Genomic DNA, 72,089 nt, shown 5'->3' with positions numbered 1-72,089 from the left:
TAGCATGGTGGATGTTAATGTGAGTGATTTTCGTTTCTCAGTCTTCACTATTTTGATTGTTTCGTCCTGTTATTATTTTCCGGTAAACTTTATTCTGTTTATCAGCGTTGATAGTGTTTCGGTGAATCTGAAACTGTTATTTAGCATTGAGATCGATTTCCAGTCAATTAGCATTGGTTCTGTATCTTTTTCCCCTTTTATATATAAAGATGGACTGTTATTTGTTAATGTAGGTGCTACGGTTGGCATCAAGTGCCACACTGGATTTAGGAAGAGATCAAAATGGATCAAAGCTGTCCTTCATTGAACTTCAGTTAATTTATTTGTTTATAATTTCTGTTCTTAATGTTTTTACGTTACTGTTGATTTCTTATAACTGGATCTGGAATGTTTATGATTTTGCAGAATCTTCCAACTCTTATGCTAGAAGATACAGTTTTGGATGTTCTCAAAATACTTAGTTGGTAAGGAATCCAACAATCAGTATGGTCTTTTGATTTCTATGGGTTCTTCGCATATGTAGTTTCTGAAACGTAATATACTCCTTATTGCTTTTCATCTCTTGAGAACCAGCAGAAGAATTTGGAGAAGAAGACTGTGACTGAGATCTTACCGGCAAAGAAATTCCACAAAGCTGAAGAATACCATCAGCATTACCTCTCCAAAAATGGGAAGAGTGGCCATGCACAGTCCCCTTCAAAGAGCTGCAAGGACCCTATCAGCTGCTTTGGCTGAGGAAAATATTTTGTTCCTCTTCCACCAAAACAGAGGATTCTCAGAGAATATGTATCTGTTTGTGTGTGTTTGTGTGTGTTGATTTGTAAGTCTCAGTTAGTAATAAAGATGCATGTGCGATCACCTCAAGTGTGTGTGTTCCAAAAAAAAAAAAAGTGTTCCGAAAAAAAAATAATCATCTCACGTGTGTAACTGATGTATGTTGGAATAATTAATAAATACCATCATTAGAACCTAAACCTCTTATTTACTTATGTTTTTGTGTCAGTATTCTCTAAGTTCCTTGAACGGATGCATGGCCTCTAACCACTTTTGTCACTCATACACCAACATGTCCAAATTTTTTTTAAAAATTACGATGCTGTTTTTTTTTTTTTTTGCTAAAATTTGGTGCAATAAATAAAACGTGGCAAAAGCATACAATATTGTCATATTACATCACTTTAGAAGCATTTTAATGAGAACTAAAAGGGTTGAAAGTCCAAGTAGTAGTAGAGTAAGATATGTGGTTTTTGGGCCCAATAACAAAGAGGAATAATGGCCCAAGAGGAAGCCATAGAAAGCTCGTGAAGAGGAATGGAATACGGATGGTTTCAAGGAAGTGAAAACCATAGTTTCATGCAGGCGCTAGATTCCAATGGTTGGGTTTGTCGCATAGCAGATATGCAATTCTTGATAATCAAAGAGATGGTGGAAATTATAACATCGATTGATTTGAAGCTTGATCGATGGAGTCTGTTGTTGCGTTCTCTCCAAATTTCATGGATCGCTGATTGCCAAGCTAGAATGGTTAAATAGCGCAGGTGCTTGTTTCCAGTGAGGCCGATAAGAGCTTGCAGGATATCATCCCACTCATCAGATGAAACGATTAAACCTAGCTTTGAAGACAGGTTCCTCCACACTCCCATAGAGAACGAACATTGAAAGTAGATGTGATTCTGACATTCAGGATGGAGATTACATAAGAGACAAAGAGGGTCTGTTTGCAACCCCCATGAGAGAAGTCTGTTGCGAGTTGGGCATCGGTCTTGGACAAACATCCAGGTTAGAGTTTTGAACTTTGGGATCCCTTTCTTAAGCCACACGATTCTGTGCCAAGGCACCTGCGGCCTTGATTCTCTAATGCTGTCATATATTTGAGCAGATATAAACTTGTTTGTGTTTGCAGATGAAGCGTTGTTTTGAATCCATTCCGGGTAATCAGGATCTTCCAAGAGAGTGATTATTGACAAATAAATTTGCACTTGCTCCATTTCTGGGGATCTAGCAGGAGCTAGAGTCCACGATTCTCCATTCCACAAAGAACCCAGTGAGGATAATAGAGGGAAACCTGACTGTCTAGGGCCGTTCGGCCCCACATGTCTGATCAATTGGCCGTAGGGAGTCCATGGTGAAGTCCAGAAGTTTATCGAATTCCCATCAACAGGTATTACTCTCAACCAGTTTATCACAATTTCTCTCTGTCTTAGTATTTGTTTGAAGAGCCATGTGTGACTTTGGCTTTCTTTCATTGACCAGAAATCCTCGTCTTTGATGACATTTTGATGAATCCAGGCGACCCAAACAGATTCAGCTCTGAAGAACAGCATCCACAACAGTTTGATGATGCAGGTTCTGTTCCAATAGGTAATGTTTCGGAGACCTAAACCACCTTCTTCCTTAGGTGTAGTCACTTTATCCCAAGAAACCCGAGCAGTATATTTTCCTCCCAAGCTACCTTTCCATAAAAATGCTGAACACATTGAATTGATTTCATTGATGCACTCCACAGGCAGAATGAAGGCAGCACACCAGAAGTTAATAATGCCTGAGATGACAGAGCTTAAGAGTTGAAGTCTGCCTGCAAACGAGAGGTACTTTGTTGTACAAGAGCTCAACTTTGATTTTATCTTTTGGAGCAGTGGATCACACACTACAAGAAAACGTAACTTTAACGAGGAAGTTTAACGAGGAAAAATAATCCTCGTAAAAAAACGTTGATTTTGCGAGGAAAGTACGTTGAGAAAGAAAAGCATCGTTATTTCGTCGTAAGTTAACGACAAAAAATATTCGTCGTAAAGACGATGTAAATTGACGTGGCTTTTACGAGGAAATAGTTTTTCCTCGTAAAAGCCACGTAAATTTCGCGAGTGCTTTACGACGAAATATTTTACGTGTACTTAACGAGGAAATTTTGAATCCACCAACTTGGTAGGTGGCTCACGTTTTTTTTTTGGCCATACAATTAATTTTCGTCGTAATTTCATAGTAAAATTACAACTACCAGATTCGAAATTTTCTATAAATATGGATGTTGGAACATCATTTTAAACACACCAACAACAAAAAACGTGAAAGAAAAAAAATGGCTGGCTCTGGGACTATTTACGAGTTGCGGAATTGGATGTATATGCATAGAGATGCTAACGGGAGAGTGACGAAAGAATACCTTGCGGGGCTGGAGACATTTATGCACCAAGCAGATTCAACACCGCTCGCCCAAGAAAGTGGTAAGATGTTCTGTCCTTGTCGGAAATGCAACAATTCGAAATTGGCAAACCGTGAAAATGTTTGGAAGCATTTAATAAATAGAGGTTTCACGCCAAATTACTATATCTGGTTTCAACATGGAGAAGGTTATAATTATGATCAGAATGAAGCTAGTAGTAGTAATAGCAATTTTCAGGAAGAACCGGTTAATCATCATTTGCATAATGAACATAGTTACCATCAGGAGGAGATGGTAGATTATGATAGGGTTCATGATATGGTAGCTGATGCATTCGTAGCTCATGATGAAGATGAAGAACCTAATATAGATGCAAAAAAGTTTTACGGAATGTTAAACGCGGCGAATCAACCACTTTACAGTGGTTGTAGAGAAGGTCTCTCTAAATTGTCGTTGGCTGCTAGAATGATGAATATTAAAACTGATCACAATCTACCTGAAAGTTGCATGAACGAATGGGCGGACTTGTTTAAAGAGTATTTGCCGGAAGACAATGTGTCTGCTGATTCTTATTATGAGATTCAGAAATTAGTTTATAGTCTTGGGTTGCCTTCGGAGATGATAGATGTCTGCATCGACAACTGCATGATCTATTGGGGAGATGATGAGAAGCTAGAAGTATGTCGATTCTGCAAGAAGCCACGATTCAAGCCGCAAGGACGGGGACGTAATAGGGTACCGTACCAAAGGATGTGGTACCTACCAATTACAGACAGATTGAAAAGATTGTATCAATCAGAGCAGACTGCTGCAAAGATGAGATGGCATGCCGAGCATACTCAGACGGATGGTGAGATGACTCATCCATCAGATGCAAGAGCCTGGAAACATTTCAACAAAGTACATCCGGATTTTGCTAGCAATAGCCGGAATGTGTATCTCGGATTATGCACAGATGGGTTTAGTCCGTTCGGAATGTCAGAGAGACAATATTCATTGTGGCCAGTCTTTCTTACGCCATACAACCTGCCACCGGAGATGTGCATGCAACGGGAGTTGCTATTCTTGACGATATTGATACCTGGTCCGAACCATCCAAAAAGGTCCCTGGATGTTTTCCTACAACCACTGATAAAAGAGTTGAAGGATTTGTGGTCAACAGGGGTGAGGACGTATGACTGTTCAACGAAGACGAATTTTACGATGCGAGCTATGCTTTTGTGGACCATAAGTGACTTTCCTGCATATGGGATGTTGTCTGGATGGACTACACATGGGAGATTAGCTTGTCCATATTGTAATGGAACGACAGATGCGTTTCAACTGAAGAATGGTAGGAAGACAAGTTGGTTTGATTGTCATCGTCGATTTCTTCCCATTGGCCATCCTTACCGAAGAAACAAGAATTTGTTTAGGCACAAAAGGGTTGTGAGAGACACTTCTCCACCATATCTAACTGGAGAACAAATTGAAGCACAAATCGACTACTACGGAGCTAACGAAACAGTTCGTTGGGGTGGTAATTGGCATGTCCCTCGTAATATGCCTGATTCTTACGGTGTTCATCACAACTGGCACAAGAAGAGTATATTTTGGGAGTTGCCATATTGGAAGGATCTTCTTCTGCGCCACAACCTCGATGTGATGCATATAGAGAAGAATTTCTTTGAGAACATCATGAATACAATATTGAATGTCCCAGGGAAGACAAAAGACAACATAAAATCGAGGTTGGACTTGCCGGATATTTGCTCAAGAAGCGAGTTACATATTAAAAGCAATGGACAAGTTCCCGTTCCGATATTCAGACTGTCTTCAGAAAAAAAGTCGGTGTTGTTCAACTGGGTGGCATCAGAAGTGAAGTTCCCCGATGGGTATGTTTCAAATCTCTCTAGATGTGTTGAAAAGGGTCAAAAGTTCTCTGGGATGAAGAGTCATGATTGTCATGTCTTTATGCAACGACTACTGCCCTTTGCATTTGCGGAGCTACTTCCAACAAACGTACATGAAGCACTTGCAGGTTCGTAGTGTTTTATATCACAATAATTTTATAACGTCTAGTTTGCAAAATAATATACGACTAACAATGTGTTTAATTGTTTTTGGAATATAAAAGGCATTGGAGCATTTTTCAGGGATCTGAGCACACGCACTCTTAAAGAAGAAGTTGTAGAACAGCTTCAGGAGAACATTCCCATCTTATTGTGCAACTTGGAGAAGATATTTCCTCCTGGATTTTTTGACGTCATGGAGCATCTAGCTGTCCACCTCCCATATGAAGCATTGCTTCGTGGACCTGTACATTACGGATGGATGTATCAGTATGAGCGAGCCATGAAATATTTGAAGGGAAAAGCAAAGAACCTCGCCAAAGTTGAAGGTTCTATAATTGCTGGAAGTTTGACGGAAGAAGTTTCTCACTTCACATCGTACTACTTTGCGTCAAAAGTACGTACCCGTAGAAGAGCTCCAAGAAGATATGATGATGGTGGAGTTGCGCCAACATATGCAGTTGCTGGTGTTCCAGACATCTTTAGCCAGATTGGACGACTCGGTGGGAAGTCTAAAGAGGTTGATTATGACGACGATGCAGATTATCCTAAGTGGTTACACGAAGTAATTCAATCTCCACTTGTAAAGGTCACCACATCACAGATGTATTTCACACGAGGCTACACTTTTCACACGAGGCTACACTTTTCACACATATGAGTATGGTAGACAGCGGGCGACCAGTAACTATGGAATATGTGTGAAAGGGGAAACAGATTTCTACGGGATCTTGACGGAGATTATTGAAGTCGAATTTCCAGGGATACTGAAGCTGAAATGCGTCATCTTCAAATGTGAATGGTTCGACCCCGTCGTCAACAGAGGTGTTCGGTCTAACAAATTTGGTGTAGTTGATGTCAACGGTGGACGTCGGTACAACAAATTCGAGCCTTTCATCTTAGCTTCACAAGCAGACCAAGTTAGCTTCCTTCCATACCCTCGGATGAGAGATTCGGGTATAAATTGGTTAGCAGTGATCAAAGTTACACCTCGAGGACGAATCATCAGTGGAGAAGAACCACCATTGCAAGAAGAACAGATAAATGAAGTCGAGGAACCTGAATAAGAAGTTGATGACATCCTTCTCATTGATCCGCATAATCACGAATACGAAGATCTTACCGATGATGCCACAGACGAAGCTGTAGAAGACGAGTTTAATGAAAATGATGATATTTCTAGTGATGACGAGAATGTCGATGTATCCGATTGATGTATTTGATTTTGTGTAGTTTGTTTTATGAATAAGGTAATGTGAGAGTTTGTTTTATGAATAAGGTAATGTGGGAGTTTGTTTTATGAATAAGAAATTGTGAGAGTTTGTTTTATAAATAAGTAAATGTGGGAATTGTGGTTTGGAATGGAAATAAACATGGGGTTTGGAATATATGAAGTAGAAGATAAGGAATATGGGGTTTTGGGGTTTGGGGTTTCGGATTTTAGGGATTTAAACGTACTGCTCGTTAATTCCTCGTAATTTGACATCGAATGTACGACGTAATCCTCGTTTATTCCACGTAGGACAGAATCGTCGTAAAGACCTCGTAAGGTAAATTGACGTAAATACCACGTAAAGTAAATGACGAAGGAGGCACTCTTTAATTCCACGTAGGACAGAATCGTCGTAAAGACCTCGTAAGGTAAATTGACGTAAATACCACGTAAAGTAAATGACGAAGGAGGCACTCTTTAATTCCACGTAGGATGATTTCGTCGTGAACACCTCGTAAGGCCACGAAGAGTTTACGACGAAATTAAAAAAGCGGGGCACGCTAATTCCACGTAAGCCAAAATCGTCGTAAAAGAGTCGTAAACTAACGACGATATTACGACGAAAATATTAAAAATACTAAAAAAAAGAAGAGAAGAAAGATGCTTGAATCACATTTGGCGAGACTTACGTAAGTCTCGACCACATGAGTTCCAAATATCTTCTTCTCTTCTTTTTTTTCCAAATTTTCTAAATTGGTGAAAAGCGGGACTTGCTACTTCCTCATAGTATAAAAACTAGAAAAAAAGAAAAAAAGAAAGATACTAGAATTATATGTGGCGAGACTTAAGTCTCACCCACATAAATTCTAATATCTTCTTTTCTTCTTTTTTTTTTCAAATATTTCTAATTTGAAAAGTATTTTGGTGAGGAGTGTGATTTGAGATAGGGTGTGTTTTGTGAGTTTGTGTGTGTGGTTTGAGAAGGAAAGTTGTGGGTATTTATAGAAAATAAAGGCTCGCTAATTCCTCGTAACTGGTTAACTCGTTAATTCCACGTAACCCTTTTCGTCGTAAAAACGTCGTTAACGAAAACGCGGGCCTTTGTATTTCGTCGCTATTTCGTCGTAACTGAAAACGCGGGCCTCTGTAATTCCTCGTAAGTTTACGAGGAAATTACGAGGACAAGTAATCTTATATATATCCCGAGCGAGCTCGCTCCGTCTTTCCTCTCCACTTCCTCTCCACTTCCTCCCTAATTCGTAGCAATGGTAAGTCTCTCTAATTCCTCTCTAGTTTGATTAGTTTAGGATAGATTAGGTGGTTAGTATAGGGAATTTAGATAGGTTTACGGATCTTATGTTATTTAGTGTTGATTAGGTGGATAATGTTGGGAAGTATATGTTCACGAAAATTTAAAAAATTAAATTTTTTTCTCAGGTTCGAAAAGGTAGACTTACTGCCCATTACAGAGAGATGTTCGGTGAGCCGGGTAGTCGTTTAGACCCGTCGTCTTCTTCAGCTCCCGGTTCTTCGGGTCAGGAGACTGTCCCCGAGACTCAGTACACTCAGAGAGTCATTGGATCTCCTTCTTCTAGTGCACCATCGGTTCTTCACGTGCCTCCCCAGATGCCTCCTCCTCCTGTGCCTCCTACGATGCCGGCACCTCCGATGCCCGCGGCCGAGATTCATCCCGATTTGATGGTGCCTCCGAGTGCTCCTTACTCGCAGTACACCGTAGAGGACATTCTCCGTCTGCCAGGCAGAGAAGGTTTACCAGTCATCGACCCCGACCGACCGGACGGAACTTTATGGTATGTTTCATTATTTTTTTATTCTTTTTAAATTCTTTTATAACTTTAAAAAATAATTTATATTTTAAATTTGTATTTTTCAGGTGGGGGATTGACGGATGTCTTGCATCGGACGTAACCGACACGATAAAAGGTTACTTCTCCATGGCACATCCGAACTGGAAAACGACGCCCCACTACGTCAGAAAGACGTGGTTCAAAATTTACGCTGTAAGTTCTATTAATTAAATATATATCTTTAAATTTTTTATTATTTATATATATATTTTTTTCTGAAAAACTAATTATAAATATTTTTTCCAACAGCAAAAATATAATTGGGCCTTCGGGATCACTGAGAGGGTGAGGAAGAAGTTTGAAGCGAAGGCGAAAGTTCGCTTGTTGGACACGGTCTCCAACTGGAAGGGTGACTGGATCGTGAAGGGGTATGAGCGTGGCAAACCCGCTGAGCTCACCACGGATGTCTGGGATGGCCTTATCCGATATTGGCGTCTTCCTGATTCCATTAGAATCGCCCAGTCTTGCTCTAACTCCCGTAACACAGTCGATGAGCACGGGAACGGGCCGATGCTTCACACTACGGGCCAAAAACCCCACGCCGGTGTCCGTTTGGAAATGGTAATTAAAAATTTAATTATATTAAATTTTTAGTATATTTTTATATATATTCTAATTAACAACTTTCTTAAATATTTTTTTAGGCCAAAGAGACGGGAGGACCCACAAGAACAAGGCGGGCCGATTTATAGATGGCAAGTCCGAGCAAATCTACAACGATTTGGCTGCTCGGGTTGAAGAACGCCAGACCTAGCTGACCCAACAGTCCACCGATGGATTACCCGTCACCTTATCCACACCTGAAGTGGATAAGCTTTACGAGGAGGTAAATTTTCTAAAATTTTAATTTTTTTAAATATTCATTTAATTTAACTTTAAATTTTTACTAACAAAATTTATTTTTTGTTTTTAAGGTTGTCCCTAAAAAAAAGGGACGGACGTTGGGGATTGGTTCCGTCAACGATGTTCCGAGAGCGACATCGTCTTATGTTCAGCGACGGGATGATGAAGTCTCTCAGCTGCGTAGGGAGTCCGAAGAGCTGCGTAGAGAGTCTACTCAGCTGCGTAGAGAGTCTACTCAGCTGCGATCTCGTATGGGTGGACTCGAGGGCTTCTTGGACGTTGTAGCGGCCACAAATCCGGAATGGGCGACTTTGTTGAGGACCATGCGACAACAAAATCCTATCCCAGGCCAGTCACCGACCGACGACTCACATGCCGAGGCGGATGTTCAGGCGAGGAGTGATGAATTCTACGAGGCGATTAATTAACGACCACCCTTAGTTCTTTTTAATTTCGGTTCTTGTATTATGAATTCAAAACTTATTTATATATAAAATATTTTGGTTTTGATTTTTTTAGAATTTTAATTTTATTAATAATTTAAATAATTTAAATTATATTTATAATTATAATTTTTTATATTTCTATAAAATAATGAAACGAAGTAAATTCGTAGCTAATTTTGCGGCTTCTTTACGTGGAAGCTTAACGTGGTTTTTACGAGGAAACATTTACAAGGAAATAACGTGGAAATCTATCAAGGTTTTTACGTTTTCTTTACGTGGAAAGCTGTCAAGGTATTTACGTTAATTTTACGAGTATTTATTTACGTGGGTTTTACGAGGAAAGTTTTTCGTGGTATTTACGAGGAAACTTAGCGACGTCCTTACGTGGAATCTTTACGTGGTCTTTACGACGAAATATCCTCATTCGCTTTTACGAAGAAATTATTTCCTCGCTAACTTACGACGAATTAGCGAGGATATATGCGTTACGACAAACGTATAACGACGAAACGGGTTTCCTCGCTAATTCGTCGTAACACTGCTTTTACGACGAAGTAACGAGGAAAACTGCCCTCGTAAAACTTGTGTTTTCTTGTAGTGACAGTTGACAAGTGAGAGTTTTTTTTGTGTTCAGAGGAAGCCCTAGATAAGTCATTGGAAGAAACCCTTGGGGTATACCTGAAAAGGCCACCAGATCAGAGGTCTCTGCGGTAGTTAGACCTGCTGAGAATAAGCACGATTTCTGTGGGCTTATAGCTAGACCCGAAATTTCCTGAAAGTCAGAGAGAACTGAGATGATTCCTTGCAAAGAGGCAGGTGATCCATCTGAGAAGATCAACAAGTCATCCGCAAAACAGAGGCAGGTGATCCATCTGAGAAGATCAACAAGTCATCCGCAAAACAGAGGTGCGTTAGCTTCGACTCCTTACAACGAGGGTGATAACCAATAACACCATCTTCTGCTGCTTTGTTAAGCTTGCGAGACAAGACATTCATGGCAATACCAAACAAATATGGACTTAATGGGTCTCCTTGTTGCAGGCCACGAGTTCCTTGAAAGAAGCCATGGAGCGAACCATTAATACCAACAAAGTAGGCAGCGGTTGATATGCATTCTCTTATCCAGTGAATATACAATGGAGGTAGATCGAGGGAATTGAGAGAAGCGATTATGAAGTCCCACTTGATAGAGTCAAAAGCCTTGGCGATGTCAACCTTCAGAGTAAGCCTTTTTGATCCCTTATTTTTGTGATCCCCACTGACTATTTCTGATGCCAAGAGGCATCTCGAGTAATAAACTCCCCTTGATGAAAGCCGATTGATTAGGTAGAATCACCATAGGAAGTATAAGCTTTAGTTTTGAGACCAGAATCTTTGAAATAACCTTGTAAGTAGTGTTGCAGCAGGATATAGGTCTGTAGTCCTTTACAGAGGAGGCCCCTGGAAATTTAGGAATCAACGTTAAGATGGTTGAATTAGTTGCAGTCGGCAAGTTCCCTGATACAAAAAATTTGCTGATTGCAGCAGTAACCTCTTTCCCCAATATATGCCAAGCACAACTGTAAAATCGAGAAGTTAATCCATCCGGGCCAGGACTTTTATTTGGATTTATCTTGAACAAGACTCTCATAATTTCATCATCTGTCGGTAGCTTAATCATATCTTCTGCTTGTTCAGGAGAACAATGAAAGGCAGTAGCTAAATCAACCCGAATCTGGAGGGATGGGGCAGATAAAGTCAGAGGAGGTCCCAAGACATTGATGAAGTAATAAACGGCAAGAAGTCCCACTGCTTCAGGAGATGAGACCGTTATTCCATTAAGGTCAGTTAGCTCGTGAATAGCATTAAAATAGTTCCTCGCCAGAGCTACTTTATGATAGAAACTTGTGTTCTGATCTCCCTCTTTGAGCCATTGAATTCTAGACTTTTGGTGGAAATAAGCCTCTTCCACACGTCTCAGATGTTGCAATTTTTCAGCACAAAGTTTTTCGGCTAAGAAGGCAGTAGGGGAAGGTCTTCAGAAAGATTCCTGCTGAAATTCTGTGAGTTTTTCAGTACATTCTCCAACTCTTTTCTGAATTTGAGAATAATTGTGCTTGTGAAGTTTCTTGAGAATTTTTTTAAGTATCTTTTGCTTCTTATGAAGGAGAGAGAGGGACCAGCTTTCAGGGTGAGATACTTCCCATCCTTCCAATATTGTAGCCAAGAAATCCGGGTGAGAAGTGAGGAAGTTGAAGAACTTAAATGGCTTTGTTCCAGCAACAGGAGGGTCAACTTCAAGATTAATGATAGAGGACGTATGGTCTGAGATAACCGGAGGAATGAAGTGAGCCAAACTATGTGGAAAGGTGAGCAACCACTCTTCATTGATGAGAACCCGGTCCAACTTTTTAGCTATAGGGTCATCCGGTTTACTATTAATCCAAGTAAAAGGGGGCCCATGGTATCTGAGTTCTCTAACCTCCAACTCATCCAAGCAGGCCTTGAATTCAATCATTTGCGGAGATGAGCTGTTGAAAGAAGGGGAAGAATGTTCTGCTGGGTGGATAATCTCATTGAAGTCTCCTCCCAAGATCCAAGGAGAGTTATGGAAAGATACGTTATCTTTCTCTTCCAGCAAGGTATTCCAGAGAATCTTTCGCTCCTCGACTGTGTTGTCAGTGTAGACGGCAGTCATTATAAAAGTTGGGATCCCCGGATAGGTAACACTGCAAGATTGTCTTGTTTTGTGCATCACTGTTACAGCTGCAGGAGAAGTCCAAAAGATGATTATGCGGCCATCCTCATCCTCCGAGTGGTTAGAAACAAAAGACCACCAAGGACAAAGGGAAGCCATTATCCGAGTAAGGTTAGACTCTTTTATATGAGTCTCCAAAATTGCGCCGATAGTTATTTTATTACTAATAAGCCAATGCGAAAAAGCAGGGTGCTTTTTATTATCATTTATTCCCCTGACATTCCAAAAAGAGATGTTTACTGACATTAAAATTTTGAAAATTTTCTTCCCCAGGAGGAGGAGAGCCCTTAGCAGGGGTAGAAGATTCATGGGAGTTTGCGAAGCTGTCTGAATCAGGGATTGAAATACCCATGTCTCCATCAGGTTCCTTGCTGTTGAAAGAGAAGGTAGAAGCGTTATGGCACCCGAGATTCCGGGTTTCCAGTATAGCGAAAGGATTAACCAAAGACAGCTCAGTGAATAAACTTGGAATAGAATCCCCTCCTATAGGATCTGGAGATGATCTTTTAGACAAGTGGGATCCCTTACGTTTCTTAGAAGCACTATTGATGAAAGGTTTTCCCTCAGAAGGTCCGACCCCTGACGCATATGGGATGATTGCAGCTTGGGAGTCTTGATTCAACATAACCATCTGGAGGGGTCCAGCAGGAGCGCTATTAGCAGGGGAATCAGTTGGAGCTGCCTGAAAAGATGTGGAGACAGAACCAGGAGCAGTCTTGGATAATGCAGAAGGATCCAAGACGGCAGCAGGGTTGAGTTTAGACTTAGCTTTCCTCCTAGATTTTGAGGGAGTCGCCATCGTGGGATTGCTATTAGAAGAGCTTTCTTGATTGAGATTAGGCAAGCCGGAACCAGTATCAGGGTCAGAATATGGAGGGGGAACCTTTGAGGCAGGTGCCCACTTGGCATTTGGGCAACGGTTCTCAAGATGGCCAAGCCTTTTGCAGCAAACACACGATGGAGGGGTCCAAGGTTAGGTGACTGAAACGGGAATGATAGAACCATCATCTCTTAAGAGTTCAACCACAGGAGGTAGCGGTTTAGTACAGTCCGCTCTCACTTTCAAGTGGGCCACTTCGAGACTGACCATGCGGATTGTGAATTCGTCAGCCTCCACCGGTTGCCCTATCAGTCCAGCCACTAAGCTCAGCCCTTCTTTCATGTAGAGGTCAAAGGGAACACCCCTGACATGAGCCCAGAGGGGGATCGAGTCCATTGTAGGAGGGTTGATGGCGAAGTTAGCACTCCACTGCGCTACAAAGAACATAGAGGAGCCAATGTGCCAAATTTCTTGTTTGACAACCTTCTGTCTAATAAAGTCATTGGGGATTTTCACCAACATTGAGTTAGAAGCAGGCCTAAGGTGAATCACCAGTTTTGAACCCTTTCCCCATATGTGCGTGAGGACGCTTTGAATCTGGCTGTAAGAAGGGGTCTTTCCAGTGAAGACACCCAGAACGATGTCTTTATGTGCCTCTGCACCTCTATTAAAAACCACATCAGGGATCTTAACTTGAGGAACCCCTTTATCATTGAATGGTAAGGGAGCGAGCCTCTCCAGAGACCTGTCCGTCCCCATTTTAGCTTTGCCAGCGTAAGAGGAAGACGAGGGAGGGGGCCTAGGAGGAGCATCAGCTGAGGAAGATTTCCTTGGTGGACTGTGTGAGTTTCCTGTCGGGACAGGATTTCTTTTGCCGGACCAGTAAATCCAGAGGTTTGAGATTTACTTTGGGGGGGAACACCCTGCTTTGGCACATCTAGTGATGGAGTGTGACCTTGATGAGTATCTTCTGCTATAACCTCAGATCTAGGCCGACGGTGAACAGTTATAGCATTAGGGTTTGCTACAGTATTAGTTGGATTGGTTGCTGCAGGAGAAATCCCTTTAGACTTTGCTGAGAGGGTAGTATACTGAGCTGAGATAGTATCCAATTCCTTACTCTTTAGAGAAGGTAGTATTTGCAACTGTTTGTGACTTTTTGGAGGAGTTTCCAGAGCCGCCGCAACAGGAGAGATCTCCATGGTCGTAGAAGTTGATTACAAGTTGACCATGTTAACATCCAGTGGACCCAAGTCCAACGATGGAGAGTTTGTTTTCTTAAATACCCATGGGGAAGTAGGGCATGGTGGAGAAGAAAACTGAGCTTTATAAGCATCAGGAGATTGGGGGAGAGGGGAAAACTGGGATGGATGAAGAGGAGATCCAGAGCTTTGCAGTTCAGATCCAGGATCAGGGGGGTCAGCGGCTTGCGGGATTGAGGTACCTCCTTCCATTGAAAACTAGAGCACTGTACCAAGGAAAACCAGGAAAGGGGAGGAGAGAGAAGAGAGAAAAAGAGATATTTTCCGTCACTCAATGTTGTGTATATCAGTGTTTAAGGAAAAATTACGATGTTGCTGAGGTGATTTTAGCAAGACACAGCCATCCATTGACTGGCCTATGTTCTATCAGCTGCATGTAATGCTTTTTGAAATATGGATTGGAAGAAGAAAAGGCTGCAAAAGGATTAAAGAACACGTGACATTCACACTACTTGAATTGTAAGTAAATAAAATTGAAGTTTAAACTCTCTGATAGTCTGTGCCAGAGTCTGCTGAAACCCTTTTTGCTAAACTGCTAATTTCTCAATCCAATTTCAAAATCCAACACACTAATACCACCCTAAATGACACGGCCTACCAGGCTACCACAATATCCCCAACCTCAGGCTTGTACCTAAAATCATATGACCAAATTAATCAATTCTAGTTAATCTCTCAGTAGAGAGTTAATTTCCGTTGACATATGTATCTTGGAGAGACATAATAAACAAACACAAATTCGAAAAGCAATTAGAGAGGAATCCAAACCACATGGCGCGCAAAGTATGTATATACACCAAATCACAAGGCTTCAAAATTGAGTTTATAGCTTCAAAATTGAGTTTATAGCGATGTGGTGAAAGGGTGAGAGACTTACATCAGTGCTTATAATGGCTGTCCTGACAGACTCTCATCCAACATTCAAGTGAAGTTTAGGAGGGTAGTGTAGTCCTAGATAGAAGAGATGGTGTTATGTTTGTAGGGGGAAATTTTAAGTCCACATTGACAAAAAAATTATCAAAAGTTTCTCTAACTCTCATAACATGAAAAGCAACAGAAATGTTAAGTTCACGCTCACGACGAAGAAGAAAAGAATTCCACATTTTTAAGTAATCGGCAGCCAGTGTAGATTGAAGCCATAATGACATAACAAAAAAAAACTACTAAACAAGATGAACTGGTACGATATTCGTCTCTGTTTATAGGTTTAAAAGGCCTATAAGCATAAGCAGCCTTTAAATCTAAGAAGCCACAAAAGGATAGGAACAATCTTAAGTTTGTAACAATTTTTGGTCCTACGTCTTACTAGACTCTTTGTGGTAGTGGCATCCTTTGAATCACCGTCATACTGCACCAGCGGGATCCTCAGCCATAACTTCATAGGAGAATGACATTAAACAAAAGAAAAGAAAGAAGGAATAAAATTTTAGAGCTTCATTGAATCAAAAGTGGAAAAAAGAATATCGGCAAAGAGAAAAAAGAGTGGCAAATAGACAGTAGTGCATAACTTAAATTTATAGAGTCCAAGGCATCTGTAAGGAGAGATGTATAGCACATGCTATTTGTGGTTTCTGAATCCATTCGCAACACCTCATCTTCGGAATCCAAATCAATCAACGAACTAATTTTGCATAGATAACGAAACATTAACATTAATCAAACCCATCATTCATAACCAAAAATAGAAATATACCAACGACATTACGGCTCCATGTAGCAAGAATATGTCAGAGCCAGAGACTGGTAGAACCTGAGTATTCGAGCCGTTTCCTTCCACCAAGCTCGGCCTATAGGAAGTGTCCATCTGAGGGTTATTGAGGATTTGAAAGGCGGCATCAGCTGGTAGTGGGAGAAAAGGGAAATCAGAGATCGATTGTTGATGTTGTGGTTTTTTTAGTTTGTGAGAGAGAGGAAGACGAAGAGGGAATGAGAGAGCTTGGAGAAGAGAAATCATATGGCAAACAGCCAAGAAGGCGAATCGAGGGATTACAAAAGTCGTGAAAAGAAGATGAAGCCAGAGCTGCTGATGTGGATTATCTAATTGACGTGGCATGGTTTTAATGGTTGATTTTTTTAAACTGACGTAGATACCTCCTCCTTTCAATATTAAGAATTTTTAGTATTGTAAGATTATAGAGTTATTCTATTTTGAAAGAAAAAATAAAATGATAGACAACAAAATAAATTGACTATTCTATATATTGCTTACTTTGCTATAGAATGAACACATATATTACAACCTTTCTACTCCAAACACTATTTTATATTAAAAATAAAATAAGATTGTAGATGCTCTAACAAGTTCCATATGGCTGACAAAAAAAAGGGTTTCATATCTATTATTTTGAATCATTTGTGCTAACCATATATAAAGAGAAAATCTTACTATCAAGCAAAAAAAAAAATGAAAAAAAAAACGAAAACAGATGTCTTTTGGAGGAGTTTTGAATTAAAAATAATGTTTTTGGAGGACATAATATAAAGTCCACAATTGTATATTAGGTAGTTGCGAGCGCGTTTGGTAAAATATTACAAAGCCACACATTGAGTCATCGTTACATTTACTCACCTTCCCTTTTCTCCTCCCTCCATTTTCAGTGCCCAGAGGAAGAACCTTTTGCTCTTCCAAGTCCAAGATGCACGCCAAAACAGATTCCGAGGTGACGAGCATCGCGGCGTCGTCACCAGCCAGATCTCCACGTCGGCCAGTTTACTATGTCCAATCACCGTCTCGTGACTCTCACGACGGAGAGAAAACAGCGACCTCCTTCCACTCAACTCCGGTACTTAGTCCGATGGGATCTCCGCCGCATTCTCAATCATCAATGGGCCGCCACTCACGAGAATCCTCCTCAACACGGTTCTCCGGGTCTTTGAAACCCGGGTCTCGGAAAGTCAACGACGGCTCGAAGCGGAAAGGACACGGCGGAGAGAAGCAGTGGAAAGAGTGTGCGATGATCGAAGAAGAAGGGCTGTTAGATGACGGCGAGAGAGATCGTGGTGTGCCTCGTCGGTGCTATGTCTTGGCCTTCATCGTTGGCTTCTTCATACTCTTTGGTCTCTTCTCTTTGATTCTTTACGGAGCTGCTAAACCTCAGAAACCGAAGATAACTGTCAAGGTTAGTGTTCCGATCTGAACTCTTAGATTTTAAATCTGATTCAAGAATTCGTATTTCTCAGATCTGAACTTTGCAGAGTATAACATTCGAGACGCTCAAGATCCAAGCTGGTCAAGATGCTGGTGGTGTAGGAACGGACATGATCACCATGAACGCGACTCTGAGGATGTTGTATCGAAACACAGGAACTTTCTTTGGTGTGCATGTAACTTCAACTCCAGTCGATCTCAGTTTCTCGCAGATGAAAATCGGCTCTGGTTCTGTAAGTCCTAATCAAAGTCAGTATTAGAATTTTTGGGTCCGGTTCGGATGTTCTTGTCCGATTCAAGACTTTTTAGTAGAGAATTTTTAGACCATCTAGGACTTGCAAGTGTTTTAGGTCAGTTTTAAGGGCATCTCCAATGTAACTCTATTTTTTCCTCTATAATTTACACAAAAATAGAGTAACTCTATTATAGTGTAACTTTTGCTCCAATGGGGTTACTCTATAATAGAGTTACTCTATTATAGAGTGAAATATAGAGGAATGTCATATTTTACTCTATATTTGGAGTGAAAAAGTGACATTCCTCTATATTTCACTCTATAATAGAGTAACTCTATTATAGAGTAACACCATTGGAGCAAAAGTTACACTATAATAGAGTTATTCTATTTTTGTGTAAATTATAGAGGAAAAAATAGAGTGCCCTTGGAGATGGTCTAAATCGGTTCGGGACAATCTGAAATAAAAATCCCTAAATTGTTTCTTTTTTTAACATCCAATTTTGTTTGGGAGGCCATATTAGGTTCTGATGTTTTTTTTCTTTTGGCTTTATGATATTTGCAGATTAAGAAGTTTTATCAGTCGAGGAAGAGCCAGAGAACGGTATTGGTACATGTGATCGGAGAGAAGATTCCTTTATACGGAAGTGGCGCGACACTGATACCGCCAGCGCCTCCAGCTCCACTTCCGAAACCTAAAAAGAAGAAGAAAGGAGCTCCAGTTGTTATTCCTGACCCGCCCGCACCTCCTGCACCCGTACCCATGAAGCTCAGTTTCGTTGTTCGATCACGAGCTTACGTGTTGGGGAGGTTAGTGAAGCACAAGTTCCTCAAGAAAATCGAGTGTGACATCAACTTCGAACACAAGAATCTCAATAAGCATATACCTATCACCAAGAATTGCACCGTCACTACCGTTTGAAGAAGAATAAAAAATCATTTTTAGTGAGGAAAAAACATGTCGTATAGGGTTAACGTGATTACAGCTCTACACGGGCAATATTTTGGGTTGTCTGGGCAGCGCGTCAAAGGTGCCTGAAGGAAAGAACCATTGTCGGTGGCTTTAATTTACTTGAGTGGTTGGTTTTGGACCTTTTGGTTACTTATTTTATTTTATCTGTGAAGAATTTTTAATTTCAATTGTGTGGACATCGCACTGTACACGAGGAATCACATTTTTTTATTTGTTTTTTTTTTCTTTTTCGATGATATGTTAATTCAATTGTTTTGAACTTTTGATGCAATGATGACAATACTTCTTATACGCTTCTTATATGCCAACCAAATCTTATGTTTCCTTCAACTTTTACAAGTTTATAGAACTGCTTTTTTTAATTATGAATTATTCTTCATTTTACTTCCTAGGGTGAACTTTTAGATTCGCTAACTAATAAAATTTCATTATTTCAAATTCAATATCTTTAAAAAAAAATTTTTTTTTGGGTTCACTCCCTAGGCGGAACCTATAAGTTCACCAGCCACTTACAAATTAACACCTCATATCTAGTTTTTTTAAATAAAGGAAGGTAAAAAAATAAGTAGAAATATAATTATTAACTAAAAAAAAAGGAAAACGAAAAAAAAGGAAACAAAAAAAACATAATACGACGAAAGCTTCTAACCTAACAGAGACGTAGAAGAAAAAAAATGAGGATCAAAGAAGAGTAGCAGAGAAGAAGCTACAAAGTCGTTAGCATAATTGACCATATAGTTGTTAGATCTTTTTTAATCACGTCAAATTCTCAAAAAAAAACCAAATAATTTGGCAAAGATGTTTTCAATTTCATCTCTAGGATACGTCTGATCCGTAGGTTACGTTTCTGTGGAAACATTGCTTTTGCAGTTTTGCTTGTTATTGTCGTTACATGTATCAGCATGTTTTTTCTTATCTTTATTGTTTAGATCTTGTAGTTAGGTTCAGTGTCAAATTAATCCATTTAAGACTACTCTTTCTTCAAGCTTTATCTTTTGATTCTTTCAGCTGTTAGTGACTATCGCCAATCTCTTCAGTTTCAATACCTCAAAAATGAAAAAAGAAATACACAACTAGATGCCTGCTATAACAACTTAGATTGATCGCAATTTATATGATTTTGAGCTGACAATTTAAGAAACAAAAACTCTTATAGGTCATGAGAGGAGGGGGAACAGTGAAGATTTCAATCTATAATGTTGTTGTCGGAGATGTTATACCTCTTAGAATAGGTGAACAGGTCCCTGGGGATGGAGTGCTAATTAGTGGCCAATCTCTTGCCATTGATGAATCTAGCAAGACCGGTGAAAGCCAGATTGTGAGTTCATCATGATTCTGCTTGTTCAATTTTGTGCTTTATCTTCTCCTTCCACTTGCTAACACTGTCTCTTGTTACAGGTCCACAAGGATGAGAAAAGATGCCACTTGACATTGGTTACAAACCAAAGAGAAGTTGAGGACAGCTATGTTGTAGTTGTTTAAGTTCATGTGTAGTAGTTAGTGAGAAACTACTATAAGTATGTGTGGTGTTGTAATAAAGATACATCCAATTCTAATAAGAATAAGAGTTGGAGTAAGTAAAAATGTAGAGATGCAAAGTTATCTCTCTTCTCTCTCTACAATAACAAACCAAACATGAGAGCGTAAAGAGAGTGTGTGGTAGGTTGTGTTATGGTTGAAACACAAGCAAAACTGAGAGAGTAAAAACAAGACAAAGTGACCACATGTATCATTCGTCAAAGCAGTAACATCCCATGGTGGACTTGTCCAAAAGATCTTTATTAAAAGATACAAAGAACCAATAAAAAATAGGCGACACTATGAACCATCGCCATAATTCTTGTTGAAGTCCTTTGATCGCCATAATTCTTGTCAAAGTCCTAGAAAACAAAAAAAATAACTACTTATTTTTAAAATGACATACAACTTAATTATAAATAAAATATGAAATGAAAAATTTACCTGGAGTAATTGCGAGAAAAATGACCCACTAGGTAATGTTGGATTGGTGGCATCAATATCTAACTGGGTACCATGAAAAAGAGTTGGCTCCTGAATCATTTATCAATTTTTTTTAAAATTGACATATAACTAAATTATAAATATTAAACATAATGAAACTTTTACCTGGGATACTTGAGAGAAAAATGGCTCATTATGCAGACCAGTGGTGGTAAGAGATAATTGCGTATCGGAAGTAGGAGTTGATTCCTGGAGCATTTATCAATTTATTCAATCATCAGTATATACATATATTGATTAAGGCACATTTTGATGAAAAATTTACATAAACCAAAAATTAATAATATATATCAAATACCTGAAATAATAACTTTTTCTTTGCTCTAGCTTTACTTAATGATATCGATATACCACGTTTTTTTCTTTTCAAGAACACCTTTAAATCGACTATAGAGTCCATCATTTTGGTTCTTTGATCGTCCAATAGGATTTTTCCTTTTTATTCCATGTATATTAGGAACGTCCTCATCTTCTTCTTCTTCCACGAGTTTATCCTCTAAACTATGGGGCATCCATTTATCAGCTCTCACAAGTTCTTTTTTTTCCTCCAGTTTTTTAAGCAACACAATCACATCTTCATCAGCACACAATGTCAGTTCTATATGTTCATCAGCTACAGATGCAATCTCACGGAAGTACGACAAATATGAATATATCACTTTCCAATCGACTGGTTCACTTCTTCATTAGGTATCTCTGAATGATAATAAGATATGGTTCATGCTTTTGCCTCTTTACTCCATCGATTCAAAATGTAAGTAGGTGGAATTCTTCTAACATTCTTTTTGTTCAACACTTTCAATGCATGCAGGCATAAGAACCCATCAAATGAAAACTTCATGCAACTACAATGTATCGTTTGGTTTGCAGCATCATCCTTAACCAAATGCTCTCGTGCCACACCACGGTAAGATACATTGTATTCATACACCATCTCATACTTACTGGTCTTTTTTGCAACATAATCACCAATGACCGTGTATTCTTTTTGGAACAAGGTAAACACTTCTGGGGTATACACTTCTTCTGCATGCTGCAACATCTTTACAGAAGCAACTAATACCGGCAAAGTATGCATCATACCGAAGTCAGCAACTAATTCTTTATACCTCCTATCATCCAACGCTCTTTCATAGTGTTTAAAGAAGGTCAACAAGTCAAAACTCCTCCTCAAGTATCTTTTCAAAATACTATTCATACTTTTGCTACGCTGTGTGCTCACCGAATCGGCTGTAAGAGTATGACGGCCATATACCATTGCCCATTTTTCTTTCACCTCAAACAAATTCTTCAGCCATTTATTATCTGTCAATTTATGCTTATTAAGCGTATCACTCCACGCCAATAACCAGTCTTCTTCTTCCTCATGGTCATATACACACTTTCCAAAATCCATGGCAAACTGGTCTGATCTGAAATACACGACTCAAATTATTTGCAGCATTTTGGTAAATATGCCAAACACATAACCTATGTTTTGTTTCTAGAAATACCTTCACTATTGCATTCGCCATTGCTGCAGACTGGTCTGTAAGAATTGTTTTTGGTTGTTTTCCAGACATTGCTCCAAGAAAAGTCTCAAAAAGCCACTTAAAAGACTCAGTGGTTTCATCATATAAGAGAGCAGCTCCGAACACAACAGTTTGCTTATGATGATTGACCCCGACAAATGGAGCAAACGGTCTATCATACTCATTGGTCTTATAAGTTGTGTCAAAACAAATGACATCTCCAAAGAGATTGAAATCGCTTATAGACCGATCATCCACCCAGAAGATATTAGTGATCATATCGTCTACATCGAGTTGCATTGAATAAAAAATTGATGAATTTTCTTCTTTCTTTTTCTGAAAGTATTCCAAAACTGGTCCAGCATCTCCCTTTGCCGTTGCTACCATCCGCTTACGGTATATGTAATTGCGATAGTCTTTTTCCAAAAACCGAGATTTTCTCTCCCCCCAACTTCCATGCTCATCATTTAAACAGTTGCTTTTGCTGAAATTCCTAACATCTCGGCGTCATCAGCATGTTGTTTTTGAGAGACAGTGACTGCTCGATTTCCTTCAGCAAATGCTTCATAGGTGTCCTCACTAAGTCATGGTTATGATTCGGCTCGAAAGACACAATCTTATATCTACCGCTACTCTGAAGGTAACAAGCCGTATGAGCTTTACAACCACACCTTGTGATTGGTCGGGTATAAGATCTTTTGACCTTAGGTTCCCCCTCTTTTGAGCATACATAAAGAATCCTTGCTACCTTTTCATCTTTCTTATTTTTTTCGTCCTCCTTTGTTTCCTTACATTGAAACCATGATTGCCTGTGTACTTACAATAAGTTATATGCACAGTCTCATCAGAACTAAACTCCATTCCATTCCAATACAAAATTCATCTCTCTTCTCATTCACATTGTTTGCTTCTAATGCATCACCACCATCAATTTCAAGTTGATCATCTTTGTTGACTACTTCGTATTCTTCCTCAGATTCACTGAGTGAATCATCATCTTCACTGTGTGAAGCGTCATCTTCCTCGACCAAAGACTCAATCAACTTTTGATTTATCAAACTTGAATCATCTGAAAAGAAAGAAGACAACAAATTAAAAAAAGGTCTCATCACCTTCTTTGTCGACATGTGAGAACACATCAAGAACCCATGTTTAATTTGTTACATACAATTACATGTGAGAATCAGCTACTTACGCATGTAACTTCCTATTGATCATCGCTTTATTTTCTAATAATTTGATAAATATTATGGAAATACATGCACATTTGACTTAATTATAATAAAAATAATTATACTTCATTTTGAATTTGAAAGAATATATGTAACTCAATATACTCACAACATGAGTGATTTGATTAATCTAACTTATATCTAAAATCATAGATTTAACTACAATAAGAATATATAATTTTATAAGAATAGTAATTTATTTTATAAATATAAATCATAAGATAACTAAAAGCATATTAAAAATGAAAATATAATATTTACCAACTGCTACAATTTAGTTATTTTGAAAAATTTATATATATGCATGAGATTTCAGAATATTATCGTTTCATTATATTAATTTATGTAATTTGGAATCAAACACTTTAGTTTATTTTTTTATTTCATTCTAAGCACAATATATCTTAAGTTATACATAATCTTCATAAAATACATTTACATATCTAAGACAACAACCACCTAAATGAAAATAAGAAATTAACCAAAATTTTAATATATGGAATAATAATATTACAGTTGAATTCCTAGATGCAATCTAATTTACCCAAATGATAATTAAATCGAATGAAAAAAAAACAAAATCGATTAGATATAACATATAGAAAATCATATGTATAATTTAAGTAACATAATATTATTAATATAAATGATGCATATAAATTATAAATTAATTTAAAATTAAAAGTAAGTAGCAATCAATTAGGACAAATCTCCAAAATAGCACCTTTCTAAGTTTATATCACAAAAATAGCACTCAAAAACTAAAATGACCAAAATAGCATTTTATCTTTTGAAAAATTTAAATTTTTTTATTTTTCAAAATTTGAAATCTTATCCCCAAAACCTCACTTCTCAACTCTAAACCTTAAATTCTAAACCCTAAACTCCATCCTTTGAGTGCTATTTTTGTGACTTTTGGCTTTGAGTGCTAGTTTGGAAACAAAAACTTGATTTAGTACTATTTTGGTCTTTTTTTCTAATCAATTATTATTATATATTTATTTTAAAAATATTTATATCCGTGCATGAACACGAAAAAATCACCTCTAGTGTACTAGTGTTTGTGACCGTGCAGGATGTTGTTCAAAACTGGGCTAAGATTATAGCACGAAAAAACTAATAAAAAAGAAGTATGTGGCAGAAAACAAAGATAAAGAGAAAAACGAGGGAGCTGATCATAAATAAAACTTACAAGTTTTCCAATTTCAGAATCCAAAAGATCCGTCTCCTTCTCCGTTTCGCTTCTTTGTCTCCCCTTTTCTTTCTATCGCCAGTTTAGCCATTCCATGGCTCTTCCTCACCATTTAGATCCTCACCTACAAGACTCCAAGAATTTCAGGTAACAATATCTTCTCTTGTTTCTTCTTCTTCTTTGAAAAAGCCCCAATTCTGCAAAGTTTCTAACAATAAAACCCTAATTTCAGAGACTTTTGCGGCCAGATTTCACCTGAATTAGGATTCAACAGCTCCACCAATCTCCATGATCAATCTCAGCATCCTCCGTATATTCCTCCCTGTAATTTCACCTCCCTTTCTTTTTAATTTAGGTTTCTTTAATTGCGACCCTTTAGGTTTTAAAAGTCTTCTGTTTGGCTTACCTTTGAATTGATCAGTCCACGTTGCTGGTTTTGCACCGGTTGTGCAAATCGACGGTGGCGAGTGGAACAGCTTTGGTCGGGAGAGAGTAAAGGAAATGGATTTCCTCGAGAACAGTTCTCAGTTATCTTCAATTGATTTTTGGCAAGGCCGGTCTGTCTCAACCGGGTTGGGTCTTTCACTCGATAGTGCTCCTATCGGTTCTTCTGACGGCTCTGCTTTGTTGTCCCTCGTCCGAGACGATGTTGAGCGAGAGTTACAGAGGCAAGATGCAGAAATCGATCGGTTTCTCAAGATTCAGGTTAGTTTGCTTTAACAAATTATATGTTATAAGATTGGTTTAATGCTCTTGTGTCTTTGTATGAACTTAGATCTGTTTCGTCTGTATCGTGTAGCTTCTAGGATGTATTGATTTGTTTTATCTTTAACAGGGAGACCAACTACGCCATGCGGTCCTCGACCAGATCCAGAGGAGTCAATACAAAACCCTGGCCCTCATGGAGGAAAGAGTTGTCCAGAAGCTGCGTGAGAAAGACGAGGAACTCGAGATGATAAACCGAACGAACAAGGAACTCGAGGTGCGGATTGAACAGCTGGCTATGGAAGCTGAGGCATGGCAACAACGTGCAAAGTACAACGAGAACATGATCGCTGCTCTCAACTACAATCTGGAGCGAGCTCAGGGTCGACCAAGAGGTAGCATTGAAGGATGTGGAGACAGCGAAGTGGATGACACGGCTTCTTGTTTCAACGGTAGAAACAGTAAGATGATGTGCAGGTTTTGTGGAGTGGGGGAGGTGTGTATGTTGTTGTTGCCATGTAAGCATATGTGTTTGTGTAAGGAGTGTGAGAGGAACCTGAGCTCTTGTCCTCTGTGTCAATCTTCCAAGTTTCTGGGGATGGAAGTATACATGTGATGTGATATTTGCCTTAAACTAAAAAACTCTAATTAGCTAACGAACGCTTTTGTAATTTGTCGTTGTTTTATTATGTATGTTAATATCATCTTCTGTTGTGTCTGTCCTTTTTCAGTCAACTAGATTGACATACTAATCATGATCGAACCGTACAAAATCTATTTCTTTAATAAACACACAAGACCGACTGGTCGCTAATTCTTTGTAAAGTTGTTTAAACAATTTCAACTCCATCCTCTTCCTCCTGTTCTCACCAGCCTGCTTACTTAACTCCGCTTTTAAGACGCACACCTAGTGATCAGTCCCACGTCCAGGCCCATAAGGATTTTATACCATGTATAGGAAGGTGAACGGGTCTTAGTGGCGACTGATTAGCATCGGCGGTAAGAAGGAAGCTTTGTGTATGATACACCTTCAAGACCACCTGCGGGAACAGAGTCGAGAGAAACAGAGCATGAGGAGATTGAGAGTGAGGCTGAATCAGAACTGGTTGTGCCAAGAAGATCAAACCGGCAAAGAGTGCCAAACTGGAAGTATGATTAAGTCAAATTAGTTATTATTTATTTTCCTTATTTATCTGATGAATTTCGATTGCACAATACAAAGAGAAACTGCAATCTTTGTGTTTAGGATCCATCTCTTTCACTATTTCCACTTTCCACGTTTCAAGGAGTCGATACTCCAAGCTTTGTATTATTTAACTTCATATTATGCAATGAGAAAAGGTAGAATTCTACCACCAAAACAAACTTGTTATTGAGATTACGCTGAATACAATATCTGGGACCAACATTTGGTATCAGAGCATTTATTCAAAGTTTTTCTAAGATCGGTTGTCGTGACTTACCGTGTAGTACAGTCATGGGCAGCAACAAAGAGAGGGTATCAGATCTTGAAACTGCCGTTGGCATGATGCAAGATGAGATTTCTCAAATCAACAAAGGGATCCGGAGCATGGAAGAATCGTATAAACATATGCTGTCCGAGGCTGTCTCGAGCATCCGTGAAGGAAGTTCCAGTGCACCACAAGCCAGTCGCAGATCCGAAGGGAGCCAACCGTCGGCATCTGTCCAGAGGGAGCACACGAACCCCTTTGTGCCAGTCACCACATCTCGACATTCAAGTTGGAGTTCCCTAAGTTCTTACAGCTTGGCTCAGCAAGGCAAACCAGTACTTCTGTTATCTGGACATGCCATATGACCAGAGAGTTAGCTTTGGTTCATATCACCTGAATGATGAATCTAATGAATTGTGGCAGGCAACCACCAAGGCTCTTAATGAAGATCAGACACCAATCACCTGGGAAGTGTTTGAGGTGGAATTGTGGGCTCGTTTCGGACCAATTGCTGCAGAAGATTTCAGCGAAGCACTTTCCAAAATACGGCAGACCGGAACGTTGAGAGAGTATCAATGGGAGTTTGAGAGGTTACAGAACACGGTGTCGGATGGACACAAAAGGCATTGATTGGACGTATGTTGGTGGCCTCAAGGATACTATATCTGACAGCATTTGTGTGTTTCAACCAAAAACGCTGAAAGCCAAGATCGAGCTCGCAAGGATAAAAGATGAGCAGTTGCAGCGGCAGTGACGATTCACTGGTTTCGCTAACAGAACTCAGCGAAACCCTTCACCAATACCACCGGCACCAAATCCACCGAATAAGAACGGTAACAACGGAAACCCTAAACGACTGAGTTGGGACGAAATGAAGCGAAAGAGGAGTCTCATATACTGTTTCAGCTGCGAGTAGAAGTACACACCGGACCATCGTTGCCAAAAGTCACAACTACTCTTGATCCAAGGGATCGGTGATTCAGAGAGTGAGGATGATGATGACGGGGGGAACAGCTGAAGAACCTGAAATCACGCTGCAGGCTTTAACCGGTTGGGGATCGCCGAAAACCATACGCACCCATGCTGAGATACACCAATAGAAGCTAGTGGCCTTGATCGACAGTGGATCAACCCACAATTTTGTCACTGATAAGGTCGCCAGCCGCCTGAATCTCAAGCTTTCACCCGCCAAGCTGTTCCATGTCAGCGGATGGACATCCTATTCGATACACCGGTATTTACAAAGATATGCATACAACCAATGATGGAGTTCAGTTCTGGATTGATTTCTTTCCTTTACCCATTAAAGGTCAAGATCTCATTCTAGGAAGGCAATGGTTACTGCAGTTGGGACCGGCGTTGTGCGACTGGACAGCACATACGATGAGCTTCTCGTGGGCCGGACAACACCAAATTATTCATGGGCTTCAAGGGAGCTCAATCTCACAGGCCCAAACGGAAGAGATCATCCAAGACATCAAATTGGGCCAGGCCTGCTTTGCAATCTCCATACCACACAGAGACGACACCGTTTTCGAAATCCCTGCGAAGCTTCAGCCACTGATGGAAAAATTTGACACCAAACCTGATCAGTTGCCTCCATCCTGTGATATCGAGCACCACATCACCTTGTGAGAAGGAGACGACCGGTGAATGTGAGACCATATCGGTATGCTCACTACTAGAAAGAAGAAATTGAACGACAAGTACATGCCATGATAAACACCGGTATTATTCAACCTCGCTCCAGTCCATTCTCATCTATGGTATTGCTAGTGAAGAAAAAGGACGGATCTTGACGGTTTTGCACAGATTATCGAGCTTTGAATGCAGTCATGATTAAGGATCGATTTCCAATCCTGACTGTTGACGATATTCTGGTTGAGCTACACGGTGCGACAGTCTTCACGAAGCTCGACCTCACCGACAGTTACCACCAGGTCAGAGTTCATCCAGACGATGTTCACAAAACCGCATTTCGCACTCATAATGGTACCACTACGAATACCTGGTTATTCCATTTGGTATTTCCAATGCTCCCTCTACGTTTCAGGCATTGATGAACTCGGTATTTTGGCACCACCTTCGTAAATTTGTTCTTGTTTTCTTCGATGACATTTTGATCTACAGTCGCTCGTGGGAGGACCATATTGAACACGTCAGACTGGTCTTCACAATATTACAAGAACAAAAGTTGTTCGTCAAGAAGAAAAAGTGTGTGTTTGGTCAGTCAGAGGTTGACTACCTTGGACATGTGATCTCAGGAGAAGGAGTTAAAGTCGTTGGTACCAACATCACAGCAATGTTAGACTGGCCACCTCCAACCAACATCACAGAATTACGTGGGTTCCTTGGCCTCACCGGTTACTACCAAAAGTTTGTTAAGGACTACGGTCTGATCGCCAAGCCACTTACCAATCTACTAAAAAGGGGAAGTTCGAGTGGCCTGTTCCTGCTGATGAAATTTCAATGCCTTGAAAATTGTGATGACAACAACTCCGACACTGGCCTTACCAGATTTCTCCAGCCCATTTACCATTCAGACAGACGCTTCGGGAGATGGCATTGGTGCTTTTCTCATGCAACACGGCAAACCAATCACATATATGGGTCGATCTTTGGGTGTTGCGAAATAGAGCTGGTAACCCTATGCTCGAGAAATGCTTGCCATTGTCATTGTTCGTACGTGGCAACCATATCTCCTTGGGCGTCGTTTCGGGAGATGGCATTGGTGCTGTTCTCATGCAACACGGCAAACCAATCACATATATGGGTCGATCTCTGGGTGTTGCGAAACAGAGCTGGTAACCCTATGCTCGAGAAATGCTTGCCATTGTCATTGCTCGTACGTGGCAACCATATCTCCTTTGGCATCGCTTCACGATACAAACGGATCAACGAAGCTTGCGGTATCTACTTGAGCAACGCATTATGACACCAGAACAGCAAAAATGGATGGGCAAGCTTGTGGGTTATGACTATGAAATCACATACAAACCAGGCTCGATGAAAGCCACAGCTGATGCACTCTCTAGTCGTGCTAACAGCCCGTGCCTCAATGCCATCTACACTCAACAGACATATTTTTGGGGAGATATTCGCGAGCAGCCATCAACAGATCCATATCTCCTTAAGATTGGCAAGCAGGCTGATGAGAAACCCGGAGCACCATACATGAAGCGCAATGGTCTCGTTCACTACCATAATCGTCTAGTTATTCCACCAAGCTCTCCATTGATCCAGTCTCTTCTTCGAAAATACCACAACACACCAATGGGTGGACATTCATGTACACTCCAGACTCTCAAACGATTATCACCAGCAGTACTATTGGCCGGCAATGCACAAGTTGGTCAGTGGATTTGCGGCTCGGTGTGATGTCTGCCAACGTGTGAAGTCTGAGAGTTTGGCACCAAAAGGACTCCTACAACCACTTCCCATTCCGAACCAACTCTGGGAGGAGTTTTCAACGGATTTCATCGATGGACTGCCCGGTTCCGATAATCACACGTCCATCATGGTTGTGGTTCATCAACTCTCAAAAGCTGCTCACTAGGTACCTCTAACGCACCCTTATACAACAAAAGGAATCGCAGCTAAGTTCCTTGAAGTGATAGTGAAACATCATGGCATTCCTAAAACCATTGTAAGTGATCGCGATCCAATCTTAATTAGTAATTTTTGGAAAGAGCTTTGGCGTTTGTCTGCAACGGAGCTTTGGCGTTTGTCTGCCATTCTTATGAACTAAACACATCATATCTCTCACTTTCTCTCCACATTGAGCTTAAAAAAACCCAAGATTTTGATTTTACATTTTTTATGGTTTATAAAGTCATAGAAGCTAACGATTATGGGTGGGTCACTTTCGTTTAAGATTCTGTGTGCTTGGAGAAGCCTTATGTGTGCTAAGGAAGTTATCTCACCAATTTAAGTATGAAATCGAATTTTTTTCCAGATCTGTTCGTCAGACAACTTACATGGAAAGTTGTCTGGCAGTAGACGACCTACCTGGAAGTCGTCTGGTCAACGCAGAGGTTATTTTTGCAATTGACTTTGAAATCTGTTTTCTGAGACGACTGAAAGTTAAGTCGTCTCATTTTGTGTAGTTACAAAAAAATCACCAAAGAACCTAGACGACTTACATTTCAGTGGTCATAAGTTAGTTTTGCATTTGACTAGATTATTTCAAAAGTTTGACTTTCCCGAACGACTTACATTTCAGTCGTCTGGTGAAAATTGAAATATCAATATTTTAATAACACTATACGACTTACAATTAAGTCGTTATAGGTTAGTTTTGCAATTGAAAAAAAACTTCAATATTTAATTATGTATAGACGACTTATAATTCAGTCGTCCGTCAGACGACTTACTTGTAAGTCGTCCATAATTTTATTCCGAGATGCTGGTCAAACCTCGTAAATCTTGGACGACTTACAAGTAAGTTGTCTGACGGACGACTGAATTGTAAGTCGTCTATATATCATTAAATATTGAAGTTTTTTTTTTCAATTGCAACACTAACCTATGACGACTTAATTGTAAGTCGTCTAGTTTTTTTTTTAAAAAATTGATATTTTAATTTTCACGAGACGACTGAAATGTAAGTCGTCCAGGAAAGTAAAACTTCTGAAATAATCCAGTCAAATGCAAAACTAACCTATGACGACTGAAATGTAAGTCGTCTAGCTTTTTTGGAGTTTTTTTAAACCAAACAAAAGTAGGCGACTTATTTTTCAGTCGTGTCAAATAACATATTTCAAAGTCAATTGCAAAAATAAAATTTGCGTTGACCAGACGACTTATATTTTAGTCATCTGGAATACTTAGATTGAAGTCGTCCGCGTCGACCTAAATGGACGACTCTCTTGAAGTCTACTAGATGACCTCCATGGATGTCGTATGCGTCAATGTTTAATAAACTTGCATTTTCTCTAAAACTATAAAGACTTTTTAACATTTTCTTGTTAATTCATGTTTATTAATGAATATTTGGGCTACTGAATGAAATTTATAACTTAATTGGTGATATTTATGAGGTTACTAACATTCACTCTAATTTAAGTTTCTAACTGATCCGAGAAGACTTGAGTGGAAGTCTTCTCCGCTAGTTTTTAAGTTTTCTACGTTAGTTTTTGAATAACTTGTATTTTTAAGAGTGATAAGTAAATTCAAGATATGTAAAACTCATATTTACAAAATATGTTCTCTCCCTTAGTTTTACTAGATTTGACTAAGTTTTTCAACGCAAACTTATAAAAAGTATGATATGCTTTGACTAGTTACTATTGTTTGTTTTCATCTCTTAAGTATTATTGTTATAGACAATAATGATGATTATTGTTATGAGTTGGAAGAAGGGTTAAAATGCTTCTTAAAATGTTGTATCAATATGAAGCTAACAACATTCTTGTTTATTAAGATGAGAAAAAGACCACTGGAGTTTATTATTGCATATGAGAGATCCAAAGATAAGAAAAAGGCTACTGAAGTCTATTATTTCATTGATTTGTAAATGTGTAAACACATTGTTAGCACATGTATTACATCTTGGAAAACATTATTACTGATTTTACAAAAAATTCACAACTAAAAGAGTAGACATGCAATTCACAAAACAGACCACAAACAAAACTATTATAGATCATTACTCTACAAAGACAAGCTTGGACTCCACCTGATATGGAAGAAGACTTTGTTAGAAGACTTCCAGGAAGTACAGACGACTTTTAGGAAGTCCAGACGACTTTTAGGAAGTCCAGACGACTTTCAGGAAGTCCAGACGACTTTCAGGAAGTCCAGACGACTTTCAGGAAGTCCAGACGACTGAAGTGGAAGTAGTCAGGAAGAATTCCTGGAAGTCGTCTAGTGCATTATATTTTAGACGACTAACAGGTAAGTCGTCCCAGAAGTCTTCAAGATCTGAAAAACCTGCATATCAAATCCAGATCTGAAAAACCTGCATATCCAAAAACGTTCAAATGGCTTAAAAACAGAAAAAATGAGTGGAAGATTAGATAAATCTACCTTTATAGAACACACAAAAATACATATCTAAAATTAATAGATCTACTTTTAAATGAGTGGAAGATGAGTACCATCTGATTAAAAACCTGCAAAAAAGATAGATTAGTAAGAAAGACATGAGACAAAACTGAAAAATTCATATAAAGTTTGGTGTTTTCAAGTCAAAGAGATTAGAGTGGGTTTGGAGAGTTTTAGTTTGGAAAAAAAGTAAGAACTTTATACAACAAGAAGTTATCAAATGAAGAAAAATCAGACATAAAAACTTACCAAAACGCTCAGATCTATTATGAAAGGGAGACTTCGTCAGAAGACTTCCAGGAAGTCCAGACGACTTCTTGGAAGTCCAGACGACTTCCAGGAAGTCGTCTGGAAGACTTCCTCGAAGTCGTCTGGAAGACTTCCTCGAAGTCGTCTGGACTTCATGGAAGTCATCTCGACTTCAAATCCAGATCTGAAAAACCTGCATATCCAAAAACGTTGAAATGACTTAAAAATAGAGAAAATGAGTGGAAGATTAGATAAATCTACCTTTATAGAACACACAAAAATACATATCTAAAATTAATAGATCTACTTTTAAATTAGTGGAAGATAAGTACCATCTGATTAAAAACCTGCAAAAGAGATAGATTAATAAGAAATACATGAGACAAAGAGATTAGAGAGAGGTTGAAGAGTTTTAGAATGATGAACATTACATTTTTGTTGAAGCCATTTGAGAGGAGGAGAGAGAATGTGTAAATTTTTCTTTATATAGGGAGACAAAAAATCCAATTAGGTTCAATATTTTTGGTTCAGACGACTTACTTGTAAGTCGTCCATAAGAATTAAAATATTTTTAGCGGGAAATTAAAATAGAAGACTTTCCAGACGACTTACTTGTAAGTCGTCTGGTTTAAATTATTTAAGCAGGAAAATAATTTTTAAAAAAAATTTAGGCGGGAATATTTGGACGACTTACATGTAAGTCGCCTGTTTTAATTTTTTCACCAGACGACTGAAATATAAGTCGTCTAGACCCTAAACATAACCCCTAAACTTAATTAACTAACTAAACACTTCATAAAATCAAATTAAACTTCAAAAGTGTTTACTATACACAAAAATAAACACGTATGGGTAAAAAATTAATTTTTCAAAAAAAAATTCAAGCTTTCCAAAATCTATCCCTAAGAATACATACAATACTACAACATAGTTACAAAACCCTAGACCAAATAATACCATGATTCACTACCTACACTCATCTATGTTGAAAACAATTTAATTTTGTTGTATTTTAATTTATATCACTTAAAACTGTTTATAATTATATGATTTTAATTTTTCGCTTATCAAAATATTTTTTTTTTTTAATTATAAATTATTTTTAAGATCAGCTACACCAGAAGACTTACTTTGAAGTTGTCGAGACGACTTCCAACATCTCAGACCACTCAGACGACTTACTAGGGCTATATTCGTAAAAATAGCTTCTGTTTTTTTGTTTGGTCACAAGGGGCTGTGTTGTAATTTCACAAGGCTTTTAGGTTAGTTTTGCATTTGATTCAAGTTTGGGTATAGGTTTGGGGTTAAAATCAAGTTGTGGGTTAGTTTTGGCAAATTCCCGCTATATGAATTATATTAATAGAGTATTAACTCTAGGAAAAACATGTGAAAAATACTTTAATTAATTTAATTTTAAATGAATTACTATATAATAATTTTAAATGAATTACTATATAATAATTTTAAATGAATTACTATATAATATAATTTTAAGTGACTTACCATATAATAAGTTTAATTCATCTGTTTATATTAATAGATGAACTAAATAACATTTCTTGATTAATATAATTTTAAATGACTTACCATATAATTTTATGCTTTAAAACATAAAAATATTTTAATCATTTCTAAAATTGATAACTTATCTATTATATCACATTGTCAAAATGATGAGAACTTTTTAAAATTATATATTTGCTATTTTGCATTCATTTGAAACATTTTTAAAAATATATATGTATAGAGTGAATGAGTGAGTTTAATTAATACTATTAGGTTTACATTAATTAGTTTCTGGAATTTCTATGATTTATTGTATTCACTACTAATATAAATATATAAAACAGTTTTTTTTTTATAATTTTTCTATAGTATCATATGTATTTAAATGTATATTATCAATTTATATAATGTAATCTATGATATTTAATTGTTTCTACAAATAAATTATATTAATTAATGGGGTTTTTGCCAAAATTAACCCACAACTTGATTTTAACCCCAAACCTATACCCAAACTTGAATCAAATGCAAAAGTAACCTAAACGCCTTGTAAAATTACAGCCGAGTCCCTTGTGACCAAACAAAAAAACAGAAGCTATTTTTACGAATATAGTCCTAGTAAGTCGTCTGAGTCGTCTGAGATGTTGGAAGTCATCTAGACAACTTCAAAGTAAGTCTTATGGTGTAGTTGATCTTAAAAATAATTTATAAATTTTTAAAAAAATATTTTGATAAGCGAAAAATTGAAATCATGTAATTATAAACAGTTTTAAGTGATATAAATTAAAATATAACAAAATTGAATTGTTTTCAACATAGATGAGTGTAGGTAGTGAATAATGGTATTCTTTGGTCTAGGATTTGGGAATATATGTTATAGTATTGTATGTATTCTTAGGGTTAGATTTTGGAAAGCTTGAATGTTTTTTTGAAAAATTACCTATACGTGTTTATTTTTGTGTATAGTAAACACTTTTGAAGTTTAATTTGATTTTATGAAGTGTTTAGTTAGTTAATTAAGTTTAGGGGTTATGTTTAGGGTCTAGACGACTTACATTTCAGTTATCTGGTGAAGAAATTAAAACAGACGACTTACATGTAAGTCGTCCAAATATTCCCGCCTAAAAGTTTTTAAAAAATTATTTTTCCGCTTAAATAATTTAAACCATACGACTTATTCGTAAGTCGTCTAGGAAGTCTTCTATTTTAGTTTCCCGCTAAAAATATTTTAATTTTCCGCTAAAAATATTAAACTCTTCTGGACGACTTAGTAAGTCGTCTGAATCAAAAATATTTAACCTAATTAGATTTTTTGTCTCCCTATATAAAAAAAATTAACACATTCTCTCTCCTCCTCTCCAATGGCTGCAACAGAAATGTAATTTTCATCATTCTAAAACTCTTCAACCTCTCTCTAATCTCTTTGACTTGAAAACACCAAACTTTATATGAATTTTTCAGTTTTGTCTCATGTATTTCTTACTAATCTATCTCTTTTGCAGGTTTTTAATCAGATGGTACTCATCTTCCACTCATTTAAAGGTAGATCTATTAATTTTAGATATGTATTTTTTATGTTCTATAAAGGTAGATTTATCTAATCTTCCACTCGTTTTCTCAGTTTTTAAGTCATTTGAACGTTTTTGGATATGCAGGTTTTTCAGATCTGGATTTGATATGCAGGTTTTTCAGATCTGGAAGACTTCTGAGACGACTTACCTGTTAGTCGTCTAAAAATATAATACACCAGACGACTTCCAGGAAATTTTTCAGACTATTTCCATTTCAATCGTCTGGACTTCCATTTCAGTCGTCTGGACTTCCATTTCAGTCGTCTGGACTTCCTAGAAGTCGTTTGGACTTCCTAGAAGTCTTCTGACAAAGTCTTCTTCCATATCAAGTGGAGTCCAAGCTTGTCTTTGTGGAGGAATGATCTATAATAGTTTTGTTTGTGATCTGTTTTGTGAATTGCATGTCTACTCTTTTAGTTGTGAATTTTTTTGTAAAATCAGTAATAATGTTTCCCAAGATGTAATACATGTGCTAACAATGTGTTTACACATTTACAAATCAATGAAATAATAGAATTCAATAGCTTTTTACTTATCTTTGGATCTCTCATATGCAATAATAAACTCCAATGACTTTTTTCTCATCTTAATAAACAAGAATGTTGGTAGCTTCATATTGATACAACATTTTAAGAAGCATTTTAACCCTTCTTACAATAATACTTAAGAGATGGAAACAAACAATAGTAACTAGTCAAGGCATATCATATTTTTTATTTGAAAAACTTAGTCAAATTTAGTAAAACTAAGGGAGAGAACATATTTTGTAAATATGAGTTTTACATATCTTGAAGTTACTTATCACTCTTAAAAATACAAGTTATTCAAAAACTAGCGTAGAAGACTTAAAAACTAGCGGAGAAGACTTCCATGGAAGTCTTCTCGGATCAGTTAGAAACTTTAATTAACGTGAATGTTGGTAACCTTATAAGTATCACCAATTAAGTTATAAATTTCATTCAGTAACCCAAATATTCATTAATAAACATGAATTAACAAGAAAATGTTAAAAAGTATTTATAGTTTTAGAGAAAATGCAAGTTTATTAAACATTAACGCTGACGACATCCACGGAGGTCATATAGTAGACTTCCAGAGAAGTCGTCCATTTACGTCGATGCGGACGACTTCAATCTAAGTATTCCAGACGACTAAAATATAAGTCGTCTGGTCAACGCAGATGTTATTTTTGCAATTGACTTTGAAATATGTTATTTGAGACGACTGAAAAATAAGTCGTCTACTTTTGTTTGGTTAAAAAAAACTCCAAAAAAACTAGACGACTTACATTTCAGTCGTCATAGGTTAGTTTTGCATTTGACTAGATTATTTCAGAAGTTTGACTTTCCTGGACGACTTACATTTCAGTCGTCTCGTGAAAATTTAAATATCAATATTTTTTTTTAAAACTAGACGACTTACAATTAAGTCGTCATAGGTTAGTTTTCCAATTGAAAAAAAAAACTTCAATATTTAATTATATATAGACGACTTACAATTCAGTCGTCCGTCAGACGACTTACTTGTAAGTCGTCCAGGATTTACTAGTTTTGACCAGAATCTCGGAATAAAATCTTGGACGACTTACATGTAAGTCGTCGGGCGGATGACTGAATTGTAAGTCGTCTGGGTATAATTAAATATTGAAGTTTTTTTTTCAATTGCAAAACTAACCTATAACGACTTAATTGTAAGTCGTTTAGTGTTAATAAAATATTGATATTTCAATTTTCACCAGACGACTGAAATGTAAGTCGTCCGGGAAAGTCAAACTTCTGAAATAATCCAGTCAAATGCAAAACTAACCTATGACCATTGAAATGTAAGTCGTCTAGGTTCTTTGGAGATTTTTTTGTAACCAAACAAAATCAGACGACTTAACTTTCAGTCGTCTCAGAAAACATATTTCAAAGTCAATTGCAAAAATAACCTCTGCGTTGACTAGATGACTATCTTAAACGAACAAATCTGGAAAAAAACTTGATTTCATACCTTAAATTGGTGAGATAACTTCCTTAGCACACATAAGGCTTCTCCAAGAATACATAATCTTAAACGAAAGTGACCCACCCAGAATCTTTAGCTTCTTTGACTCTATGAACCATAGAAAATGTAGAATCAAAATCTTGGATTTTTTTAGCTTAATGTGGAGAGAAAGTGAGAGAGATGTTGTGTTTAGTTCATAAGAATGGAGAAAGAAGAAGGGTAAATCGATTTTGGAAGCATTAAGAGCTTCAAATTGGTTGTTCATGGTGGTTAGGGTATTGATGACAATGGCAATCTTGTAATTACTTGAAGATGATGAGGGTGAGAGAGTAAAAATGTCATTTTCGAAAGAAAAAAAATTAAAAAAAAATTGATGGCATTTTCGTAAATTATATGAACTTGTGGGGTGAATAGGGCATAACTAATTTCCAAAAAAAAAGGTTAGTTTTGTGTTTGACTTTGACTTGTAGGTCAATTTTGCAAAAAACCCTTAATTAATATACATTTAAGACGTTTAATTGTGTGTTTGGAAACATATATTAGATTATGTAAGTCTTGGGTTAGTTTCCTTTTAAAAACTTTAATTAAATAAATAAAAAATTAAAAACCAACAACCAATTAAATTATAACAATTAATTGGAAACCTCTCCTATGAGCGACACGTCAGCAAAAACACTTACATGACATCTCAATTAATATATAGGAGGATATATATATTTCTTAGTTAATGTTTAATTCTTAGTAATGGTAAAATCGTAAATTTGCATGCCTCAATAGTTAGTCTAGTAATTTCAAAATTATATGAGTTAGTTTAGTCATTTTAAGATTAATTAGAGTCATTTTAAGTAATTTCTCTTCTATTAATCATCAAATTATTTAGCATAAATTTGAAAAAATATTTTTAAATGTTTTAACAAAAACATTTATAGTTTGTAGAGAATAATCCGATTAGATGATACTTTTGATAAGTTTGGTTAGAGAATAATCTAATAATGTCAATGATTTTTGATTAATTAATTATTAATTCAGTGGCACAAGCTGGTAAATATTAAAGTGAAGTAATGGTTATTTGAAAATATATTTTGGTTTTAATAATATAGATGTGTGTACTCTGCAACTCAAGTATATAATTAAAGAAGAAAACCAAACTCTATTGGAACATGGAGACACCAAGCACATCTCCCTATATACAAGTTTTGAAGCTCGAAGGGTTTAATCCAATCGGAATCACCTAGATTTTCAGAACATGCAATTCATAGACTTGTTGGTTGTTATTTTTTGTGTTAGGTGTTTAAACAGAATATTTGAGTGAACGTTTAAGTAGTGTTTGTATTGTTTATTAAGTTTTGACGTGTATTCTAATTAAAAATCTTATCCTAGTAATGTGTTCTAGTTTACAATATCACAAATTTATAGTTGGTGATGTAACTGACTCAAATGTTTTATCACACTATTCACGAATCACAAAAGATTTTTACATTTCCCATTAATATTAGGAAAAATTTGGATAAATGCACTTCAATAAGAATATAATTTGAAAAATACACTTTTGTTTAAGCTTTTTGAAAAATACACTTTTATATATATATATATATATATATATATATATATATAAATTTACCAAATTTCCCAATTTTAATATTTATCAGTTTTTATTAAACAATTTTTTAAAAAATTATTTGAAAAGAAAATCGTTAGAGAATAGGGAATATATTTTTAATATACTACACAATATCTTTCTCATATATTTTTAATATATCTTAAGTTTATTTTTTTATTTTGAAAAAAAAATTAAAGAACGCATGACTAGTCTCGTCTTCTCGTCTTCTTCTCTATCCATTCAATTTCTGAAATTTTTTTCCTTTCTCTCTAGTTTTACAGATTCTTCCTCTCAGCTCAAGAGATTTGTTGATTCTTCAATCAGATTTCAATTTCTAATTCTGCTTACACGGTGGTCTTTCAACCGTCGAGAAAGTGCTGCGATGCTCAAATCTTCTCTCACACCTAAAGTTGAAAAGAAGCTCAATAGAAGGTGTGATTTGGCGTCTACTTTTGATATTCAATCTATAAATCAACATGAGTTTCAGGTTACTGATGGGTCAAGAAATTACTTGGTTGATCTTCAACAAATGACTGCACATGTAATGTGTTTAATGTTGACAAGATCCCTTGTAAGCATGCTGCTAAGGCTGCAACAAGTCGAGGCTTTAACCCTGGGTTATTTATGCATCAGTAAAGGCAAACATGTGTGCTGCATATTCAGAGAGTATAAGATCCATAGATGAGTTGCTGGAAGCAAGCGAAATACCTCCACATGTTGTGGCTTATAAATGCTTTCCTCCAGATGTTAAAAGAGGTGCTGGAAGACCTGTGAAAAGAAGATATGAATGCTTTGGAGAACAAGCAACAGCTCAAAAAAAAAAGCACGAAAACAAGCTTGCTCAAGATGTCATCGTTCAGGACACAATCGTGCCAGTTGCGACTTTGGAATTTGAAGTTTGTTCTGTTCTAGACGTTTGTTCTAGATAATTTTTTCTGCGATGTTTGGTTTTGGTTACTCTAGGTTTTGGTAATTGTTTTAGTTTTTATTTTGTAATAAGGTTGATTATTTTCACAACATTTGTTATGTTTTCCATTTGTTCTACACCTTTGAAGAACTCTGCTTCTGTTCAAATTCGACGCAAGTGTCATTTATGCGGTAGATGGACTCTGAAATTGCAGACCACAAAATCTGTAAATGCTTGTTCTAGTTCCATACTCTTATCTGATTGATCCCATGAGAGAACTCTTTAGCTCCTACTTTTTGTTTTGTATTTCTTTAGCTCCTACTTTGTCCAAGACCGTTTGTCTCTGCTACACTTGTTACCCTTTAAAGAAGTTAAAAACATAGATTTGATAGAAACTAGACAGTAGTAGTCAAAAAGACAGCACTGTGGTGTAGTTAAACTATAACCTAAGAGATTGTTACACTTATAACTGAAACTCCCCGCCATAGAGAAGATAAACGCATAACCCCTGGCTCATTAAAGAGAGTGGTGTGGAGTCTTTTGTTAAAGACGACTACACGGGAGAGGCCGCATGTTGGAAGAAACAGAGCAAGGCTACTCGGCACAAGAAGGAGATGCTTACCTATGAGTGAAAGGAGGCATTATCCGGTTGTAGAGACTACCGAAGAAGACGTGGAGAAGATTCACGCACAACAACACAAGACTTCAAGGAGGTGTGAAAACAATCATGTGAATATTGGAGTTTATAAATGTTGTAACAATCAGGGACTACAATGTCATGTTGACACAGGATAAGTCCTGCATTTAGTATTGTTACTATTGTGACTAGTACTAGTCTCTCAACTGCAAGAACCTCATAAACGTGGAACTTGTGTGTTAAGTGACTAGGAAGTAACTGAGGATCAATGGCGGAATGATAAGATAAAAGAACTTGAATTTTGAATGATGAGACTGCTCACTTGTTAATGTATTTTTCCTACTTAACCTGTTCCATCAGAAGATATCATCAATTGATACTTTCGACAAAGGCAGCTCGCCCTCCTTTTCCATCTCCACTCCCAGTTCAAACTCTGTCAATTTAACATCCGCAAGTTTCATCCTCCCATAATGATACCATGTCAAACCAACGAACACAAAATTTCAATATAACTAAATAAAAGATAGTAGGAGACAAACGTGATTTGCTTTTTCTTTTAACAACGTGACTTGTTTATATAAGTTGAAGAAAAAAAAAAGAAAATCTGTATAAACTTCATGATAAAGTCAAAACAAATCATAATTCACATATTTATCTTTGTTATTATAAATGATAAAATAACATGTTTATCTTAAACAAAATAATTTTGATATTATTTTATTAATTTCGAATTTATATATTAATTTCGAATTAATATCTTAATTATTGAAATATCTTGGCTAAAAAAGTCAATTCATAATTAAAGAAGTGTAGTTTTCAAAAATTAAAATAGAAAATGCAATTTTCAAATTTCAAATCCTATATAGGGTATTTTTTTAATTATCCCTTAATATTAGCTAAATAAAAGATTGCTAAAAGTTAAGACACTTCTGGATAATGTTGCTATATTTGAGCTTAAAGTTTACAGCAAACAAAATCTATGGTATTTAATTCTTAAACTGATATTGAGCTTTATTGTAGAATTATTGTAAACATTTATTTCTAAGATGTTTTTATCTATTCTATAAATCTTGGATTCTATTGTCATGTATTCTTTGTATATTTGAATATTTGCAAGGTTTCTTGGGTTATTCGGAGAATTGTATTGTTTTTTAGTTTAGATTAGAAAATATGTGGTACATACTCCCTCAAAATTTTAGATATTTTTTTGTAATTTAAAAAGTGATACTGTAGATTGTAATTAATGTATATTATTTTTCATTTAAATTACAAAATATGAGTGGTTAAATAGTTATTGGAAAAAAACAAAGAGTAACAAATAAATGAAAATATTTATTGTTTCATAATTTATGTAAATAACTCAAAACATCAATCTTGGGGTGGGGGGGGGGGGTGGGGGGAGGGAATATTATTTATTATAATGTATTAAATATTTATTTATGAAAAATTATTGAAGACTTTACTATATATATATGTGGGTAAATTTGGATATTACATTTGTATGAGTTTTTATTTTGAATACTACATTCCATTTAGATTTTTTGAAAACTGCACTTTATTTATGTTAAAGGACTAAGTTATCCAATTATACATGTGACTGTTCTAATATTTTTAGTTATCATGTCTATTTTTTATATTTAAACTAATTAACAAATTCAACAAAATCATTTTTTTTTAATAATAATCTTAAATCTGTATATTAACTTACTATACTATACTCTACATTTATTTTGATAAGAAACTAAAAATGACATTTTCTAATTTTTCTTATCTCTCCTTCCTTCGTATGGTTCTCCATATATGTGTAGCACCTTCCTCCTTTCATTTTCCATTTTTTTTTGTGTTTTATAGGTTTGTGATACTTTGTCACCAATGCTCTTGGGTATAATTTGATTTTTTATATTCTAGTCTTTTATTATGGCCGACATCGTCTCTTCGTCTAACATAAATCTAGAATTGTAGAAGTTTCATCATATGATTTCTTATCAAGTTATGATTATTATTGCATCTATCGAAAGAAACACCAGAACAAATTTCGATAGTCTTTTGGTTTTACTTTGATTTCGAAGACATCAAGAGTAGTATCATTTATGTAGTACGATGATCCATGTATATTGATTGTTTGATGTGTCTCACTAGAGATGGATCTTATACATTCCAAATCTGTATCCCACAGACATTAAAGCAAGTTCCCAAAGCATGTTTGAATGCTTCATGTTAGGATTCTTCAAGCCCAAGGTGTTGACTCCCTTTGCTCTCAGAAACGAAACACACAAGAATAAGTGACTATGTCTGACTAGAGAACTCAAACCGATTTGTGAAACAGAGGAACCGTGAAACAGAACAAGAACAGAAAAGAAATAAGGAGCACACAAGGCAAATTTATCCAGTTCACTCCCGTTAACGAGGGTAGCTACTCCTGGCCGAGTCGGTACTCAGAATCCACTAGATTCAGAACACAAGACAACAAGTATCCCCACACCAATGCCCTTCACTAACACTTGATGTATACTCTGTTCATCTTGCCTAAGAGAATACAATGTATTAAGTTTATGCTTACACAGCTATTCTCTCTCTAACACTAACACTCTTACAGAAATGATTTCTCACTTTCTTCCTCTCTCTCTCTATGCCTTTAGAATCCAATATATAGACTTCTTGCTTTAGGGCTTCTCATACCTTGATCGGCTGTCACGCTGCTGTAAAGAACACACTTTGGAAGTCATGCCAAGATTGTACTCATGATGCGTTTGACAAGCAGCCAAGACCTCCTCCGGACTGTCAAATGCGGACACGGCGTCCTCGTATGCTTTAAGTAGCCGTTTTTCTTTTGATGACCAAAAGCAACATTTCACTCAACAATGGTTTGATTTACTTCTACCGTGGTTGCGCTAGAGTTATCCTTACTGGCATACTCAAACTTCAGACTTGTTCATCACGTTACTAGCCCCACAAATCTCCACCTAGTAACACAGATGAATAATACTTGCTTTCGTATGAGAATTGAGAGAGAGAGAGTTAGACCTTGAATCTAGATTTTCTTGATTCCCCGACTCGGTTTCCTGAGTTTATTACTCAGACTTGAATCTGAGCAAGTTCAATGATGCTTGAAACTTGCCCACTGCCAAAACTTTGGTCAGAACTTCCACTGCTCCATCACTAATGACATCTCGGATGTAGTGGTACTTCACGTCGATGTGTTTGGTTCTTTCGTGGTGTACATTGTTCTTGGAGTGAGCAATGGCACTTTGAGAGTCACAGTGTATCTCTACTGCCTTCTGATAATAACCAAACTCCATCATCAAGCCCTTTAACCAAACTGACTCCTTCACAGCTTCGGTTAAGGCCATATATTCCGATTCAGTGGTTGAAAGAGCCACCACTCTTTGTAGACCTGACTTCCAACTGATTGTGTTTCCTCCAAGAGTAAACACCAGACCCGGGATTGACCTTATTCTATCTGGATCAGCTGCGTAGTCAGCATCACAGTAGCCGACGATCTTAAAATCATCACTCTTCTTGTAACAAAGCTTTGTTGCAAGAGAACCCTTGATGTACCTCAAGATCCACTTCACACCTAACCAATGGTTCTTGATGGGATTGCTCATGTAATGGCTGACAACTCCCAAAGGATAAGCTAGATCAGGTCGTGTCCCCACCATGGCATACATTATGCTCCCCACCGCGTTAGAGTAGGGAATTGACTTCATGTACTTTTCATCTTCACTGATCTGATCTTGTGTTGCAGCACTCATCTTCAAATGAGCTCCCAGAGGCGTGACAGTGTGCTTGGCTTCTGTCATGTTGTATGTCTCAAGAACACGACTTAGATAACTTTCTTGAGATAGCCACAGCTCACCAGTACCTCGATTTCTTGTAATTTCCATCCCTAAGATCTTCTTTGCAGCTCCTAAATCTTTCATTTCAAAACTGAGGCTGAGTTCTTTCTTCAACTCAACAACTGCTTCCATGTTCTTTGCAGCCACAAGCATATCATCCACATAAAGGAGCAGGTAGATTCTTGAGCCATCCGGGAGTACTTTACTGTAAGCACAGTTGTCATAACTGCCTCTTACAAAACCAGTCTCAGCCATGTATTTGTCGAACTTCTCATTCCATTGTCTAGGTGCTTGTTTCAAACCATACAATGACTTGTTGAGAAGATACACTTCATCATCTTTGAACTGAGATTCATATCCTTCAGGTGGAGTCATGTAGATCTTCTCTTTAAGTTCTCCATGAAGGAAGGCTGTCTTGACATCAAGTTGTTCTAACTCTAAGTTCTCTTGAACAACTATTGAAAGCAGTATCCTTATGGACACATGCTTCACAACTGGTGCAAAGATTTCATGATAATCAATGTCTTCTCTCTGTGCATACCCCTTAGCTACTAGGTGTGCCTTGAATCGAGGTTCTTCTACTCCTGGAGTACCCAGTTTGTACTTGTAGATCCACCGGCTCCCAATCACTCTGATTCTATCACTACAGGAAATTGAGGTACTTATAGCAGTGCATTATAGCATTTATTTATGTTGTGCTATGTTTAAGTTTTTAATAGCGTTTCATTTTTGGGAAACACTACGAATAGGTCGTCTTAAAAAAAATGGTGACGCAAAGAATACATAGCATTACGTATTTTAAAACGCTGGAAGCGCAAATAAAAAATTGACCCGCTTAACAGTTAGTGAAATTTTTACTCTCCCTCTCATCTCACTTAGAGAAATTGTTCTTTCTCGAGTTTCAAGAAATTTATCGAGAAAATTGTTGGAGTGAAAACGAGAAGAGATTTCTCAATTGGTTCATTGTTTCTCTACTTTTGATCCATTTCGATCTGCCTTATTTGTAATCGACAAGAATTTCAAAAGCCACCGAAGATCTAAACCTAGATTTATCAAGTACGCGAAGAAAGTGTTCGATTGAAGGTTTGTATTTGTCTCTGGCTTATCGATCTCATTGTAGATTTAGGGTTTATAAACTATAATTGGGGGCTTATTTTTAGTTTATGTTTCAATTTGTATCTTATTGTTTGTTTCTTTGTTTGTTAATTTTGTTTCACTATTTCTGTGACTAATTTCAATACTTTCTGATTGGTCTGGGAGCTGTTGTGGTTTTCTTGTAATGGATAAGTCATGGGTTTGGCTTGCGAGGTATGAACTTGTCTACAACATTCTCTCAACTTCTTGAACTTGACTACAACTTTATGTGCTAATCAAACGTTAATCGTTTTATAAATTTACAGGGCAAGCACTGAGTATGAGGAAGGTGCACGTGCTTTTGTGTATGCATCAGCAAAGAGATTGGGGAATCGTCTGCAGATGTTCTGTCCTTGTATCGATTGTCGGAACGTGTTTCATAAAACCATAAGCACAGTACTGGATCATTTGGTAGTTAAAGGAATGTATCAGAAGTACAAGAGAAATGCTTGTTGGAGTATCCATGGAGAGATGAGGACTGAGAAAACAGTTGATGATCAACGTCCCAAGTTAGAAACATATGAGTTGTTTAGATATGCCTTCTTTGACGATGAAGATAATTCAGAATCTTCGAATAAGGATGGAGAACAGCCTGAAGTTATTGGAAGTGAAGAAGAACTTCAGTTTAAGAAGAAATTAGAGGATGCAAAAACTCCTCTATACCCAGAATGCACAAACTGCACCAAAGTTGCAGCAATTATGGGTCTCTACCGCATCAAAGTTAAGAGTGCGATTTCAGAGAATTACTTTGATCAGCTTTTAAGTATGGTTCATGACATGCTTCCCAACGGTAATGTGCTTCCAACACCAACATCTGAGATAAAGAAGTTCTTGAAGATATTTAGTTTTGGATATGATGTCATCCATGCGTGTAAGAATGACTGCATTCTTTACCGGAAAGAGTACGAGGAGATGAGTAGCTGCCCAAGATGTGGGGCTTCAAGATGGGAGGTTGATAAGCATTCTGGTGAGACAAAGAATGGGATTCCAGCAAAGATACTCAGGTATTTCGCTATAAAAGAAAGATTCAAGAGGATGTTTAGATCGGATATGATGTCTAAGAATTTGCAACGGCATTTCAGTAACGCTTCTGGAGATGGAACAATGAGACACCCGGTTGACTCATTGACATGGGCTCAGGTCAATGCTAGATGGCCACTTTTCGCAGCTGAACCAAGAAACCTAAGGCTTGGTATATCTACAGATAGGATGAACCCGTTTTCTGTCCAGAATACCAAGTATAGAACCTGGCCAGTCTTGTTAGTGAACTACAATATGCCTCCCACGATGTGTATGAAGTCAGAGAACATAATGGTAACCCTTCTGATACCTTGACCAATTGCACCAAGTAACAACATCGATGTTTATCTTGCTCCTTTGATTGATGATCTGAATGATTTGTGGAATGAAGGTATCCAGATATATGACGCATTATCCAAGGAGAATTTCACACTTAAGTCTATACTATTGTGGACTATCAGCGACTATCCAGGTTTGGGGACCTTGTCTGGTTGCAAAGTAAAAAGGAAACAAGGATGTAATGTATGTGGGAAGGATACACCTTGTAGGTGGTTAAAGTTTAGTCGTAAGTACGTCTATTTGGGAAATAGGAAACAACTCAGGCCTGGTCATCCTTACTGACGCCGAAGAGTTTGGTTTGACAACACTATGGAGGAAGGGACTGCTAATAGAATTCAAACATGAGCTGAAATATTTGAGCTGCTTACGGATTATAAGAATGAGTTTGGGAAGCCTTTGGTTAAAAAGAAAATCAAAAGGAAAAGATTAGGTTTGTGTGATGTTGATGAGCTTACCCATGAAGAATATGAAGAAGACTCTGATCAATGGAGGTGGAAGAAACGTTATGTTCTATTTGATTTACCTTACTGGAAGGTTAGGGTATCAGCAGTGGATGAATTAAACAACAGTCTCTCAATTAAAAATCATTATAAAAACAGAAAGCAAAAAAAGAAAAATTAGATAAGAGGAATAACGCTTCTTTAAGCAGAGACTTCCACTAAATTTTTCTACATGTGTCACTTTTTGAATCACACAACAGATTTTAAGTCGTTAAATTTTATACAGTTATTAACTTATTAATATATTTTTGTTCAAAGACTTGGGTAAAGAAACTTAACGCTGCAGATGCTCTTAGTACTCTATCAAAATAAAAATGTATAAAGGAAATTTTAAAATGCTTATCATTTTCTAACCAATTTCTGTTGCTCTATGTTGAGTTAGGATATGCCGGTGTGTCACAACATCGACGTAATGCATATGGAAAAGAATGTCTCTGATGCCATTCTTTTCCTTTTGATGCACAATGCTAAGTCAAAAGATGGTGTTAAAGCACGACAAGATTTGGAGGACATAGAGATTCAAAGTAACTTACACACTCAACTACGTGGGAAGAAAACATATTTACCCCCAGCTGCTTATTGGCTGAGCAAGGAACAGAAGAAGAGATTCTGCAAGAGATTATCTGAATTCAGAAGACCAGATGGCTACTGTGCGAACATTGCAAACAGTGTCTAACTTGATCCTCCTCTGATTGGTGGTCTGAAGTCTCATGATCATCATGTTCTTCTGCAGAACTTGTTACCAGTTGCATTGAGAGGGGGTCTGCCAAAAGGACCTAGGACTGCAGTTAGTAGATTATGCAACTTCTTCAGTAGACTATATCAGCGTGCAATTGACTCAGAGAGGCAAATAACAATGGAGTCTGAGCTTGTGGAGACGATGTGCCAAATGGAGAGGTTTTTTCCTCCATCTCTTTTTGATATAATGTTCCATCTCCCTATACATCTAGCTAGAGAAGCTCGTTTGGGTGGCCCGTTACACTTTAGATGGATGTATCCATTTGAAAGGTACATTGTTATTTTGGTTTTTTTGTTGTTATATTTGTTACAAGCAAATATCTGACAAAGTTTGTTTATGATGGACACTTACGTACATGAAAACACTGAAATCGTATGTTAAGAACTTCGCAAGGCCAGAAGCATGTATGATAGAGGGTTACTTGGCAGCTGAATGTATTGCTTTTTTCTTGGAGTTTCTCAAAACATTTGTACCAGTTCTAGAGTCTGCAAATCGTAATGAAGATGTTGATTTGGATGAGCATATACTTGAAGTTGAATTTATAGGTCTCGGTGAACATGTAGGGGATGGATCAGTAAAACTTTCCTCATTTCTTGGTCCTCTTGTGAGAGAGCATATACCAGTCCTTCTTGGAGATTGGAGACACCTTGATGAACAGACAAAAGATACAATGTGGGAGGAAATTCAGGTATTTTTTCTCAACTGAAAATAATGTAATAATGTACTATCCTTTTGTCAATTGTAGAAGAAAAACAGTTCAGACCCCACAAAAGTGACTAGGAGAAAGGTATGGATAGTAGGATATACACATTCAGATGGGAGACCGTGAGGCCCGAGCTTGAAGATACTATTGTAAACATTCTAAATCTTTTAGTGTATTATTGTTCTTGTTTTCTGAATCTTTAGTGTCTTATGCTATAACTGTCTCATTCTTTGAAATCAGCAAAAAATCAAAACGATTGATACTGCAATGGAATCAACTGTCAGTACGAGTGTAACGACGATGCAAAACAGTCAAGTTTACAATTTTAAAAATGTTCATTCATTTTTCAGTGACAAATGTTGATTGTATAGTTGAATTATTACTTTCGGAAATGATTAAAGTATTTGTATATTTAAAAACAGAAAAATATATGGTAAGTATTTAAACATAAGATTAATAAATGAAAATATTTATTATAATATAAAACTGAAATATTGGAACATTATAGTAATATGAGACTAAAGTTAATATACTCTATTAATATAATTCTTATAGCTTTGATTATAATAACATTATATGGTAAATTCTTTAAAATAATATTAATCAATGAAAAAGTTTATTATAATATAAATTGAAAATCAGAAACAATATATTAATACGGGACTAGAGTTAAGATTCTATTGATATTGTTTTGATTATAATAAATTAACATGCTTATTTTGTAGGGCTTTTTGTAAAATTGACTCAAAACTCAAAGTCAAACCTAAAACTAACCCATGTTTCTTTTTTTGGATTTTCCGTTTGCCCTATTCACCCTCACAAGTTCATATTATTCACGAAAATGCCATTAGTTTTTTTTTTTGAAAATTGTCTTTTTACTCTCTCAACCTCATCATTCAAGTATTTACAAGATTGTCATTGTCATCAATACACCAACCACCATGAACAGCCAATATGAAGTTCTTAATGCACCTCAAATCGATTTACACTCTTTCTTTCTCAATTCTTATGAACTAAAAACAACATCTCTTTCACTTTCTCTCCATATTCAACAAAAAAAAACCCCAAGATTTTGATTCTAAAATTTTTTATGGTTCATAGAGCCATTGAAGCTTACGATTCTTGGTGGGTAACTTTTGTTTGAGATTTTGGTTGCCTGGGCAAGACTTTTGTGTGTTAAACAAATTATATCACTGGTTGAAACTATGAAATAAGGTTTTTTTCTAGATTTGTTCGTCAAGACGACTTCCGGGTAAGTCGTATGGCTCTAGACGACTTATATGGAAGTCTTCTGGTCAATTTTGAGGTTAGTTTTACAATTGACTTTTAAATGTGTTTTTCTAGATGATTTACATGGAAGTCATCCATCTTTGTTTGTTAAAAAAAAAAATTCAAGACGACTTCCATGTAAGTCGTCTAAGGTAAACGGGTTAGTTTTGCATTTGACCGGATTGTGTCAGAAATTTGACTTTTCCTCGACGTCGTCCAGTAGAAAATTAAAAAATCAATATTTTGTTATACATAGACGACTTCCATGTAAGTCGTCTCAGGTAGTTTTGCAATTGAAAAAAAAAATTAATTTTGTCTACATAACTTACACGGAAGTCGTCCATCAGATGATTTACACGAAAGTCATCCATGATTTTTGTAACACCCCGGCCCAGGCCCAAGTAGAAAAGGCCCAGCAGAGAAAAACCCTAAGTAACCCTAATCCTAACAACTATAAAAGGAGGTGCCTCCCTACAGCTGAGCCATCAGACACTCACCAAGCGAAGCCTTGCGAGAATCGAGAGGCGCCGTCGCCGCCAGTCCACCGAGGAAGCGCCGCCGTCGACAACCGTCCGCGCAGCCCAAGCCGCCGATCGCAATACCGAGCCGTCGCCTTCTCGATTATGTGGCGTGTAACCGCCTTTGTTTAGATCATTAAGGTAAAACTCGGAACCCGTGTTTACCTAGTCAACGGTGTTGACAAATCTGAGATCTAAAACCCCTTTTCCCTCATTCAGATTTCTGAGTACCAGATCCGGAACAGGACCTACTCCCTTCTCTGTCCTAGAACCAGAACGACAACCAACTAAGGTGAGGACTTGTCTGTGAACTCTTCTCAAGATTCCTAACAATGTATAGTATTAGGATGTAACTAGTACGAGCTAGGTTTGATTGTTATGATGAATGAACCCAATGATGAGGTTGATGTGCTGTCATGGTAAATGATGTAAGAACCTAGAGGAACTAGGAAGAAAGAAAAGTGAACAATGAAAGGGTCTAGAAAGACTAAGAAAAAGAACTGTGAATTGAATGAAATACGAACCACCGAGGGATTGGTGGGGAGTATGGAAAACACGGCGGCCGTAGCGTTCAAAAACGGCAGGGTAAGAATAGAGGCGCCGGTAAGATTTAGTCACCCCGTGTCTTGGCGGGAAGGGGCCGTAATACACTACAAGGGGTAGACTACATCCAGGGAAACCGGATGTCGAGTGTACCATGGCAGGCGGCTCCATAGGGATGCAGCAAGAAAATGGGAGGAATGGTCCGCTTGAGCTGTGTAGGTCCTAGGAGTCTAAGATGATGAATGTGAATTGCTAGTTCCTATTAGCTTATTTTTTTAATACTTGCTGTGTTATGTGTTTTGATATGAGTTAACGGGTTCCTGGAACCCGTCCTCACTGAGTATTTCCCAAAATGCTCACGCCTCCCTACCGCAGGTACAACCGAGGAGACGCATGAGTAAAGTTGGAGTGGTGCCGGTTCTTGGGTCGAGGAATGCATTTATTTTCGTTATTTCAAACTTTTATTTCTTATCAAGACTAGTATGCAAACCTGATTTCTTATGATTCTCCTTAATGTTTTTAAGCAATAAAAGGATACGAGTTTTTTTTTACCATTTAAGTTATGCATTTCAAAAAGGGGACCAGTAAGGGATACACGGGGATGTCGGAAAAGTAGACAAGTGTACCCTTACCCCATCCTGGGAACCCCAGAAGGAATTGGGGAAGGGACAGGTCTTTCAATTGGTATCAGAGCCAGGTTAAAACCCGGCAGGTTCTGTCCGGATGGGTACTGCCAGTTAGATTTTTTTTTTTTTTTGTAGTCGGTATTTTATTCGATTTCTTTTTGGGATGGGTCTTCTCTCTTTTTAAGGCATCACTTCGGCTGAATCCTGCTCTACTCTTCAAAGTATAAGAGATTAACGCCACCTTACTACCGGTACTTAACGTTTTCGTTATGACAGGACGCCTCCCAGGAACGCCAGACAAGCTCAGCCAACAACCACGGCCCAGAGGGCAGCCAGGCGAGCTGCCAGGGCCGCGTCGCAGGCTACCAGTGACAACGGAAGCCATGCCGGGGACGGCGTGGAGGAGAATCAAGTGAACGGACCTGCTCAAGGGCAAGGCCAGGCCGCCTTGGACGCTGCGGCAGTGCAAGAACTACGGAGGTACCGAGAGGCTTACGGGGGTATACTGCCGGGGGAAGGTGCTGCTGGTGGAGGACTCGCACCACCCCTAGCTGTACCCGCCGCTGATCACACGCCCTCTTATTGAGACATGATGAAGCAGCTGAAAAGCATGCAGATGGAGATGTTCAGTGGGGGAGCTGACCTGATCGCCGCGGACAAGTGGAGGAGGAAGTTGGAAAAAACTTCCTCTCAGCCAGGTGCCCACCAGAGTACCGTAGAGACTTGGCCACCCACCACTTGAAAGACGACGCCTTGGTCTGGTGGGATTGTGTGGTGGAAGGTGCAAGGGATCAACCAGAACTGACTTGGGCGGATTTTCTAGAGGAATTAAATAACAAGTACTTTCCCCGTGAAACAATGAATAAGATGGAGGGCAGGTTCCAAGACATCAGCCAGGGATCCCGGGATGTGTGTAAGTATGGTGAAGAGTTTAACAGGCTTCGAAGGTTCGCAGGGCGCCATATGACAGAAAAGGAACTGATTCGCCGTTTCATGAAAGGTTTGAGAATCGAACTCAAGAATAGCTGCAATGTTCGGGAGTTCCGCACCCTGAATAAATTAGTGGAAAAGGCAATCGAGCAAGAGGCAGGGATAGAGGAGGAACGCAAGCAGAATCAGGCAACTAAAGCTGCGAAGCGACCTCGCGAGACTTCAACCCCCTCGGACAACGGGACCGTTCGCACACCTTGCACCGAGTGCGGGAAGATGCACTACGGCGAGTGCAAGGGATCAGGATGCTTCAAATGCGGACAACTGGGGCATATCAAGCGGAATTGCCCGCAGCTCAATGATGGGACAGTCACCAAGACACCCAATATCACGTGTCAGCTGTGTGGACGTTACGGGCATGCGGCCCGGGACTATCGTGACCGGACCGAAGCAGGGACAGGGGCTGCACTGCCGGCACCACCGCCGAAGAAGCCAGCAACCCTACCGAGAGTGTTCGTTGCAGGGAACAACCAGGGAGCTGAGACCATAGCAGGTAAGTAGTCTTGTTCTAGCTCTTTCTTATCAAAACAAATTAGAAAGAAATGAGTTTTAGGAAAGTAGACGCTTAGATATAGTCTCCGTGTAGGGATGGTTAGGTCGGAGGAGTTGTAGCTTATACACTCTTCGACACGGGAGCCACCCACAGTTTCGTGAGCCAGGCCCTAACCAAGAGATGGAGTTTTCAGGGACAGTACGAGGCCCGAACCACCCGGGACGAGACCGCCTGACCGGATGAGATATTCGCCATGGGGGTATACATGGGAGTGGCCGTGGAACTCGCCGGGGTGGTTATGCCGGCAGACTTGCTGAAATTAGAAATGGGACGGTCCGAGGTGATACTCGGAATGGACTGGTTATCACGATACGGGGTGGTTATCAACTGTAACGGAGCAAACATACGGATTTTCAGGGAGGGAGGACGAGTAGTGTTTGAAGGATCGAAAACTAAGACCGGGGTCACGGTCATATCGATGGCACAAGCTGGAGAACTAATTAAAAGGGGGCACGACGCTTACTTGGCAACTATAGAAATTTTGGAAGCACCGAAAGAACCAAGGTTAGAAGATGTGGCTGTGGCAAATGAATTCGTGGACGTGTTCGAGCCACTGCAGGGACCACCACCAAATCGAGACAGTGCGTTCACGATCGAATTGGAACCGGGGACTGCACCCGTCTCCAAGGCCCCATACCGTCTGGCACCAGCAGAAATGGCCGAGTTACGGGAACAGTTGCAAGACCTGATAGGTAAGGGTTTCATTCGGCCAAGTAGCTCGCCTTGGGGAGCTCCAGTGTTATTCGTAAGAAAGAAGGATGGGAGCTTGAGACTCTGCATTGATTATAGAGGATTAAATAAGGTGACCATCAAGAACAAATATCCACTGCCCCGGATCGACAAACTGTTGGACCAGTTGGAAGGAGCGACTTGGTTTTCCAAAATTGACCTTGCATCGGGATACCACCAAATCCCTATAGCCGAGAAGGACGTACAGAAGACTGCGTTCCGCACACGTTATGGACATTACGAATTTGTCGTAATGTCGTATGGACTAACCAACGCGCCGGCGGCCTTCATGGGTATGATGAACAATGTGTTCCGAAAACACCTAGACCGCTGCATGATAGTTTTTATCGACAATATACTAATCTACTCTCGGAGCAAAGAGGAACATGACTGGCACCTTAGGCTGGTGTTGGAAAAACTGCGCAAGCATAAGTTGTTCGCAAAGTTAAGCAAGTGTAGTTTCTGGCAGAGGAAGATAGGATTCCTCGGACACGTCATCACAGAGGCTGGGGTAGCAGTAGACCAGGAAAAGATCAAAGCCATAACCCAATGGCCTACCCCGAAGAATGTCGCGAAAGTAAGGAGCTTTTTAGGTCTGGCAGGATATTACCGGAAGTTTGTACGAGATTTCGCCACCACAGCAAAACCTCTCACCAGACTAACCGGGAAGGACACTAAGTTTTATTGGTCAGAAACATGCACCAAAGGGTTCGAACAACTGAAACATCAACTGACTCAGACACATGTACTGGTCTTGCCACGAACCGGCATACCCTTCGTGGTGTACACGGACGCCTCTGGGGTGGGGGTAGGGTGCGTACTCATGCAAGAAGAACGGGTAATTGCCTACGCGTCACGACAACTGAAGAAGCACGAAGCCAACTACCCCACTCACGACCTGGAACTCGCGGCTGTCTTCTTCGCCCTAAAGATCTGGCGGGCTAATCTGTATGGTGAAAAGGAGCAAGTTTTTACTGATCACAAAAGCTTAAAAGTACGTCTTCAAGGAGCAAGTTTTTACTGATAATAATGGGAGGATTCCCTCTTTGATTCACCATCTCATAACTGAACGCGGCATTAACGAGCATATGGTCGACCCCATTATCCTCACATACCATGATCTTGAGCTGCTTTAACTAAGTAGTAGTTTCTAATGTTACCATTCGATCACCCCTTGTTTTGTCTGCCAAGAAACTCCACTGATCACCGCAACTTGAGATCCATTCACCACATTTAACATATATTAGAACCATGTTCAATTGATAGATAGAAGAGATGGTTATGTCGATGAACAAGAGAGAGAAACAAAGAACAAAGGAGAGAAAGATCGTGGGGTGGAAGGAGAAAAACGTGGGAGAGAAGATACTATGAGAGATTAGGGTAGATTTGGTTTAGATTTACGAAAGATATTTATTGAAATATGGAAGTTTCCATATTTTTTGTGATTTACCTATAATATGTAATGTACGTATATCAGAGCACTGAAGAGAGGGTAAGAGGTTTATTCTTCCTTACGCATTGATAACGTAAAAGGCATAAAAGGTTATGACACATAAAAAAACAAGGTATTTCACAGAGTCGAGGTTAGAACCTGTAAAAAGATATAAGTAGAGTAAAGATATCTTGTTAGAATATCACCTAGTGAAATCTAGATATCGTAGAGTATTGAAGAAAGTTTTATTTCTATTCTATACCCAGGATAAATCTGTGTGTAATAATTACTATCTGATTTCTAGACTAAGTAGATAGCTATAATGAATATTATATCTCTCCTATAACATAAAAAATACATGATTCCACTATTGTTAAAAATAAAATTTAAACATATAAATAGTAATACTAATGTTTCCAATGATTTACATATTTTTTTTTAAACTTAGTTTACTATTCTTTCCATTACAGAAAGGTAAAACTTGTCCAAAATGACCAAAAATATCAAAAGTCTTATTTTGACAAACAAAAGTTGAAAGTGTCTCTTTTTCCTAATTCTCCCGAAAATTCATATAAAATTTAGTGTTTTCAAGTCAAAGAGATTAGAGTGGGTTTGGAGAGTTTTAGTTTGGGAAAAATGTATAAACTTTATGCAACAAGAGGTTACCAAATGAAGAAAAATCAGACATAAAAACTTACCAAAACGCTCAGATCAATTATGAAAGGGAGACATGGGAGAAGACTCCGTCAGAAGACTTCCCGGAAGTCGTCTGGAAGACTTCCCGGAAGTCGTCTGGAAGACTTCCCGGAAGTCGTCTGGAAGACTTCCCGGAAGTCGTCTGGAAGACTTCCCGGAAGTCGTCTGGAAGACTTCCCGGAAGTCGTCTGGAAGACTTCCCGGAAGTCGTCTGGAAGACTTCCCGGAAGTCGTCTGGAAGACTTCCCGGAAGTCGTCTGGAAGACTTCCCGGAAGTCGTCTGGAAGACTTCCCGGAAGTCGTCTGGAAGACTTCACGGAAGTCGTCTGGAAGACTTCACGGAAGTCGTCTAGAAGTCTTCTAATCCAGAAGTCGTCTAGAAGTCTTCTAATCCAGAAGTCTTCCAAATCTGAAAAACCTACATATCCAAAAACGTTTAAATGACTTAAAAGCAGAGAAAATGAGTGGAAGATTAGATAGATCTACCTTTATAGAACACACAAAAATACATATCTAAAATTAATAGATCTACCTTTAAATGAGTGGAAGATGAGAACCATGTGATGAAAAACTTGTAAAAACAAGATAAATTAATGAGAAAGACATGAGACAAAAATAATAAATTGATATAAAGTTTGATGTCTATAAGTTCAAAGAGATTAGAGAGAGATTGAAGAGTTTTAGAATGAGGAACATTACATTTTTGTTGCAGCCATTTGAGAGGATGAGAGAGAACGTATAATTTTTTCTTTATATAGGGAGACAAAAAATCTAATTAGGTTAAATATTTTCGATTAAGGAGACTTAAGTCGTCCAGAAGACTTCAATATTTTTAGCCGGAAACTAAAATATTTTTAGAAGGATACTAAAATATAATACTTCCTAGACGACTTACATGTTAGTCGTCTAGACCCTAAACATAACCTCTAAACTAAATTAACTAATTAAACACTTCATAAAATGAAAGTAAACTTAAAAAGTGTTTACTATATACATAAATAAACACATATAGGTAAAAATTTAATTTTTCAAAAAAATATTTAAGCTTTACAAAATCTAACCCTAAGAATACATACAATACTACAACATATGTTGTCAAACCCTAAACCAAAAAATATCATGATTAACTACTTTCACTCATCTATGTTGAAAACTATTCAACTTTATTATATCTTTTTTTTGTTTAGTCACAAGGGGTTGAGTGTATTTTCACAAGGCTTGTAGGTTAGTTTTGCATTTCAAATCAAGATTTGAGTCATATTTGACAAATTCTCCTATTTTGTAGTAGGAAAAAAGAAAGGATACATAAATGAAAATCAGTGAAGAATAATAAACTTGTTTGTTGTATTTTTGGTTGTATTCTTTGTTATTTTATACTTTTACGAACTTAATGTTTTATATGTTTGCCGAAATACATGTGTTTTATGTAGTACTGTAACTGTTAATTAATTATTTGTAACTATTTTACTTCTTAAAAAAATAAAGTGGTAGAAAAAATAATGTAAAAATAGAAATGTGTTATAAAATAACTTCTTGTTCATTAATCTTTGTTTTTTTATCAATTAAAAAGTATGTCATAAGAAACTTTTAGAAACTTATAATAAAATTTATAGATTAACACTATATCTCAATAATCTTCTAAGATTATACAATATCAAGACTTTGTTTTTCAAACTATTTAAAATAAAAAAGTTTTTTAATTGTTATGATTATTATTCAAAATTGTAAAATTATAAACATAATATATAATTTTCATAAATATTTATACCCACGAAATCGTGGACAACCACCTAGTAAAAATAATATATATGGATAAAAATGTGTTATCACATTTGAAAAGTTTAGTTTTCAAGAATTCAAAATATAAGTATATTTTTCAATTTTTGAACTATAAATAAGGTATTTTCAAATCAAACATATATGTATATATGCATAAATCATTAAAATAATAAATTAATGGTGGAGATGTGATCTCTTATAATAAACTATTGTTTAATTGCTAATTGTTAATTAATACATAGAGAATGACAAACTACAGTGGAAGATCTTTTACAATTTAAAATTTATTTTATCTTCCTGTATTTTTTAATTAAAGATACCAATTACCATATATTGTCAATCTTGTGTTAAGATGGTGCTTTATTAATGTCTTATGATTACTTTTGAAGTTTCACCTAATCGTGCCTTACAAAGTGACAACAAATAGAAAGCAGATCTGTAAAAGAGAAGTTTGCCTTTTTCTTTAATTAGAAAACAGAAGCATAAAAATCACTTATGCAATTACCAAAAGAAAAAAAAATTTCCAAACCACCGAATGTTTTGAATCAGTATATTGATCCGTAGGATTACCTCCCTCATTTGATTGACGACTCTACTCCAAAAGAAGTTATCATACATTCAGGGCTAACATAAGATCGATTCGAGTGTCATATACAACTCCTCTTAATAGTAGTTGTATTTAAGAAAACTCGTTTTCCAAAAAGAATTTTGACAAAAATTTTGAGAAAAAAAAAAGAATTTTGAAAATTTTGATATGGTCAATTTTTTTATTAAAATGAATATTTAAATTTTTATTACTTAATATATAGAATGAAGATGTATAACTATAATTCATCTCTTTAATAAAACATATTCTGGTTATTTTAGGCTCAAAAAAACAAATGTCATACAATTTGAAATATTTGAAAGATTATAAAGTAGTGTGTGGTTAGCTGATAAATTTTCAAAAATAATCTTTTACAATTTGGACACAAAGTTGAAGAACCTATTCGGCAGGAACTCCGGCATTATTAGGGATGCAGAATGTCGGTGAGATGGACTCATATTTAGAAATTCCAGAGAGTTTAAGTGGTTCAAAGACCCAAATATTTAGTTTCATTCTAGAATGACTAAATAACAGATTCAATAGATGGACTTTCAAATTCTACACAAAAGAGAAAAGGAGGTGATTATAAATTCAGTAGTTACTTCATTACCAAATCATATAATGTCCTTTTTTCAAATACTAAAAACAGTAACAAGGAAATTAACAAGTGCGGTTGCACAACTCTGATGGAGCTTATGGGGATAAACTAGAGATATGTATTGGCAATCATGGAATAAATTGTGCCACCACAAGGATGAAGGAGGCTTGGGGTTTAAAGACCTGGCAGACCGGCTATACTGGAAAAATATTATGGTGTTTGATTGAGAAAACCAAAACTTTATTTTCTAGAGTTTTCGAAGGACAATATTTCGAGAATTCATCACCCCTGAAACCGATTAGATCGTACTCACCATCATGTGGATGGCACAGTATGGTATCAGTTAGATCTCTGGTTAGAAATGACTAATCAAAAGGATGAGATCATGGTCATCCATTTCAGTATGGAATGGAATGATTCCTGCCGCTCAACCACTCTTCTGAGACCAACAAACATTATTAAACACAATCCTTATCATGATCTTATAGTGAATTCTTTCATCAATGCAATATCACGAACATGGAACTCACACACAATTCGGGCTTTGGTGGATCCAGATGTCGTGAAGATTAGAGAAAGTATACCATTGAGTCGGACCGAGGTGGTCGATAAAGATGGATGACATTTCACCAAAGATGGAGCGAGTGTACTCTGATATAAGAAGGGTGCTTCTGGTGTATGGACCAAATGTCACTCCTTTAAAGATATTTTCTTAGAAAATATGTTGTCCACCCAAAATTAAGCATTTTTATGGCAAATGGTCTCAAGATGTTTATCGGTAAAAAAAACATGTGGGAGTGGGATACAAGGTGATACACAATATGAACATGTGAAGCAGAAGAAGAATCAATAAATCATATATTTTTAATGTTCCCGGCTATCCAAGTATAGGCTTTCAAAAATTCCACTGAATCCAGTTAATTTTCCTACTTAATCAATTTTCCAAATATGGATCATTTTTAAGGGTTTTACCACCATTGGATAACTATCAGTTTGCATGGATTTTATGGTAGATATGGAAAAGGAAAACAACAAGATTTTCAGAAACATAGATATCGACCTGCAAGATACTTTCCAATTGGCAGAAACTGAATCAACACTTTTGATTAAGGCACAAACATATTTAACACAACGGATCACCCAAACTAGAGAGGTGGAGTTGACAACATTACCTCATATACCGGGAGGATGGTGTTTTGCGGTCATGGAAAGATCAAGCCAATTACTCGGGACAAGGTTGATATAGTACATTAGAAGGATTTGATGAGGCAACAAACACAAGAGCGAGCCTTTCACTCCTTCACTTGGAATTAGAAGTCCTCATCTAGGTCATGGAAAGCATGAGGAATCTAAGACAGTTTCACGTAGAATTTGTAACGGATTATTCTCAATTGGTGAAAATAGTTTCAGAACCAAAAAAATGATCTGTCTTTGCAACTTATTTGGAAGATATTCAGATCATGAAAAAGAGTTTCAGTACCCCGAATTCAAAATATATGGACGAACAGTCAGGCATACAGTGCTCGGAAGTAACTGTCTTTTGTGATTCATATAGACACAAAGTTACATGTTCTGGTTTGCATAATCTTAACTGAGCCTGCCTATGTTGATGATAAAAAAAGGTACACGAGTAGTTTGAAAACAAAATTTTGTTTCGAAACTATTTGAGACGATTTCTCTAAATTGTAAGTCTCTTTGGATATACCATTTATCTGTATGAATCTAGCTAAATAATTGATAAATCTAGTGAAAAGCAAAAGTAGTTGAGTTGAATGATAGCTCAAAATTAAAGACAACTTTATCACTTGGACTTCAATCATTCTTTTGCATATTCCACTTTGTAAAGCTGATCTTCCTCTTCGATTCCTCTTTTTAGAAAAAGGAAAAAAGAATAACATATTTCTCTGTTTTTGTTTGTCTTGTTTTTCATCTCAGTTTAAAAATTGTATAACTCAAGAGTTTTTTATCAAATTTATTTCAAGTCGCTGTTGTGATTATCCTAAAAGCGATCAATAAAGGGAACTAGTAGGCATTTTGCTGGCAATGCAAGCATGAAAATGTTAATAATATTATTAATTTAAAAAATCAGTAAAATTGCATGCATTTATAGTTTAATATAACATATCAGCATGCTTAATGTGAAGATAAATTAAGTGCTATAAAATAATAGTATATGCAACTTAATATATATACATATTATTAATAAGTTATGTTAATACTTAATAGTAACTAAATGTTTAATCATTTAGATAATAATTAAATATATCAGGTTATGGAATTTTTTATCTATGATTATTATATAATAATATAGATGTTAAACATAATTGTAGAAGATTATTCATTAATTCTTTTAAATTATATAATTTAAATTACATAATACTTTATTAAACGTAATAACGAAATTAACCATTTTATTTTTTTGACGTGAGAACTTGAATATATCAAAATTATTAAAACTGAAATACTTTTTAAAAATGACTTTTACTTAATATAATATTTACCAACTTATGCCACTGAATTAATAATTATTAATTAATTAATTGTATCATTAGATTATTCTCTTCTCAAATTTACCAAACTTAATTAATTAACCAAAAATTATTTATTTTATTAGATTATTCTCTAAAAAAACTATAAAAAATTATATATACATTTTCTTTTGGAAATTTACTTTCAACATATATATAAACTTTATTTGGTCTATCTATATGCCTTATTAAAACATAAATACATTTTGTTTTGGAAATGTATTTATTAATATTATAAATATAATAATTGGTATTTTAATTTATAAATAAATACATCAAAATGGTTACTATAGTTAAAAATATTAATTGACGAATATGCTAGATAACATATCATTTTGATTAGTTTTATATCTAACTCAAATATGAGTAATCAAAATATTATACACAATTAAAAACTATCGATCTGTCAAAAATTTTATATGTTATAATCGAACAAACATCTATACGTACATATGTTTGTGAAACAATTACATTAATTTCATATGTTTATTCTATTAAACAAATACTTTTGCGGATGAACGGATCAAACTCTAGTTTGCCATTTAAAAGTGTAAAACGATTATTTTGTTTTGAGTAGTGTTCTTTCCATGACTAGAAATCTCTCTCCATTTTTTTTTTGGTTTTTGTTCTCATGATCTGGGCCATTCCAAAGAAGATCAGGATAAATGTGGCTTTCATCTTTCTATCAGTATAAACAAATATAGGTGACAATTCAAGAAACAAGATGAACAAATAAAAAAGAAATGTACGGGAATAAAATAGCAGGAATGAAAAGAAATTGTTTTTCCTTATCAAATTTAACAAAGAATAATTTTGTTCTTTAATTCTCTACAAAAAAAAAGGAATGAAAAGGAATGAGAGGGAATTATTATTCCTTGTGAATGGTGATTTGTTTTAGGAACGTTAGATAATGTATTTTTCCTCACCGTTCCCTGGTCACCATTTATACCCATACTTTTTACTGTATTCTTCAGTGGTCATGATATAATGATAGAATTATGTATAACTGATTAGTTTTTGGAAAGTCTTATAATAATAGTAATGGAAAATGTAATAAGTTTAACAAGTTAGCGCAGCTTCACTAAATGATATGTATACACATGAATTTCTTGCAATCTATAAAATTATAAGATAATTTTTTTACAACAAAATATTTTTGATATTTCTTTTAAATCAAAAATATTTAATCCCAGAAAATAATATATTTATCATCAAACTTCATGTGTTTTCTTAATATATGTAAAATAGAAAAATATTTATCTCTTAGAAACAAAGAAAATATATATTATTGTATTATATAGGTATCACAAGTAGTTAAGAGAGGGGGTGGGGGGGGGGGGGGGAGAGAGAGGGTTTAGTTGGAGATGAATTTAGGTAGAGGTGATCTATTTTAAGAATCAAAAGATTTGTTAAATTTATAAAGAGTATCAAAGAGTTATTCATATTTAAAAAGCAGATATAATTATTCTACTTCAGTAATTTTAAGAATCTTAAAGATATATGTAATATTTTGAAAATTTTGCTTTATGAGTTAAAATGGTAAGAATTGAAGTTTCAATAACACTAAATTTTGATAGAATTACAGAACTTAAACTTTTTGAGTGACAATGGTTTTTATATGTCATTTAAAAATCTACAAACCAATAGTACTTGATTTAATTAAGAATGTTAGAATTTATTAAACAATAACTATATAATTTTAAAATACTAACAATCATTATTAATTTAGCTCCTACTACAACCCCTAAATCTGTTAAAATTGATCCAATAGTTTCTCATGGATTTCTCAACTATATAAAATATCCGCATAATATAATAATAATATTGTTATATTTTTAATGAAAACTATATGGAGATCAATCCAATATATTATAATGTGTTCCATACCGACACATATATTCATGTTTATCTGGTTATCATCGAGCTCAAGTTCTCTGTATATGTGATATGAGCCATGTAGTAGTATGTGTGCTTTTATTATGTTTGCATATATATAAATATAAATTGATAAACCTGTAGAGTTTATTGAGCTTTGCTCTTTGATACGAAACCGAACATTCATCTACTATATAATAAAACTAGATTCTAACCCTCATTTCTATGCACAGACTTATTATATTTACTTATAAAATTTTATTTAATAAAAATTATAATTTTATACATGCTGTACATATTATTAAGTTTTGTGCATAATTATGTTTAAATTTGTGTATGTAATTTACTTTAAAAAATTTCTTAGATACATTTATTTTGAGATACAAGTGAAAAGTAATTTATTATAAAATTGTTTAAATATATTTATCATAAAATTAAAATTATGTGCTAATCCGTATTACAATGTGTAATCATAATTTAACAAATATTATAATTTTAATTTTAAAAAATAGTCATTGTAAGATTAATATGTATTGTACTGATTTGTAATATTTTTATAAATAATATATAGTGATATATTTATTTAATTTTCTTATAATTATAATTATAAAATTAAATTAAAATTATATAAATGTAACTAAATGATAATCTAACAATATAATCAATTTATTTAACATGTCATGTATTGTTTTATACTGTATATCATTTTGAATGGACATTAAGTAGTCAATTATGTAGGATTTTTTTTTTCTTCTTCGCAGCAACATAACAAATTCAATCACGACTGTAAAAACCAAACATGTAGCTTTGTATCCGTGTGAATGACGTAAGATGATTTTTGCCGAGCACTGCGTGTAATGAGACAATTATGTAGGTTTCTTGAATGTGGAAAATATATAAAAACTGAAAAATTATAACTATAATATAAAAATATATAAAAATTAAATATATGTTTCTCTGTATCATTTAGCTAATATCACGTATGATATTATTCAAGGTTTTGAAAACCGGACCAGACCGGCAATTATTCGCAAGTTTAATAAAACGTAATGAGAATAACCAAATTAATAGAGTTGAGTATATTATATTTAGATTACTAAAACTCAATTAGATTAATGATAACCTTTATACAGTAGATTAAAAATAGAATCGTAAATTAATAGATTAGATATATTTGACATCTCTCAGATATAACTTGCGAATATCGGAAAGTTCACGTGATAAGAGGTATTTATAACCCAAGGTATAACCATTCTTTGAGATTAATATACTTTGAAGTTTAAGCCGATGTATTAAAGAGAAATGTAGTTTAAACACACTATATATTCTTTAACGAATATTTCACATGGTCTAAGGTCTGAGCGTTTATATGTTGTGCGTGTCTGTGCATGAACCGGACCTACGAAAAAAAGGCTACAATAATTTAGAGTGAAAAGAATATTTGAAAAGACCAAAGGAAGAAATTGGATTATTGGATGTCTTTTTGTATGAAGGAATAACGAGAGCCTTTATCTTATTTTTGCATGGAAAGAGACATAACATTTTTAAAAACAAATCCACTAATAGATTCCTTCAATTTATCGGACCCAATATAACGTATAACGTATTCCTTTTACCATCTTTATTCTTACAGATTGGTCCAATTCCGTCCTAGTCATCTTCTTTTTAAAGCAACCTCTAGTTTGCTTTTTGAGAATTCTTTCATAGTTTTATTGTCATGGGTTGATGTAACATCCTTGCCCTGGATTATGAACTTTTGAACTTTGGTTATTTCTTGACTACTCCAAGATTGTCTCTAACCCCTTTGTATTTATTCGAAAAATTCTACTAGTGGAAGACATGTTTAATAATTGATGTTAAATTGTTAATCAAACTTCTTAATACATTTTCGTCTTGTCCTTAATAAATTATTTGTTTTGGATCTTCGTAGCGTCTCTAAAAAATTAAGCCTAAATGGCTCACGTTTGCCTCTCTTTAAAAAAAAATCCTTTATATTACTTGTCTTCTAAATATGATATATTTGAATTACAACTATGTTCATCACACTTTTTCAAAAAAAAAAACTATGTTCATCATGAAACATATGTAGTTTTCTTTCCTCAAGCAATTTGTGTATCTTCTTTTGCTCGTGCCAACGATAGCTTCTAATTATGTGGTTGTTAATTCGAAAATATCTCAAATCTCTAGACACAAGTAAAACGCCAATATTCATTAGGCCAAACGAATGTGGTCATCGAGGTGCAAAGAAGATAGATTTGTGATCAAGATCGACAATTGGAAAGTGTGTGTGTGTGTGTGGGGGGGGGGGGGGGAAGGTGTTTGCCTAAAAGGAAAAGAAATAACAAATTTTAAAACTAGTATAAATACGAATATAAAATATTTAAATAAGTAAATTCACATAATCAATATACAAATTTTAAATAGATGTTTATCTCAATTCGTTGTACTCTCTTAAGTTTTTTTACTTTCTTTTAATTTAACTAGAGATTTTTTCGGTCTACGACCGGATTTCTTTCCTTTATTTTAATTTAATTAGTTTATTATGGAATCTGTATTTGACTACATATTTTACACTTAGACTGAAAATGTTATATAAATTATTAGAAAAAATTGCTATTTTGTATTGGTTTTGGTGACTAGAGTTTTAAAATTATTAAAGTTCAAACTTTTTTCTTTCATTGTCAAAATACATATAACTTGGTAAAAAAATTGAATAAGAAAATAAATTAAGCTTCAGTTGAAATTCAATTATTCTTTTATCTCATTTATTTGAATTTTATAAATATATGGTTAGATTAACATGTAATTCAAACATTGTTTTTACGTTAAAATTAGCCAATATAAAAAAAATATTGATTATTTCTTATTTGGAAGTTAAAATTAACCAATGTATATTTTAAAATTTTAATATTGATTATTTATTATTTGGTGATACGAAAATGTATATCAATTCGTTCTTAAGGCAGTGGTGAAATGACGAACAATTGAAATCTAAAAGTGATGTACATTAAACAAATCCTGAGTTTATGTCAAATACTTTTGTTTTCATGCAGAAAAACAAACTATTAAAAATATAATAATATTCTCTAATAGCTAGCTGTATGTTTTTCCTAAGAAAATCCAAAGAATGTAGTTGATTTTCTTAGAAAAGATTGACAATTTATGAATTTTAATTGATATGTAATGATTGCCTTCAATCATGCTCACTAATGGAAATTCTGGTTATAATATTTAGTCTTGGGGCTGGTAAGAGGGGGTTCACAGTGTCGCTATGTACAAACCTCAATATTACTCATATAATCTCCATGGTTCATCATATTGAAGTATCATATTATTATCTGTTTTACCTTGGAATAAAAAAATCAGTGTTTGTGTAAGTAGAGAGTGAACCATAAGTATTAAGTTGGATAAAATAACTGAAATTAATCATCATATGTAGCTTGTACTTGCAATAGTAAAAAACTTACAAAACAAAAGTAATTGTTGATAACTTAAGCAAAAATTATATACTTCTAAATTATTGAACAAACTTACACTGTTTAACTTTCACGACTCCAAGTCTCCAACCAATTGCATAAAGGAAAAATAAATCTTAAGAAAAACGCTTTACAAAGTTCTGAAAGATTCTTATTTGTTCTTTTCTTTCTGTAAACATCAAAATGTCTCCTCCTTGAGCCTGTACAACGTCATTTATTGCTGCTTGGTGTAACAACGATCCTCTTCGTCCACCAGGAAAAGATTCAGATAATACTTGACACCGAGTTTGTTGTTGATGTTCTGAGAATCTATTGTGTCTTTTCCGGCAAAAAGAATAACAAACTCGTGAACTTTGTAATCTACCTTCATCGAACTGCACGTTCCTTCTTCACTTGTGTTTCCTTCATGAAAACCGTCTGTTCAACTGCCTCTTCGAAAAACACATAAATAGCAAGCATTAGATATGTGCACATAAGGGCAAGTTTCATCTGGATCCAGCTTCAGCAAACACTTTACTACTCTTTCAGCCATCTCAACGTTACCCTTTTTCCTGCAAGTAGAAAAAAAGAGAGCTCCATATAATAGTGGCTTCTTCCACTGTTATGTTCTTTATCATTTCTTTGTCTTCGTCCAATAGCTATGCTTCACCCAACACGTTAAGAGTAGTGTTTTATTGATGGCTCAACAAAATACTTTTATTTCATCGTTATCAAATAACCAGCCATCTTCTCTAATTCACGACAAATTCAAATTTACAGTTATCAAATCTCTGACCACCTTCCTAGCAAGTGAGCATTATTCTGCATGACGCCCACATATAACCAGATCACAAAATTTAAATAATGACAGAACCAATACAAAATATGTGTGCAGACTATATGAAAATAGGAACATCTAGTAATACGCAAGAAGAAATTTCTTACTTAAACTTCACAAGCGTACCCAATAACAAACAAACTCACTAATATGAGTATCATGAAGGTTTTGGTTCTAACAAAATGATGCAAAGACACTAATAAGTTATCAAAACCCATCAACTTATATATACGATACAAAAGCTTAAAAAAACTAAGCACACCATAAAGAGCTCATCCATAGCGAATTTATGTTTAGTTTTTTTTTTAAATAACTAATTAGTAATATCTGATATTCAAAGCCATTCAGTAGAACCAATAACTGATACAAAAGATAGTGATTACTATCCAAACAATTGAATTAGCTTTTCAAAGGTAGAAGAAAAGACATACGATGTAAGAGCTTATCCACTGAAAAGTTAGAAATTTGATCAACTTTAACTTGCGAGCTTTAGAAAGTTGCATGAGGCGGCCTAAAATTAAACCAATTAAACTGTAAGTTAAAAAGTAAAGAGAATGCTTATTGTTGAAAGAGGATTCGTCGGTGACATCACACGCAAGCGAGATTCCCATTGCTCCACGGTACTATGCTGCAGTAAGAAGAAACCACATAGGTGAGTATTACAGGTTCCCACCATAGTGAGGAAAGAGAAAGAATGCATATATAACATTAAGATGAATCGAGAAGGAAAATCCGGGATAGTCCGAAATCGCTCTTGTCTGGTAGTATCCCAGATTTGCAGCTCAATTCTCTTCTGATCCAGCTCAGTAGCCTGCCTGTATCTTGAATTTAATTCTGTGAACAACAAAAAAAATGAACTTGAGTGACAATTGACCACTAAAATGAGCACTTACGAAGAGTGTCATGTATCAGAGAGATCATACTTGATAGTTGTAATGAAAGAGATCAACATGGTTCTTGTCGTAAGTTTCATGATCGAAGTGAAGCATGCTATTCAATTACGTCTTTTGTATTTCTTTGATCCAGTTCTGTTTAATCAAGAAATCAAAGGAGCAACATATATAATCAAAAAAGAAAATGATTTAAGAGAAGATAAGATTTGATAGGAACCACTATGAGATTATCTCAATACGGCTATAAACATATAGAGATGTAACATCCACCATTGACGAAACTAGACTGAGATGCGGCACCACAATAGATAGAAATAACATGAAAACAAAAAAACTAAAAAGACCGTTTTCTATGATTCGACTTCCGTTGCATAAGAAAACCCTCTTTAATAGAAGTACAATAATATGAGTGTTTTTGATAGAAACCGAATCGATTCATCAAGCTGAGGAAGATAATTGGTTTTGGTATCAAAAAGTTTTTCGCAAAAAGAGAGATTAAAATAAAAGAAGTAATTGCATTTATTTTAATGACATGATCTAAATATTTTCTTCAAAAGAATCACATGTCATTAAATTATTATTTGATTGGTTGATTAAACATGATGATGTGGATACTCTAGATGTTGATTATATTTCTCTTTTAGTATTGTAAGATTCGTGTTTGTTAAAAATAGTAGTTCATAAGATTTTTATATTCATTTGAGTCATGATTTGAATATTGTTCTTAATCATTAAAAAAAAATTGTTCTCTTTCTTGAAACTGTATTTGGGTTCTTTTCTTGTAAAATGAAAAGCTACTTATAGATAAATTTGTTAGAAATTTTACAACTATTGTATGATGTTATTAGTAGGTTGGGTTTCAACCGTCTGGATACCCCCGAATTATAAAAATAAGAAAAAGTAACTAGCACTCTAATTATGAGCTAATTGACAGTTTGATACAAAATTTAATTGTATGTTTCAAATTTGGGAAGCTTTAGTTCTATAAATATGTGATTCAAACGCATGAAATATATTTAATGTGTTAATCTTATAAATATTTTTAATAATATAAATAAATGTAATGCATGGGTCAAATATCGTATGTAATTTCCTTATCCAAAAATATTCACTTCCACTGATAATTTGAAATTATATTTGTGTGTCTAATTTCGTATATGTATCAAAGCCTATATCTAATAAATGGAATTCTTATTTAAGTATTTCTCAAAAGCATCTACTAGAGAAGCTAATAAGACTAAGTTGTTAGAGAACCTACTTAAGCAAAGGTTTGTAAACTCGTGCCACTGAAACAAGTTCTGGAATGAGACAAAGGAAGAAACCAAGTAGAAGAGACACGAGAGAGAACCTTGTAGGGATACCCACCTTGTCGTATTTACCACAGGATTCTGAGTCTTTCCAAAATACTATAAAAGTATATATCTTGAGAACTATATAAAGAATTATGTGTTTAATTTAAAAAGAACTTATGGGTGCAGATGTTTCCTTTTATCCTTATTCGCACTGTGGTCTCTCTTAGAAATTCACGTGTCTTGAGTTATAAATTAGACTTGTAGTTTCACGCCATTCGATTTGTATTTTTCTCTTTGTTTTTTTCTTTCACGTTCTAATATTGAAAATAGGGATATGGTTTAGTATCTTACATAATCAATTTTAGAAGAAAGTAGAGAAGTCATGTGATGAAAGAAGCCATTGGTGATATACTGATATTCAAACTTCAGTTCACTTTAGAAAATATTAGAATAGAATCTTCTAGCTCTCCATACGCCATAGGGCTATGTCATGCATTGATGATGCATGCACATGAATATATGACCACTATCGCCAAAACGTGGTGCGTAGGCAATAATCGAGAAACCAACAAAAAATCATGTTATATGAAGGCAAAGTTCATGCATGAAAAAATATGTATTCATTTTTTTTTTGTAACTAAAAAATATGTATTCATAAGACGTGGATATGATCTCATATCGAAGAAAATATAATAATTCGGAAGCTATGACAATTCAGTCAATGGTTTTGATTGGAAACCCATAGTTGATATGAAACTTAAATCAATAATGCCAGTATGATAATTTTAATCATCGAACGTTTTTGTAGCATAGCGATTTTTTTATTAATTACATTATACCGCAAGATTCCTGTGATACTAACTAACCTCAAAACTTACATTTTGTGAGTTATGGTAAAATTTGTTTTTATCTCTTAAAGTGACTGGCATTTGATTATACACATTTTCCCACGGTTTCTCCATAAAAATAGTGTTACCCGCAGTTAGAAAAGTGTCTAGAAAGATCGATCATTCATTGATTGCTAATCTTCCTACTAACATTTAACAGTGATTGAGTTATTTTGGCTCTGGTCTATCCTTCATATTCTTGTTTTCTGGGAGACTCAAGAAAGCTAATCAAGTAATACCAAATATTATAGTGCAGTGATATACGATAACCAAAATCATTTAACAAAAATAAAATAACAATAATCAAAAGATGCTCTGGGCTTGTCTCGGTTTTCTCATTATAGTAGTAACGCGA

General features: G+C 36.1%; 4 protein-coding genes and 2 long non-coding RNA genes across 7 annotated transcripts; 3 read left to right on the top strand and 3 right to left on the bottom strand.

Moving 5' to 3' along the window:
- Nucleotides 1-12,438: 12,438 nt before the first annotated feature.
- LOC103848365 lies at nucleotides 12,439-16,683 on the bottom strand. 2 transcript variants are annotated; one of them, XM_033281833.1, is made up of 2 exons: nucleotides 15,703-16,683; nucleotides 12,439-15,354 (listed from the first exon to the last, which is right to left on the bottom strand). In XM_033281833.1, exon 2 carries the CDS (start codon nucleotides 13,898-13,900, stop codon nucleotides 13,295-13,297), a length of 606 nt encoding a protein of 201 aa, XP_033137724.1. In that variant the 5' UTR covers nucleotides 13,901-15,354; nucleotides 15,703-16,683; the 3' UTR covers nucleotides 12,439-13,294. The 2 variants fall into 2 exon arrangements, 1 of the variants encoding a protein (XP_033137724.1); XR_004452354.1 differs by having other exon boundaries at nucleotides 15,083-15,354; nucleotides 15,710-16,683.
- Nucleotides 16,684-16,910: 227 nt separating this feature from the next.
- Nucleotides 16,911-19,053, top strand: LOC103848363. Its single transcript, XM_009125276.3, has 3 exons — nucleotides 16,911-17,522; nucleotides 17,599-17,784; nucleotides 18,352-19,053. The coding sequence occupies exons 1-3, from the start codon at nucleotides 17,040-17,042 to the stop codon at nucleotides 18,706-18,708; spliced, it is 1,026 nt and encodes a 341-aa protein (XP_009123524.1). The 5' UTR covers nucleotides 16,911-17,039; the 3' UTR covers nucleotides 18,709-19,053.
- A 2,446-nt stretch (nucleotides 19,054-21,499) lies between these two features.
- On the bottom strand, nucleotides 21,500-22,679 carry LOC103848374 (protein FAR1-RELATED SEQUENCE 5-like). Its single transcript, XM_009125296.1, has 2 exons — nucleotides 22,275-22,679; nucleotides 21,500-22,162 (listed from the first exon to the last, which is right to left on the bottom strand). Exons 1-2 carry the CDS (start codon nucleotides 22,677-22,679, stop codon nucleotides 21,500-21,502), a joined length of 1,068 nt encoding a protein of 355 aa, XP_009123544.1.
- A 1,933-nt stretch (nucleotides 22,680-24,612) lies between these two features.
- Nucleotides 24,613-26,238, top strand: LOC103848360 (probable BOI-related E3 ubiquitin-protein ligase 2). The gene is made up of 4 exons (XM_009125275.3): nucleotides 24,613-24,863; nucleotides 24,949-25,040; nucleotides 25,138-25,421; nucleotides 25,552-26,238. Exons 1-4 carry the CDS (start codon nucleotides 24,811-24,813, stop codon nucleotides 26,035-26,037), a joined length of 915 nt encoding a protein of 304 aa, XP_009123523.1. The 5' UTR covers nucleotides 24,613-24,810; the 3' UTR covers nucleotides 26,038-26,238.
- On the bottom strand, nucleotides 25,996-31,103 carry LOC103848361. The gene is made up of 2 exons (XR_629064.3): nucleotides 26,885-31,103; nucleotides 25,996-26,461 (listed from the first exon to the last, which is right to left on the bottom strand). It is a non-coding gene; the product is annotated as an uncharacterized LOC103848361 (long non-coding RNA).
- Nucleotides 31,104-32,947: 1,844 nt separating this feature from the next.
- Nucleotides 32,948-57,628, top strand: LOC117129130. Its single transcript, XR_004452723.1, has 2 exons — nucleotides 32,948-33,129; nucleotides 56,969-57,628. It is a non-coding gene; the product is annotated as an uncharacterized LOC117129130 (long non-coding RNA).
- Nucleotides 57,629-72,089: the final 14,461 nt, after the last annotated feature.

The sequence above is a fragment of the Brassica rapa genome, chromosome A10, assembly GCF_000309985.2.
Source record: "Brassica rapa cultivar Chiifu-401-42 chromosome A10, CAAS_Brap_v3.01, whole genome shotgun sequence".
Taxonomy (NCBI): Eukaryota; Viridiplantae; Streptophyta; class Magnoliopsida; order Brassicales; family Brassicaceae; genus Brassica; species Brassica rapa.
The sequence above is the reverse complement of the archived record's forward strand: the minus strand, read 5'-3'. Positions and strand labels throughout refer to the sequence as shown.

Excerpts from the sequence above, each read along its gene's own strand:
- LOC103848374 (XM_009125296.1), bottom strand. The coding sequence starts at position 22,679 with ATGGTAGCAACGGCAAAGGGAGATGCTGGACCAGTTTTGGAATACTTT. Across the intron at positions 22,163-22,274 it reads TGGCGAATGCAATAGTGAAG|TGTGTATATGACCATGAGGA; the intron begins GTATTTCTAGAA and ends GATTTTGGAAAG.
- LOC103848360 (XM_009125275.3), top strand. The coding sequence starts at position 24,811 with ATGGCTCTTCCTCACCATTTAGATCCTCACCTACAAGACTCCAAGAAT. Across the intron at positions 24,864-24,948 it reads CAAGACTCCAAGAATTTCAG|AGACTTTTGCGGCCAGATTT; the intron begins GTAACAATATCT and ends CCCTAATTTCAG. Across the intron at positions 25,422-25,551 it reads ATCGGTTTCTCAAGATTCAG|GGAGACCAACTACGCCATGC; the intron begins GTTAGTTTGCTT and ends TATCTTTAACAG.
- LOC103848363 (XM_009125276.3), top strand. The coding sequence starts at position 17,040 with ATGCACGCCAAAACAGATTCCGAGGTGACGAGCATCGCGGCGTCGTCA. Across the intron at positions 17,523-17,598 it reads AACCGAAGATAACTGTCAAG|AGTATAACATTCGAGACGCT; the intron begins GTTAGTGTTCCG and ends TGAACTTTGCAG. Across the intron at positions 17,785-18,351 it reads TGAAAATCGGCTCTGGTTCT|ATTAAGAAGTTTTATCAGTC; the intron begins GTAAGTCCTAAT and ends TGATATTTGCAG.
- LOC103848365 (XM_033281833.1), bottom strand. The coding sequence starts at position 13,900 with ATGGGGACGGACAGGTCTCTGGAGAGGCTCGCTCCCTTACCATTCAAT.